Source organism: Hyposmocoma kahamanoa, unplaced genomic scaffold, assembly GCF_003589595.1.
Source record: "Hyposmocoma kahamanoa isolate Upper Pololo Valley unplaced genomic scaffold, ASM358959v1 93, whole genome shotgun sequence".
Classification (NCBI taxonomy): Eukaryota; Metazoa; Arthropoda; class Insecta; order Lepidoptera; family Cosmopterigidae; genus Hyposmocoma; species Hyposmocoma kahamanoa.
Window position 1 is genome coordinate 18,772,481 of NW_020654810.1, and position 72,089 is coordinate 18,844,569.

General features: G+C 36.3%; 1 protein-coding gene across 2 annotated transcripts; it reads right to left on the reverse strand.

Annotated features, from left to right (window-relative positions):
• Positions 1-20,366: 20,366 nt before the first annotated feature.
• Positions 20,367-48,899, reverse strand: LOC113237198 (fringe glycosyltransferase). Of its 2 annotated transcripts, XR_003311021.1 has the most exons (9): positions 48,456-48,899; positions 34,474-34,522; positions 32,982-33,084; positions 25,680-25,836; positions 24,628-24,719; positions 23,939-24,009; positions 23,018-23,183; positions 20,708-20,867; positions 20,367-20,676 (listed from the first exon to the last, which is right to left on the reverse strand). XR_003311021.1 is itself a non-coding variant. In XM_026473536.1 (8 exons), the coding sequence occupies exons 1-8, from the start codon at positions 48,753-48,755 to the stop codon at positions 20,813-20,815; spliced, it is 993 nt and encodes a 330-aa protein (XP_026329321.1). In that variant the 5' UTR covers positions 48,756-48,899; the 3' UTR covers positions 20,688-20,812. The 2 variants fall into 2 exon arrangements, 1 of the variants encoding a protein (XP_026329321.1); XM_026473536.1 differs by lacking the exon at positions 20,367-20,676 and having other exon boundaries at positions 20,688-20,867.
• Positions 48,900-72,089: the final 23,190 nt, after the last annotated feature.

The following is a 72,089-nucleotide window of genomic DNA, read 5'->3' on the forward strand; positions in this document are numbered from 1 at the left end:
CGAGGTGTTCATCCAACTCCTTGTCGAGCACACCGTCCAACACTCTAGCCAGGATAGTGGCCAACGATATGGGTCTGTAGTTGTTTACGTTAGACACATCTCCTGTTCTATTCTTTACAATGGGTACCACCAGGGTTTTCATCATGTCTTCAGGTAAATAGGAGTGACTTATACATAAGGTGTATAGCATGGCAAGTACTCTGGGCAGATGCACACCCGCGTGCTTAAGGTGTTCTACACTTAGAGAATCATGCCCAGGTGATTTTCCTCGCGACATGCCTCTTAGTACTGAATCTATATCTTTAGATGTAAACTTCACGTATGATTTATTATTAGTTTCCCTACACCTGGACATTAACGAATCACCCGGCGGCCCCAATGGAGACTCCACTTTAAAATGTGTCCTAAATAGTTCGGCAATATTAGCAGGCCCACTAATGCCCTCCACGCTCACCGGCAGCCCCATCTTAGGACTCAGTTTATTTGTCTGTTTCCAGAACTTGCTAAAATTTTTGTTCAAATGATGTGACGCTATTATGTCCATTTTTATTTGTTCAGCATTATCTTGACACCATTTCAATTTCTGCTTAAATGTTTTACGGGTTGCTACCATTGTATTATACAGAGAACCCGTTTTAGGTTTCCCGTACAACACCCAGTTACTAAATTCCTGTCGAGCCTGCCAGTGAGCATGCCTGACATGTTTGTTCCACCCCACGACATGCTTTCGGTTTTTCGTAGTAATTTCAATGTAGGCATTTTTTGCCGCATCACTTAAAATACCGACAATATCTCCGTATAATTTGTTTATTACATGCTTATGCTCTAGATTACTACAAAGACTATTACTACAACTATTCAATTGAATTGGAACTTCTAATTCTTCTAAATACCTGTCACAAAACTCTTGATATAATGCTATTTGCTTTGTATCCCTCTCTCCCCAAGTAACTTTATTACGTGTATTTAAATTGTACTCAATTTTCTCACTAAGTAAGTTAAAATTACAAAATATTTCGAGTGGTAGGTGGTCAGACCAATATGCATTATAATTTATCGTAACATCCATTACAGATTTCTGCGCTGCTTCCGATACTACACAATGATCTAACCAACTGCTACTACCATGAGCATCACTTACATATGTGTACGAATTCGATGATAGTCCCAATATATCCACATCCACACAGCACCAGTTCTGTTCCTTACAAAAATCCATTAGTTCGTTACCAAATCGACTGCCACAGTCTGCATTAAAGTCTCCCAGAATAAATACCGAGTCTACGTTACAATGTTCCACTATCGCAGCAACCTCACTCAAACACTCGGTAAACTCAGCGAGGTTCTCAACAGCCTCTGTAGGCATATATACTGAGAAAACTAGAACCTCGTGATTTGGTAAAACTATTTTAATCGCTGCTATACGGACACTTTCGCACTGTATCACCGATACCGATTTGAATATACTTTTCCGCCATAACAAGGCAACTCCTCCAAACGGTCTTCCACGAAGGAGACCGGCACCTGTGTCGACTGCTGACTTTCCTGTATACTCAAAATCTGGGTCAATGTCTCCCAGATATGGAATATCCTGTGGTAACAACCACGTTTCCTGCAATGCTATAATATCCGCTGTTTTACAAAGCTGTCGTACGCACTCCACTGAGCGAGTGACCGATTTACAGTTAAAACTAACTAGTTTTGAATATTTATCATTTATATCAGTTTTATGCATTATTTGTTTTATTGAGTTTCCCGTCACTATTCATTTGTTTTGTTTTCTGGTCGTAATCATTCCTATTAAAATAAACAAACCTCCTAAATTGTATTCCTTCCGGCCACAGATCATCTTGAAGAAATGTTTGCAACTTTGGTTGTGGTACAAAAATTTTATAGGCATCATAGCGTTTTTGTTTTTTCATGTCGATTTTTTTAATAGTTACACTTACTCCTGTTTTTTTATTTATATAGTCGACTATATCATTTTGACTGGTCTCTTTATCCACGTTATTTATAAACAACGGTACTCTTATGTCGGCCGCTTTGAATTTTCCCTCAGGTTCTGTAATCGCCTTGCCTTTATGACCTAAAAAGCGATTTTTAGATCGTTTTCTTTGTACAAGTTGCCATTCTGGTGTAGGCTTAATATTTTCCCAGGCGACAGTACCACTATTTATTACACTCGCTACCGTTTTTGACTTGGGTTGCGCACTAATATCCACCTTGTCATGTTGTAAGTCCGTCTCAGGCGCACACGTATTACGTATACTCGCTATCTCTGTCTCATCAATGACGCGCTTAGGTTCCGGTGCAGTCAGAGTAGAAACAGGTTTCTTAGGCGAATGTAGTACGTGCGATGCGGGTTGATATATTTTTTTAGATAACTCGCATGTTTCCGAATCACCGTCAGCTGATTTATTGTATGGATTCGGAGTGCTACAAGAATGGGTATGATCAGCTGTTATATTCGCAATATGCGGTAGGCCTATCGGTCCGCTGTTAAGACAATAGCTGTCCATTTTTGAGCAACCTCCTCTTTTTCGGTTAACATTTAAATCGAAATTATTTACTATAGACGTTTGTTTTAGGTTCTGTAACTCATACTTGATCTCATCTAACTGCTTTACTGTTGCATACGTGTCCTTTATATTTCTAATCTCGCTTTGTACTTATACGATATCTCTTAGTAATCTAGTTGCATCAATATGATCAAATGTCACCGGTGGAAGTTTGTGCAGTTCTTTTGCCACAAATATTGGCACTAGTTCAGGGTCGACTTGTTTGAAAAAGGATATAATATCGTAGAGATCACGTTGAGATTTGCCTGCACCCTTTCTTGTTTTGTTTTTCTGCCTTGTTGAGACGGAATTAAAAAGAAGATTTTTAGCGGCTTCTATGTCTTCTTTTGAAAAGGCAGACGAACAAAGCCTCACTAAACTTTCCTCATCCATAACATCCACTTTATTCTGGATGAAAGCTAGTACTTCACAAATAACTATGTTACAACTGATACACTTAATCACGTTAGAGGCCATCGCTCTTCACGTAAACACGTCCGATCGCTCGCGCGTCTGATTCGCACTGTGATAATAAAAGCTTTTATTTTGAACACAATCCATATCTTTATTACAACTTATAATCTAATATTAGTATTTTATTATGTATAGTGGTGGGAAAACATCGCATTGTCGCTGGCATTCCCCAACGCTAAGTGCGAAGTTGCATCCAGTGGCATAGTATTGGGGAGTCCATTAATCAGGGGACACCTTTAAGAGTCGGTTGGTGCTGGCAAGGAGATGGGTGAACGCGGAGGCGCACCGTTTCCCCAATATAGCGTAAATGATACTATATAAATTTTTCTAATCTAATTTCAACTCTATATTTTGAAATCGTAAACATACTATTGTTGATGATAATTTCTTTTTGTAATTACAGATCTTCGTAAATAATTGTCTCATTTGTGTTACATGTTCATAGAATCGATAGAATTATGTGATTATTTCCTACTACAAACACCTTTAAAAGGCTTATTTCTCGAGAAGCCTCAAAACAGTGGTATCTATAAATAAGAAAAAAAAACTGTAAATAGTGATTCACACGTGTAACCAATTGACACTCTAAGTTAGCTTTTTTATTTTTATTTTTGTAATATTAAGTGACAGGACGAACAAGTCGTGCGCCTGATGGTAAGCTACACGCCCTGTTCAAACGGTTGCAGTGCCACTAAACTTTAAATCGCAAAGATCTGAGGGGCACTTCCACTGCGCCCGTCACCCTGACACATTAGTTGACAAGTCCCATGTGCCTGTAATTTCACCAGCATCCTTACCCTTCCAAACCGTAACGCAGTAATGCACTAAACATTACTGCTTGGCGGCAGGAATACGTAAGGTGGCAGTACTTCCCTGGATGAACGCTTTCACAAGGAACTCTGCTGCCGCTAACGAGCTGAATATCGACAAACAGCCAAACCAAGACTTTAATAGTGCGTTCTATTGTATTCTGTCTATTGTTTGTCTGTGTATTTTGTTCCTTCATACAATAAATATTTGTATTCGACTTAGTTCAGATAATTTCGAAAGAATGTAGTAAAACAAATACGCCTTTAACGACCTATAAATTACTCCTTCGTTTGATATGCAATCTTGGCGGTGGAAGCGTTTCTACTCCTCGTCGTTCACAATTTTGGCTCATCATTTCAATTTGAGTATTCTCCATTCGAATTTCGATATTCTCTCACTCTGCAATCGTTCATTATTCCTGTGCTGACCCTGGAGACATCTGGTCTTTACCTGATCTAGTAAATGTACGAACTCTCACCTTTTTGACGCCCTACACCTGCCTTGTTTTTGCGCCTGCCCGAGGTTAAATTATTCAGTTTCTCTCGCTAAACCTGGTCTTCACATTTACGCTCGTGCTCCCTGAACCGTGTACAACACCTTCATCACGCGATTGCGGAGCGGCTGCATAAGTGTGACACGCCACATGAGCAATCGAAGCCTACGCTAAAGATGATCAAGTGTTACTATACCCACTGAGACGAGTTGCTGTAACCTCCAATTTTTCGGAATATTAAGGAAAATTCTGACAAAAAAAATCAAAGTTTTGATAAATATACTCTACCTACCTATCCCAAACAACGTCAATTTTTAATGTACCTAATTGATTTTCCGAATCCCGAAAAAACCATGGACAAACTAATGTAGTCGTAAGACAGTCTCCACTTTCTGTCTCTTTTTACGGAAGTTAAGGTAAGTAAACTCTACCTTATTCCGATCATCGCTTATAATTGTTGTGTTTACAATGTAGAAAGCCCTAGTCAAATAACATAAACATGTGTTGTGAACATAATGTTAGTGTTGCTAATAAATAAAATTAGAAACAAAATAAAATAAACTCAGACAAAACTGTGATACTATAATAAACTGAATGCTGGATGTGCAAGGTACCTTCACGAGGTAAGTCCTGGACCCCGATTCAGAACTCTTCGATATTTTAACCGAATCATTCGATAACTTTGTTCTGAATAACATGGTCGAGAAGTTCGAGTAATCGTACGCGTGTGACGTCATTTCGGTTCGGTTTCGAATACGACAGTTTGACGTTCGATTCGGGTATTGTGAATACAAATGAAAAGAAATTGGTCGACAACTGAGTTATCGTATGGTTCTAAATCGACCCCTTGGCCTCTCCAAATACCTGGGTAGTAAAAACACCGTGATAATAAATAAAAATAAGACATTTTGTATACTCTGTTTCCAAATTATCATCACTAGGTATCACTTTATTGTTTTCCTGCAACTAGTGTTAACATTATAGGAATCACCATCAGCCTACCATTACGCATGTTTATTTTAATAGCTACTGCTCTGATAAGCAATTTCCTTTCACTGGTTCATTTTAATAGAGTCTTTAATTGCCCAGGTGCGGTCTAGTTTATAGCTCCGCCTATGACGGTGTCTCAGTATTAAATATGGACGCCATTTGTACGCTTATTAACTGGTTTTGTTCAAGGTTTGCTTAGTAATTACTGTTTTCATCTACTGTCCTCTAAAGTTATTGGTAGCATTTATAATTGTATTGGAAATGATACATTCTTTATAAATCTAAAATCGTCTTTTTATTTTTTTGTAACAAACCAACGTTTTGGGCTCTTTTACTATGATAGAATAATGCACATTTGACTCCCATCTTACCTGGTGGAAAGTGACGGTGAGGTTGACAATGTAGCGTGCACACCTTAGTAATGCCTATTCACTTTCGCCTTGGCCCTAGTTATAGCGTTCAGAGAATAAGTCTGCAAGCAAGGGATGGCTCAGAATAATGTTCTAGTAGCAGTAGAGCTCCTTGTGAAAGAGTTCGTCCGGGGAAGTACTGCCACCTTACCTATTTCTGCTTCCAAGCTGTAATGTGATTATTGCTGCGTTTCGGTTTGAAACGGTTGCTGCTGAAATTGCAGGCACATGGGACTTGTCAATTTATGTCTTGGCTTACGTGGTACTTCCCTGGAGGAACTCTTTCACAAGAAGCTCTATTGCTACCAAATCCTCCAATTGTATCTACGAATTTACATGTGAACGTTTTATATAGGAGTACTTTATTACGTATAGCATATAATGTTCTGATTTATTATTTTAAAAATAACTTTCTTTGCTCTCTATAACTCTGTTATTCCTATCCAACAAAATGAGTTGTAAAGTTATCTGTGTGCAAGTACAGTAAATGTGGGTAATTTTGTGTACCACCTGGCTTGCCCGGTATTGGCAAGAGTGAATTATCACCGGTTTTGTATCGTGACTGGGCTGCGGTCGCTACTCGTTCCCGACTGCTAGATAAATATCAACGCGTACCTTACATATACATACATAAAAAAGTAACAAGATACATTGGAGAGATTTATACAATTTGGATATTATTTGTGTTTGTATACATTATTTCTAGAATGTTTCCTTTTTAAATAGAAAATAGTCAGTACTTTAGCAGCAGTAGAGCTCTTTGTGAAAGAGTTCGTCCAGGGTAGTACTGCCACATTAACTATTTCTGCAGCCAAGCAGTAATGTCAGCATTACTGTGTTCCGGTTTTGAATGGTAAGGGTGCTGGTGAAATTACAGGCACATGGGATTTGTCAACTTATGTCTCAGGGTGACGGCCGCAGAAGCCATTTACGCGTCCCGCTGCTTGGCATAGGTCTCCTCTCCGGCGAGGGTTTAGACCATAGTCCGTCACGCTGGCCCAATGCGAGTTGGGGACTTCAGGGTTAATTACAAATTTGAGTAATTAACCCTGAAAAGGTCTTTAAAGTCTCGATCGATACATCGACCTTTGGTGTAATAAGGCCACATCTGCAAATTTACAACTTTTCATAGGTTTAAACAGACTATGAACGAAATAAGTCGATAACGTTTTAATGCTTAAATTATCATCAACTTCATAATTTCAGCCAAAAGACGTCTCCTCACATCCCCTAAAAATCATCACGACGATCAGTCGTAGGAACGCAAGACCGCAAGACTACCTACATAGAAGAGATAAACATTTTACAAATCGAATTTTAGGGGAAGAAATGACGTAACTCCCAAACTACAAAGTTTGCAAGACCTGTGAAAAACAACCAATTTATAAAAGTTTTAGTTGACATCCTGTTTAATTTTATTACCGTGTTTACGTAAAATAAACTTTTTTGTCAAAGAACTAAATTTTGAGTAGACAGATAGAAGGGGCATAAAAATTGAACCCAATAGCATTAACAACTCATTTTTGTTATTGATTAACATTTACCTTTCTCTCTAGAAATAACAACTTATACGTAATTTATTTTATGAAGCTCGTTATTATTAACCGATTTTGAAAAAAAGAATAGGTTCAATACGACTGTATTTTTTTATGCGTATGTTACAATTGTTACGCGACAACTCCGACATTTTTGAATCGATTTCGATGATTCTTTTTTTGTTAGAAAGAGAATACCTCAACAGTGGTTTCATTAAATTTTTAAGAAAATATTCCACCTCTAAAGGTGGGGCAAATTAGTTGATGAATCCGGTTTGCTGAATTTTACCCACTTTCAATTAACTAATTTCAATAAAACTTGGCAAATACATAGAAAATTCCACAAACTTTTTATGGTCTATTTTTCGTTTACGCAAATAAACCTTTTTTTGGCGAATAACCAAATTTTGAGTAGATAGAGAGATACAAAGAGTATGAAAATTATACCCATTTACATTAACAACTAACTTTATAAAATTTACATTTTTATATTAAAATTTAATTAAACTTTTACGCCTTTCCTTCCCTGAAGTATCGGATTTTGTATATTTTTTTCTTTTCTTTCTTTCGATAAAAGCGTCAAGAGCTTTCATGTGATAAAAGCATTTTTGACTTATGATCACTAGCTTTCGTGTATAAAATTATTTTGTTCATTCTGAAATTACCACATTTAAATGCACCTTGAAATTGAACGTCCTCATTATACGTGCACAACATTTGCCATCGTTTCACCTAATTCGTTCTGCGAAGAGGACATAATGTCAGGCGCACATTTCATATGTGTTTGTTATTCAATGTTGGGCGTGGTTGCTACTAGCAACAGAGCTGCTGGATTCAGATATAGCGGTATAATTTATATCTTTGACCACTGTTGAACTTAAGGTTGGTGTATGTTGTTATTTATTCTTGATGGTTACGTTTGTTTCTGGCTTTGTGGTTTCCGTGCGAGTGTTTGGCGTTTCAAAGGGATCATAGCTTCATTTCAGTTTAAGATTCCGTGATATTTAAAATGGAAATTATATCCTTAATGGTTGATATGAAACTGGTGATATTGCAGATACATGGGACTACCAACTTGTGTCTCAGGGTGACGGGCGGTGTCGCAGTGCCCCTCAGGTCTTTGCGATTTAAAGCTCTGAGTGGCACTGCAGCTGTTATGGACAGGCGTGTAGCTTACCATCAGGCCCATGACTTGTTCGTCCCGTCAGTATATATAAAAAAAAGACCACCAAATTCCCCGAACTCGCTTGGCAAACAAAGGCTACGAGTGACCATCCGACAGTCACTAAGTGTGCACTATGAAACAGAAAACCTGCCATCACTTGGTTTCATCTTACCTTACGAGCAACTACCACCAGACTGCGATTTGCGGTGGCCCGTGTAGAAGTTCTTATATTGACTTCGCACTCGCAAGACTGGTCTAATCTTCTGTGACTGCGGTGTCCCAACACAGTCCAAGCAGCATTTACTGTAGTGCCCCTTGTGCACATTAGTACACAATAGGTAGGTATTAGGTATTAACTATAGTAGGTAACAATTAGTAGATAGTAACCTGTACTAAGGAAAGATCTCTACGCGGTCATGGATGACACAGTCAAGACAACATACTATCAAAGTCAATATAGTCCTAAAATAAAAACAGTATCAACACGATAAGAACAAGATAACTTCGCGAATCAAATAGTAACAACTTGTACCTATCCTACGAGGAACGAACGTTAAAAAACTGACGGGATGAACAAGTGTCACGTACGTACTGGTTGTAAGCGACGCACATGGCCATAGCAGTTCCAGTACTTACCACTCAAACTTTTAAATCGCAAAGATCTGACTGCCACCGCGCCCGTTGAATTATGATAAGAATATTCGCACCACTGGCCACATATATCAGGACGTTTAATTTGAAAAACGAACGCTTTCAAACGTCTTTTGATTTCGAATAAACGTTTTGGAATGTGTGGTCAGTAGCTTAGACAAACTGTTAAGTAAAACAAACAAAATTGACAAATGATTGAGGATTTAACGTTTACATTTAATTGATATTATTTAGACTTTTTGGTATCCTGGATAATTCATATTTTAAATTAAAGCCTTTACACGGCTCGTACTGCAATGTTGAAGACTTAAAGTGAAGGATCTTAAAACGAAACATTTTGTATTGAAAAAAAAAAAGACAAACTAATGACTAGGCAGTATGGGGTCTGACCTTCACCTGTTCCATGCGAAATGAAGGAAAACAAAAAAAAAGTTGTTATTATAATTGAACCTTCTTTAGTTGTTTCTCTAAATATGTCCATGAGTATATATTTATATACGCGTAGAGAAAAAGTTTATACAACGTATTTTCAACGTGTCACCAAACTTTGATAAATTACATACCAGTAAGCGGAACTTCGTAGTTCAAATGTCGAATGCCATTTTCGAAACTAGTTCTGTAGAGCTTCAAGAATAGTACTTTCATATGTATATAGATTTGCACAATTTTACTAGTTCATAATATTAATACGAAGTATCATCATTCGTTCATTATATTAATAAGTTAGTCTCGTCCCGTGGCAGCGTGGTTTAATCTACTGCCTCTCAAGCAGAGGACATGGGTTTCAATCCGGGCTTGCATCTCTGAGTTTTCGAAATTAACGTGCGAAATTTAATTTGAAATTTACAATTAGCTTTTCAGTTAATGTAAACATCTTGATGGAACCTGCACGTCGAAGAAGGTTCACAACCTTCGGAAAGCGTGTGAAGTTTGTGAAGAACCCCAACCGCATTGAGAATCTTTCTTAAACCCTTGCCTGAGAGACCGGTGCCTACCAGTGGGGCGTATAAATGGGTTGATGTAGAAGTCTCGATCTGTATTTTTATAAATAGACTTCAGACTAAGATTGGCTGAAGCAAGGACAAATTTCATCAGTTGGAATTTTCGGATGGTGCTAATCCGAACGGTGCCATGCGTACTTGCACGTTTGATGATTTAATGGCAGCTACTAGTGACGCGGTCAGTATATACCATCGATACTATAAGGGCGCCTTCTAGTTAAACGCTTATACAAGCGTTGCAATCGCGCCTTTACTACTTTTCATACAATATTTAGAAGCGCAGTTGCAGCACCACTGTCGTGACACGCGCGCACCACCTTGCAGTCACAATTTAGTGAACTAAAAATTACTGAAGCGCTACAGACGCACGACAGTCGCGCCACCGTCACACCACTGCAGCGTTTCTATATGTATCTATTATGATATCGCCCTGAGACGATATAAAGCTGTTAGTTTGGTTTGTAGGCGGGGTATTACAATGCGAGCCTACATCGTAGGAGGCGAGATGTGGGGTACCGCACCCGCGCGCTTAAAATTAATATTAACAAATTAAGAACAAGTGAAGAAAATTTGGCACAGACAAGTGTTCGATGGAGACTGACGGGGTAGCGGATAGCGGGTGTTGTTAATCGCTGTTAGTCGCTGGGAAATTATCAAATTCTGAGATAAATGTAATTTAATAAATATAGGGTTACAGTTGGAAATTAAAATTTAGCAGAATCTCTCTTATAGTATTTAAAGAGAAAATCTCATGTAGAAATTTTTTTCTTAAATAATTCATGTTAGAATTTAGCCTGTGGTCAAGTTTTTATGTACCATCGTGTGCAGTACATTTTGTCGTGTAACAAATTTGCACATTCTTTAGACAATATCCTTAGGTGTATCGTATGTTTTGTGTTGTTGTTTAAAAGTAAATACCTACTTATACTATTTGATCGAGCAAAACAGTTTTTCCCGGTTCTCCTCCGGTGAATCGCTTATACTGACAATCGGTGTTATCATTGCAATACAACTTAAAATTGACACCTCTGCCTGCTCCCACTACATTATCACACAGACAAACTAAAGCATGTAACGTAAGAACTAAAACGTAAATCATTAGTCTAACAACGGCAATACCTACGCAGCCAGCGAGACCTCTATAAATTAACTTATTATCTAAATCATTTGTATCCTTTCACTGGCTGGAACTGCGCCGGTGACTCGGCGGACGCAGCGCGTGCGCAAGGGCGTTGTAGAAACGACTCTATCTACATGGTGTACTATCGTTGAGTAAATCTTTGATATGAATTTTGCTTATCCTTAGTATTAATAAATTGTTCAAAGATAGTAGATAACTTAAACTTAAAATAACACAAACACACACACTCACACACACACACACACACACACACACACACACATGCACCTTCTCTTATACAAAAATTAATTGAAATATGTATGCGAGTTTTTACAATCTTGTTGATTTTACAAACTTTCTGATAGAGATCTTTTCAAGCCTATGACTAACTAATTCATCCTGGCTCAGCTATTTATTACATTTAAATTCCAATTCACTTACTATCTTTGGGCAACATATTCCATCACAATACTCATCGAATTACATTATTAATTATACGTGAAGGAACGTAAATTAACTTAAAAAAATGAGTCCAAACAAATTAAATTAAATTCAAGAAATTAAATTATAATTTAAACTGTCTAAATATATATATCGAGTTCTTAGGTTTTCGCAATTTTTACACATTGAAAATGAAACTATTTTTCGGATTTAAATCTAAAATTTGAACCGTGACCGTGAGACCCGTTGCGCACTACGTCTGATTCATATTATTTATTATATTATTTATTTATTATTTATATTATTCCGAATCCGAGAAGTTTTATCTCTAGGTGTTAGTGAGCGATATTCGTATTTTCTCGGATTTGAATCGGCTTAATGCACAAGCGACATCCGACGTTGGTCCAAGTTTTCTAGATTTATATAGTCTTGGATTCGGAACAAATACGAATCGGATGCAGTGCACAACCGCGCTAAAGGGCCCGAAAAGTTGATTTGTTTTAGATCCGAAAAATAGTTTCATTTCATTGATCCATCCTGTGCAGGGCAAAACATAATTTCCTAAGCTATACAAGCCCACACAATATACATCTAGCTATCAGTAGAACTATACGATTATAATAATAGTGTGTCGTGCAACCAGCAGTCGTGCGTGACCCGCCACACCCGGCCGACTGAACTACCGGGTCCGATTGCCAATCTGGGACCTGCCAGGACCCGATCCAACGGCTGATTTGACGTCTTGCGAAATACAGTGAGACGAATTGTTGACTAGAGATTTGTCTTGAATATAAATATGTATTTTGACTATTATAATCAGAGACAGACTTGGTGTAACAAGTTCATATCTGCAAAATGACAACTTTTCTGCGCTTCTTTTTTTATAATATCACTTGATATGAAAAAACGAAATTTCATCTTCATTCGAGCATATAAGTGCTTTAGCAGAATAGCGAAGCAAAAAGTTTTTTAATTCTCTCCTTATAGGTAATTAATCCAAGTAAGATTTTTTCTTATTGTGTGCACAGCTTTTTTTTTATAATACTTGGTATTACAAAAAAGCTGTGCACACAATATGACGAGAGGAACAGGTCATGAGCCTGATGATAAGGGTCATAAATAAATTGCAAAGGTCTGAGGGGCACTGCCACTGCGTCCGTCACCCTGAGACATAAGTTGACAAGTCCCATGTGCATGTAATTTCACCAGCAACCTTACTATTCTAAACCTTGGCGGCAGAAAAAGGTAGGTGGCAGTACTTCGCTGGACGAACTCTTTCACAAGAAGCTCTACTGGCTACGACTTTAGCATAGCCTTAGTGTAACTAAAGTAATCGACATTTATAGCGAAATCGAAACAATATTTGGGATTAGCCAAACGAGATTTACACCCCCTAGTGTCGGTTTCTTATACCTTATTTAGTTTTAGTTTTATTGTTAAGAGTCGATGTTACCTCAGTTAGAATTCAAATTTTCCCCGTAACTTAATAAGGTTCATTTTGCTTGGGGCGAGCGGCGAGGACGCGGGTTTATTTCAGATTTTTTTACAAACGAAATAAAAGCCATTTCAAAAATGTATATCGTATAGTACACGTGTTCTATTCAGTTCAGTTGACATGCAAAAAAAATCATAGGTATAATAATACCTAATGATTACAGGGGTTTACTTGTAAAATGTCGAGGTAAGTTTGTGTTTTTTTTAATCGTGGATCTTTTTAATCGTGAAAAGTTAATCGTGTCACAACAAATAGTAATCAGTGAATATCCTCAATTTTACTATATATTTTTTCCAAAGTTATTGATTCAACACTTTGACTGTTATGCGGGATTAACCAAAGCCATTTGAGGTTGCATTAGAGTATAGACTGTTAAGCAAAATCAGCGTAATTGATAAAATAACTTGTCAATTACGCTTAATATTTATTAAACTTATTAACTGCCTCCGTGGCCGAACATACCATGCCGGACTGCCACGCAGAGGTATTAGATAGAGGAGAAGTATTTGTACGGCCTACATTTATTTTTCTCGTGAGTTTGGTTGTAATATGTGGTTGTCTATGTGTGTGTGTCCATGGCACCCGCGGCACAGGGTTTCCCTAAAGCAGTACTCTGTTGAGTGTGTGCGTTATTATTATAATAGCGTAATTGATATACCGACTTCAAAAGTTTTTAGTAAAAAACTCTTGAGATCGGATTTTTTAAATAAAAAAGTTATAAACTATTTATGCGTAATTAGGAAAGTTATGAAATTTCACATATGCATAATTCATTTCACATGTATTTCATATTATTTTTGTGGCTTTCATGTGTTAAAAGCACTTGTGATCACGTAGGGCTTTTTACCAAGGGCTTATGCTTACCCAAAGTTCAAAGAAGTAATGTACATACAGTGAATAATATCTCGTGACTGGCATCTCGTAACTATTATATTGCAGCAATTGTTTAATTAACAGTGTATTAAGAAAAAAAAATATAATTGTAATTAAAGACAGACTAATTTGTTTACCAAAAAGCTGAAAGCACATCTGATAAAAAAAATATTATTACAGACTACAAGAGTTTTTTTGAAGAATAATGACTATAATTTGAATAATATAATTTGAAGAATTTGAATTTTGGAATTTAATTTGAAGAATTATCAATACCTATATAATCATTGTTTTTATTGCTAGTTTTTTATTTTTTTTTTCGTTTTATTAGTTTTATGTTCTTATTATTTATTTTTAATTTATTATACTTTTAATTGCAGCGCCCTAACAGGGTCATGTTGGTACTATTTAAATTTTAAGATCTGTGTAACGCATGGAAGCAATAAATACTTTGACTTTGACTTTGATTTTGACTGTGAAAGATATTTGCCATTTATTTAAGTATAGGTAACTTATACACTGCCTATACCAAACTCTGTTTATAATAGAATGGATAATAAATTTTAATAATACTGTCCAACTCTGACAGTTTGTGAAATAGCTAACTTTAACTTGACCTCGTGCTTTGGTACTGTGTACAAGGTTACATACGATTACAAAAGTAGATCAAGTTTTTTCGAAGGTAAATAAAGCGAAACTAAGATAAAACAAATCACGGAATAATACCTCCTTAATACATTAACTGCAGTAAAATTTAGGATATATACGGGATATATTAACTAATCGATGAAAAGGCATTGCTAGCAATAAATTATTTTGGTACCCTTAGGATACATTTCTCATTAAGCTTAGCCTGGAGTGTACCGCATAAGCCAAGTACCCAAGTTGTTTAATTGCGAGACCGGTCTCGTCGCGTAATTCCTCGAGGAGATAAAACTGTTATTAAGTTCACCGCTGATTAGGCTGTCCCACAGGTCTTGCAACTTAGCGTTTTGACTTAATTAAGTTTGTGAAGACATGGCGAATGCAGATTATCTCGATCTTATGTTTGAAATAAATATTGTAAATGATAAATGTGTACAATGTTTATTAATAAAGAGCAACCCCATGAGTTTCTCGCTCATTCTTCTCAGGGGAATCTGCCTTACGAATAAGCAGTAAAGGTTGATCAATATGACAATTTCCTGTGTAATTTGCTTACATATGAATATGTAAACATTATTTGAGTTTGAGACAATATTTTTTAACCGTAAGCCAATTCTGTTTGACTGGCTAAGTTTTAATTCTGGAAATAAATAAATATTAGACAACTTCACATATCTTGCTCTAATCCCAACGTACTTAACTAAAGCACTTATGTTATGGAACAACGACGGTACCACAAACATCCAGACTCGGGACAATACAGAAAAGTTTGTTTGTCTACATTGAGCCGGCCGGGGATCGAACCCGGGACCTCGGTGACGGCGACACCATGAAAACCGGTGTGCAAACTACTCGACGCTGTGGTCGTGATCGTCATTTTTCTAGGAAAGTTTTAGAAAAAACATTTTCAAAATATTTTGTAACCTTCTTGCGATTTTTATTCCTAAAGTGGAAATAACTAATAATTTATTGCTATCGAATTTTAGCATATCAGTCTTGAAAGTTTTAGGAGACAAAAGATGGCGCATTTAACTGTCTACTAATTGAGAACATCATTGACGAGACGGTTAAAAAGGCGCGTGGTGTAATTTGCTGCATACAGTTGGTGCAAGGAACTTGAGTCGACGCTATAACGCAATTAAGAGAAAGTGGCAATTAGAGTAAAGAGAAATGTGACTAATTGTTGGTGAAGGACGTGCGTCACCTTGAGTATTCTACTTTAAACATGAGAAAAAAACTACATTCGTTCGTGCAACATGAATGAGAGTAGTTGTTTTATTGATCATTTGCGAAGTAACATGAACATTTAAATATTTTTTGAAGATATGTCATAATTCTAGTACTACCAATTTACCGTTAATGGCACCAATTATATCATCAATAGTACCAACTACATTTAGTCACTTCGTTGTTCAGATATAATAATACACACTTTACTCTCCAGGTATAATCACAAATAAAAGAATGTAGCGTACTTATATAATATCAATCGAACTTCACTTTGCAATGTTTCCGGCTAATAGAAGAAATGATACCGAGAGGAAAAAGAAAAAAGTTTAATTTGTTTAGTTTGTCTATTTAAGACAAATTGGTTTCTGAAGTTAAATTGTCCTTATTCAACTACATTCGAAATTACTACCATCAATGGTACTAAATTGTACCACCAATGGTACCTAATGGTTGATGGTACAAGTGGCACAGATGGGAAAAAAAGTCTTACTCTTCCAAATTTACTTTTATAGCTAAATTGTCCTTATTCAACTCGCTTCGTAATTACTCAGACAAAAGTTCAAATTTGAAAGGATCTCGATTTTTTTTTCAAAACACTGCGTTAGAGACCTCCAAATGACCTTGGAAACGTGGAATTGATGGAACACGAGCCGCGAAACAAATGGAGGCTTCATTTTAATTGAATGTCATACGCAATCAATAGGCGTGAGATCGATCGGCGTTCTTTAAAGCTTAATTATGTTTATTCGAACCCATTTAATGGTTTCCTTAAACACGTTGGAAAGTTTAGGAGAAACGACAACACTTTATTTAAGTGTTTATTGCTTTTTAGTAGAAACGTAATTGCTACTACTGTCTTAGGGAATGATGACATCGGAATATAAAATGTTTTAAATGCTTGTTGCTGTTTCTCAGATTCAGTTCGGATCACATCGAATTAAAGTTGTAATAAGGTTTTTGTGTTTCGATAAGTTGAAATTCTTGTTATAAACTCTTTAGTGAAGCAATAAGAAAAACATAAAACAAGATGACGGCTTTGGTGCTATGAAACGAAGTTGAATTTTATTGTCTGTGACAATTATCAACGGATTAAAAATTCGAATGCGAAGATTCATCTACTAAAGGGAACAATTAGTTTAAATTTCGGTCGTTGCATCCCTTTTAAGAAATAAAAATCGGATGGTATCCAATTAACTTCAGTGACTGTGCAGTAAAACCGATCAAAAAGAACCAGGTGCTACCGAAGGAAAACTGCCTGGACCCGCCACTGTGGAACGAATGAGCCGTGTCAATCACTTTAATTAATCATTGAAGAAACTTCAATGGAAATTTCGTGATTCAATCCAGATATTTCTCACGAAAAGTTTTGAGGTGTTATGTATTAGAGGACTGAGTATTTAAGTAACGGGGATGTAGTCTGCTCACGGCCGTTTTACGGTCTAGACAGTCTGGGTATATCTAATGACATTGCGTCGGACATCTGATACAGTGCAGCTGACAACATAGGGATTTTGGGCTCCTGGTGTGTTCGTTTATCAACATAGACACGTAGTACCTTTATCACACGAATAAGTGCGATTGTGATTTTGGTTGTTATTGTTCTTGAAAAGTTCTTTTTGTTAGTTTGGGTTATAAAAACAACTTATATTTACCAATTGAGAACGTGACGTCATTATAACTCCATGAACTCGTGGTCACCTACTTTATTTAACAGTAGGCATACAGAATATACTGGGCAAAAACGATTGTAATCGTTACTTTCAGAATACTAAATATCCAGAAAAAACGGCGCTCTTCATCTGTTGACTACTGTAATGCTCAAAAGTCGTTGAAAAACTAAATATAAAGACTCGACTCGATAAGCACATGGAATAATTCGTGAGGTCCGCAGGTTCGTTCCAGGGCTTAGTTGGCATAGTGTCAGCCACGGAATGCGAAATGTCTAAGCGTTCTATCTTTGTATTAAAAATTATTATAAACTAGTGGAGTAATTTCAAATACAAAATAATTGAATATCAATTCAATAAAAATCTTAATACGTCAATACGACTTACGTAATTATTGTCGTAGTAATAGTATCAGTAGAGCTCCATGTGAAAGAGTTCGTCCAGGGAAGCACTGCCTTTACCTACTTCTGCCGCCAAGCAGTAATGTGAGCATTACTGCGTTCCAGTTTTACGGTGTCGGTGAAAAAGTCGGTGCGCGACTCGGTGGTAAGCGACACGCCTATCCATAACAGTTGCAGTGCCACTCGGAGCTTTAAATCGCAAACGTCTTGGGGTCAATGCCACTGCGCCCGTCACCCTGCGACCTTTCAAACCGGAACGCAGTAAAGCTCACGTTACTGCTTGGCCGCAGAAATAGGTAAGGTGGCAATACGTACCTGGACCTGGCCCTACTTCCTTGAACAACACATCGATACTTCGGAGAAGAAAAGGCGTAAAAGCCAAATTTTGCGATGAAAACAAATGAGAGAAAAACAATTTTTAATAAAAGTTTTGGTTCATATCCTTTTCAATTTTTATGACTGTGTTTACGTAAAAATGTCACTTTTTGTATGTGAAGAACAATTTTTCGACTTAACAGATTGAAATAGCTCGATAATTTAAACCAACTGTATTAATAGCTCTTATACTATTGGCTTTTACGCCATTTCTTCCCCGAATAATCGATATATCAGGTGTATCACGAACTGCAATGGTAATAGGTAGTACTTACTATTCATATGTCTCGTGATTGCCCTCTAACTAGCTGCCTACAGGTTGACTAGAGGTGTTAATTTATGGCTTATCTTGTCTTCGGAAGTTAGATATATGGAGATACCAAGGTACCTAAGAACCAAGTTCTTATTTAGCCCCATATATAGTTGCAATTATAGTGGTCTATTAAATGATTTGTATGAGCAAACTTAGGGTAAAAGTTATTTAACAATATCTTCAAAAGGCAGTAGATACAATGGGCTGATTTATAAATGGACTTCGAACAATGGTACCTGTTAACGCCGATAAATAAGACTAAATTTTTAGTGTCAATCCTACTTCGTTTATCGTATGACATGAGGGCGGAAAATATTTGGGCGGGAAAAGTTATTTGCAATCACAATGATTCAATACTAGGAAGATGAAATAGAATTCGATTGTAACAGGATATATAACATGGTCCTGTTCATAGGAAATAAAATATTCATAGAAATAATTATAACTTTTTTATATACAAAAAGTCCTTGAAAGTTCGTTATTTGCCAAGTTTTATTGAAATCGGTTAACGGAAAGTTCCACCCTTGGAGATGGAATATTTTCTTCAAATTTGAATGGGACCACTATTGACATACCCCCATTCAAACAAAAAATAATCATTGAAATCGGTTCACAATTTTTAGAGTAATTGCGAAACATACACAAAAATATAAAAATACAGTCTGATTGAGAACCTCTTACTTTTTATTCAAGTCGATTAAAAATGCTTAATTGAACTAAAAATTCCACGAAATAATTTCTGGTAGGAGTTTGTTTACTTTCAATTTCGCACACATTGTTGTTTTGTGCTTCTTTCTGGTGGGCGTTTGTTTGTTTATCTTACAATATCAAATATTTTCTCAACTTGTACGTAGGTACTAAAGGTACGTGCAAATAATTAGTACCTACTTACGAATACAATGTAAGCAATATGTAAGTAGCTTTAAACTATACAGACATAAACAAAACGAGTTAAAATTTCTTGTATAGGCATTCCTGCCTTGATGGTTGCATGTAGAACTAATCGGCATCCGTCATATGATACCACAAGGCCGGGTTCTAGGGTGATCGCCCCCATATGAATGTAGAACATAAAGATATTTGCAACGTGCTGTTGGCTGTATTAGTTTACTGCCTCTGTGGCCGAACCTTACTGAGCTGCCACATAGAGGTCCCGGGTTTGATTTTCGGGCCGGGAGAAATATTTGTATGGCCCGTATTTATCTATCTCGTAAGTTCGGGTGTGATTTGTGGTTGTCTATGTGTGTGTTCATGGCAGCCGCGATACAGAATTATCCTAGTGCGGGGCTATGAATGTATGCGTGCATTATATGCAGTCTGTACGAATTAAGTTCCAGCAGCACTCGAAGAAGTTCAGACAGCGTTTATAGAGTGGTGTTATTGCTATTAGATGTCGAAGAAAAACATAAAACGTTGTCATTAAGTTCAATAAAAATTTTAAAATCATATAAACAAAAAAGTTCGTACCCACCGAAATGTACATATATGTATATACTCGTATATAAAACGGTGGCTTGTTTTCGCGATTTGAGACGACTTCCCCTCAGTGATATTTGTTTCATGTTTTGAACACGCGTTCTGAGCGCTGTGAGCACGCGTTGAACGAAAAAAACAAAAGTTTCCACAAGATAACGTCCGAATTTGGTGCCTAATTACTACATGCGTTACATTTAATATCTTTCCAAGTTCTGTCCAAATTATATAAATAATACACGCAAACAATTAAAATTGTAAATTGTTTATTTGATAATCAACTTAGTTTTCGAATTAACATGACTGGGTCTCTCCACAACGTTAAAATAGCACTTATAATATTTTACACTAGTATCACAGATTTCATTGTTCATTATAGACAATTAAACATTAAATATAAACATTCTATTAACAGTTATTTTATACAAAGGCACTTTACAAAGCTTTTTTTATAAAATAAATTAATAATATTTGACGTTTCATGTAAACATGCATATCACAATCTAAATTAAAGGTTTGGAAGAATCGTATTTATAAAAAAAAGATGAATATGAACATATATATAGATGAATACGAAGAATATGAACATTCAAGTATTCTTTCTCAAAGATAGAATTTTTACGGAAATATGACAAATACTGGAAGTTCATGTAAACAAGTCTAAAATGTTTTGTGCGAATTCCAAACAGGTGCTATCTTGGACAAAACTCGAAGTGAGGGTAGAGGAAACAATGCAGCGAGAGGAACCTGTAACAAATAGAGGTATTTAGGAGCAATTCACGAAAGAGAAAATCAGACTTGGTTCATACACGCACTACGCTATTATTACAGACACAGAACATTAAATATAGTAGAAGTGCTCAATGGGCGTGGTGCGTGTGCCAACAGTACGCGGAGTTTCACATACTTGAGCTCAGACCGCCATTTTAGCTTTCTACGTTATCGGTCGTGTCAGTTATCTCACGTAAAACCTCAAAATTCGTTTTGGTTTGCAAAAATTATAGTCGCATATGTAATATATGAAATAATATATCACATGGTGATGTTGCATATCATCGTTCTGTCTTATTTTATTTATTTAAAAAAAATTATCTTTATTGTAATAGATTTTTTGTTATTAGAATACCTAACCGCTGCAATATGGTCGACTTTTTTTTTCGGGGAGCGTTATATGCGCTAGATGGCAGAACACTGAATAAAATTTCAATATAAAATCAAAACGTCGTAACTGGCAACATTGAACAGTAGGCAGTATTGAACTTTCAACGATATGCTGGGTAAAGTTTAAATTATATTAACAGCCCAGAATTTGTTACATCTTTTTAAATTAGAACCTACGACCAATCATTATCAAGATTTCATAGTGTTTGACATATATTTAGGATAGCGTGAGTTTTGGCGACAGCGGTTCTGATAGTAATCGAGGCTCATGGCACTTCAATTGATTTTTTCTTCCGTGATTTGGTCACTCCATACAAACGTAGCAGATTGGCTCATCGCGTGCCGTGTACGGGCGCACATATTGTCATAATCTCGCGATGCGTCGGCGTTGCAAAGCGCTGGTCGTCTCACGCGCCTTTCATTATTATGTGAATGTGTACGTCCGTACACGGCGCGCGGTGAGCGCTGCTACGTTTGTATGGAGTTACCATACGTGTTATATTATTCTATGATATCAGCCCACAAAAAATATTATACATACAACACACAATGAAATAAAGAAATCAGAAAAAGGCTTTGACTGTAAGTAACGTTACCAATCCAGACCAATAATGGGAAATGGACTAGCGCTTTAAACCCTCTCCTTGTAATAACGTAGCACCATATTTGGACTCAAATACGCTGTTCTAATAAATTCTTAATATCTAAATTTATGTGCACGAATTACTTTCACACACGACGATGTTTTCTGTGTAAGACGTTTTAAACCCTCGCACTCCAATCTCGTATAATCTTCACAACAGAAATTTCAAGAATTCATCCTTTGCAAGGCATTGTCTTGAAAGAGATAAAGGAAACGCGACAAATGGAGTGTCTTTTTGAACTGAAGTGCAATATATTTTATTTTCTTTGAAGGTTATTCTGTAAGCTTTAGTGCTAACAAGTTTGAGAAATTCAATTCAATTTTAAGTTCCTTTGAAATCGGGTATTGTCTTCAACATCTTCTGTACTCAGCGACTAAACAATATTGTCTTTTAAACAAGCTTATAAAGGCGATTAGGTTTTCAAAACTTATATAATCGAAGCTAAGCTATTGAATGGCAAAATACAAAAGACGGAATAATTGTTAGGGTTCTTTACAGATCCCATGATCACGGCTGACTGATATGGTAAAGACTATATAAAGAATAATAGCAAAAATCTAAGAACACGGGAATTACTGTAGATTAAAATGATTGCCTATTGTTTATTTTTCAAACAAACCAACATTACAGGATCTTTACAAGTCTCATGGTCACATCTTATTATATAAGAACACAATATGAGGTAGATGAATTACAAAATGGCAAAAGTAAGCAGATTATAAGTTTATATGTCACGGAATGTCCGAAAGGAGCAGATCATCGAAAGACCATGTCAATAAAGACTACTACTGAAAGAAAATATGGTGTAATAGTCCCCTCGTCCTGACCAAATGAACTTTTCCAAAGGGATTTAGTAATAAATATTTCAGGTGTAAACGTATAGTTTTGTCAGCTGTAAATTGTGTTTTAAGATTTTGATATAATGACTGAATTTTAAAAGTATGCTAATGTTTAAAGTATGGATTTAAACTAAAAAAAGAACATAACGGTCTTTAGAAGCACACATAGAAATAATCACGGGCACTTAGAGATTTTTTAATATTTGATCTGGTTCTGTTCATACGTATAAGATGTAAGTAAAGTTAAACTTACCTAGTAGGGTCGTACGTTTCGTCAAATCCAGGAACGTTGAGAACATTATTAGTTGAATAACCAAATGAGATCTGGTCTCGTAGAATCTTAAGTGGTAACAGTTTCATTTGCTCCAGGTGCGAATGGAACTCCCGCACCACTACCATGTTGACACCCAATAGATGTGCTGCAAGAAAAATAAAATGTCATAATGGCTCTGAAACCAACAAAAACAAAAAGGCTGATCTTTTAGTTTTTGATGAAGGATTTTGAAAAAAAAAATCATGAACACAGATGGCGTTACGCCAAAAAATGATTAAAAATAAAAAATAAATATCTTCAATAAGCACAGAAAAACTCGTAAGGTCTGGTGGTTTCCTACCGTAGCTCAGTTGAGAGAGCGTCTGGCACGGTATGCTTGAAGGCACTGGTTCGAATCCAGCCGGATCGAAAGAATTTTTCTTAGTGTTCGATCTTTGTATTAATAATTGTCAACTTATGTCTCAGCGTGACGGGCGCAGTGGCAGTGCTCCTTAGATCTTTGAGATTTAAAGCTCTGAGTGGCACTGTAACTTTTATGGACAGGCGTGTAGCTTACCATCAGGCGCACGACTTTTTCGTATTATAAAAAAAAATATAGCAAACTAGTAAAGTACTTCAAAAAAAAAATATGCTAGTAAAACATCGTGACATTCAATAAATTTCAAAATTACAAGAATTATAAAGTTTTTTAACTGCCGGTCATGGACTCCACCCTATTTCATACTTAAAATAATCGAGATAATACATTCGAAGTTAAATTTTCACATAGTATTTGTTTCGAAAAATGGGTAAACAAAGTTTAAATTATCGAATGAAGTTTGTACGTACAATGCATGTAATGCATCTCAAATTAACGGTGCATAAATTGAAGCAATGTGATCAAGTTAATAAAGAACTTACATATCAAATATCCCATAGTGATGTCATCTGGAAGTTTTATCGAGTTACACATACTTATAAACTTTCCTCCGCTGAAACAAAATATTCTCGATTAAACTAAATATTATTATACTCTTAAAACCGGTTATTATTATTATTTCGTGCCCTTTGTATAATACATAATCTCAGTAGAGAGTACTAAAAAAACCGACCTCAAAAGTTTGTGGAATTACATCTATTTGCCAAGTTTTATTATAATCGGTTACCGGAAAGTTCGCGAAACCAGATCCATTCCCTAATTTGACACCCTTAGAGATGAAATATTTTCTTGAAATTTAAATGAGACCACTACTAAGGTGCCCTCTTTCCAACAAAAAAGAATCATCAAAATCGATTCTCAAATGCCGAAGTTATCGCGTAACATACATAAAAAAAATACTTTCAAATTGAGAACCTTCTCCGTTTTTTGAAGTCGGTTAAAAATCACATGTGATCATACGTCAAAAGTGCTTTTATTGCATAAAATAAAACAAAATACATGAAAAAAATTATGTATATGGAAAACTTTATAACTCGTTTATTTAAGCATAAAAATATTATCGACAAGTTTAGAATTTTTAAACCTCTTTTCTGAAAAGTTGTCTTTTTGCAATTATAGTCTTATTACACCAAAGGTGCGATATATTACATTATCAACATTATATACATACCTTGCAAGAGGCACCATTTTTAGAGCCAAACTCTTGCTTATGCAAACCCCAGCACCAAATGTACCGAACCATAGTGATCCTTTCAGTGAAGGCTAAAATAAAAAAAGATACTTATTAATGACATTAAAAGTCAAAATTATGATTTTTCAAGCATGTATTTAAAACATTCTACACGAGCAGCCTACGGGTCAGCTTTACTCAGAAGGCCTATGGTCTGTCTTTTTTTGAAGATGGAGTAAAATGATTGCGCAAAAGTGTTGCCCGCTTGCAAGGAGTAAGTGATTGCAGTCGATAAACATTCTATCGACTATCGACTGAATGTTGGTTACGCTTATGCAATATATAATCGAACTTGTTTCATTTGAATCATCATCGGCTCTTTATTCGTTCCACTTCTGGGCCCTGTGCCCACTATGTCTATAAAAAACATAAAGAGAAGACATATTTTAAAGATTTTCATATTAATTCAATATAGATTCTGTGATTAATGATTATTGAAATGTATATGAGTAAAAATTAATTTCGATACTAGTAGGTCTATTGTCAAAATTAATGAAGAAGGCAATAACGCAATTAGTAGTCACCAGAATGTCGTAACATTCACAATTCAGGCATTTTTGACAAAATGTTACCTTCTCAATCTACTATCGATAGAACTGTCGACAACAACTACATGACTATTTAAAATTTTACGAAAACTGGCAACCTTGCAAATATCATTTTACACCGTCTTCAAAAAAGACATACTGTACTCTACTGAACTCCCTACGCATTTTGTGTAATATCGTGTTCAGAGCTCAGTTTTGGTCTTCCTCGCTTGTGTCGGGCATGTTTGCCGGCGCTAGTGAAGAGGATCTTTACGCCCTCAAACGTAAAAGATGCGGAGTCACTAAGTTCAAGTCAAGTAAGTTTCATTCGTGTAATAATGAAGACTATCTAATAATAATAATAATTGTTTGCCAGACATCCACACCAATTACCTGGTTTCAAACTAGGGAGTTCCCTGTACCCTGCCTGTTTGAAATTGAAAGACTACACGTGCAAGTACTCACTTTTTTCTTTGTTTCCTTCGGTAATATAAACAGTGTGACAGGTTTATCCACGGAAATACGACCCAGATACCAATCTTCCTGAGGGTCGAACTCTTGAAGCTTTGTTAACAGCCTTGGTACATTTACATAGTTGTCGTCATCGAAATGACACCACCATCTGTGGGCAATAGAAAGATAATTAGGAAAGACGGGACTTAAAAATACTGTCTATGTGTAGGCACTAAATACTAGATAACAGCTTCGGTATGGCGGCGTTAAATAACTGTCTGTAAAATTCCAACACTAAGGCAACTTACTGCAATGCAATGTTCGAAAGCTTAAAAAAAGCAAACAAATTTTAACGGTTCTGTTCAAACGAGCGCTTTTAATAAAACTTAAAAGTTATCAGCAGCTGCATAATATGACGATACCAGAAAAACAACCAACAAGTATTTAAGGACCATAATTGCAAAATTGTATCGGGTGTTGGCAAGTCTGTAGGTATGTTTTAAAGATTTGTTGCGGGTACCGAATAATTACTGCTGCGGTATAATTTGCCGGCATTACGATCGGCGCAAATAACAGGAGCCGACATCAGGGCTGCGTCTGCGCAATACATGTACATAATACGTAAAACAACCGTACGACAAATGACTTTGAAACGCAAGTTATAATCTAGATCGGGTTTCTGCATATCGAGTTAGCGTTTGCGAAAGCTGTGCACTTACATCGGACAGTTGGTTAATTGATGCTAATTCATATTATTTATGACTGTAGTTAATGTATTCTGTTATTACGGTGGCTGTATTATAGTTGACTGTCGGTTCTGTCACAGCCATTCGATTTATAGGGACTATAAATATGCTATTGAGATCGGACACTTTCAGATCTGAGACATCATTATTATAGGGAAATAATAAAGGATCCGAAAAACAAATAAATTGTAGCTAAGATTAATTGTAATAGTAAATGAGCTTAAAACGAGTGACTGAAAAATAAACAGAATGAAAAAATTAAAATGAAAAATGGTTTTTTTTTTCAGACAGTACAGTATGTCCATACATTTTTTTTTATAATATGTGACGGGACGAACTAGTCGTGCGCCTGATGGTAAGCTACACGCCTGTCCACAACAGTCGCAATACCACTAAGAGCTTTAAATCGCAAAGATAGAGAGATAGATAACTGCGCCCGTTACCCTGAGACATAAGTTGAGAAGTCTTATGTGCCTGTAATCTCACCAGCAGGTCGATTCAGAACCTTACGATAACTCTGTTGTCGACTGATTCGATTAGATATCGTACGATTTCTTTTAATTTTTATTCATAATAATCGAATCGAACGTCAAACTGTCGTATTCGAAACGGAACGGTGACGTCACTCCCGTACGATTACTCGTACTTCTCGACCGGCAAAGGTTGCAAACGTTATTCAGAACACAGTTATCGAATGAAAGTTACCGAACGTCCTATTGTTCACAAAGCAAGAATGTAATACAGAAATCTTTTATTATTTTAAATAAAATCTGGATTTTGTTCAATTTTAATTATTTATTTTAATGCGATACTAATGAATTCCTATATTTTAGGCTTTTAAAGTCTTAAAAATGTATAAAAAAGGATTTTCATTTTTCTTATAATCTATTTCACCGACTAACTCCGTAAACGCTATTGGATAACGATATCGTATCCCAATCCGAATCGAACGTTAAACGTCGGGAATGTTCTGAATAGCTCGGAAAGCGCCCTTCGATTCGAGAACGATATCCAATCGCACGATTCGGTTAAAATATCGAATCTGAATCGGGGGGCAGTACCCTTACCCTTCACAAATGGAATACAGTAATGTTGACATTACTGCTTGGCAGTAGAAATAGGTAAGGTGGCAGTACTACCCTGGACGACTCTTTCACAAGGAGCTCTACTGCTACTAAACTACTTACAACTATGTTAGTAGAATGAAAATGTTTATTTTCATGGACAAGGATGGACATCCAATACTTAATGATTGGGCTAAAATATATCGACAAAATCAATAATATTTAGCCCGATTTTCGTCAGCTAGATTTTTCGGAGCTTTCTGTATTTCATTCGGTTGTTTCTGCATTCTTATTTGCACTAAAGTTTTCGGTAGCTTAGTAAATAACGCAGTAATATTCATATTTTGAATAAATTCATTTTTAAATTACTTTTCGGAACTTTTATTACTATCCATTATTATAGGTGTAAAGTCATTTAATATGAACACAAGTAGTCGCCATTTTTAAGAATATGCAATGCACGAACCAATGAATAAAGAATACACACTAGGCTATAAACAAGGTCTTAAGAAATAGTCTTAAAATGTCCATAGAAAAATTATTTATGATTTGGCAAGAGAGAGAGAGAGAGTCATGAAATATCCGTTAAAGTCACTGTTTGGGAGGTCATAAATTGCAAGGAAGGAATTAACTCTAGACAAGACCCTTTTGAGTGCTAGTGTTGAATCCCAATTCTTATCTCCAGTGCCCACACAATGAGTTATTAGGTGTGATAGCTTATTACTATAGAACCTTTGTGGAGAAGAATATTAACGAAAACTTTCATCATTTAAATTGTTTTTGTAATTCTGAAAAATGGAATGACAGTGTACTGGAAGTAGCTGGAGAAGATACAGTAAATGATAAGGAATAATAAAAGGAGAAGTAAGATGTATTTGCAGAAGATCATTTTGAACGAAGATAGTTTTTTATCGAGAATTGTAAAAGCACATAAGAATTCTATTTAACATAATGTATTTAAAATCATATCTATTCACATTTATAAACCTAACAATACTGCCTTCGTAACGAAAAAAGGTACAACTACGCGTACTTTATACAGCAGTTGTGCCTTTTTCGTTCTGAAGGCACAATAGCAGTTATATATTTTTTTATTATAACAGTGACATAATTATTGCGGTATTAAAAAATTATATATATTATTAAAGGATCTTAATCTCACTTGGTTAGATTTTATAGAAACCTTTATAGCAAAATCTGTGTATAATAGTGAGAGTCAGGTTGCACACTTGGGCATCATTTATCATAGCATAAACGGTTGTGTTTAGTTTTGAAAATATTGTCGTTATCTCTTAATACTTGTTTATGACCTTGATGGCCCAACGGTTTACAATGTCGGCGTTGTCGGGGGTTCCCGGTAGGATCAATTTTGACAACTTTATGAATAGGTCCTGGTTTGAGTGCTTCTAAGCAGTGTCCCGTATAGAATTTCGCTGCTCTGATGTTCTTAATATTGGAAATTTCCTAGTTTGAGACCAGGTAATTGGTTCTTAATGTCGATGTTAATATTTAGTTCCGTTTTTATTATATTATTGGGATTGCTTAGACAATGGTCATCATTAGTGAATGGTTATCATTGTAATGAATGACTTTTTACAAATGGTTTACTTTTATCATTTTTTATCAATGGTATACTATCATGTCAGTTCCTTTTATTAATGAAACAGACTTAAAAGTATTACATCAAAACTTGCTACAACACCTTACAAGCATAATCTCAGTACAGAGTACTAAAAAACCGACCTCAAAAGCACGTGGAATTACATCTATTTGCCAAGTTTTATTGAAATCGGTTACTGGAAAGTGCTTAAACCTGGATTCATCCCCTAGTTCGCTACTACACGGAACTTGACACAGGAAATAATAAAAATCGGTTCTCACTACTAAAAGTATATTGAGAGAAAAACGCCTTGAATTGGAGAATAGCAAAATCAACCATTAAAATAATTGCTACTTATAATAAAATTTAGGCGCTATGAATAAAAATGAATCTTTATGCGTGAACAGCTACCCTTACCCTTAGCTAGCCTTGGAGGTGGATGATTTTCTTCAAAATTAAATGGCCATTTGACCTCGCTACAAAATAAACGAGGCTTTCAATCAGTTTCACGTATCTACATCAATACTACTGCAAGAATGGGATACATCCAAAGGCGCCGCATCAGTCGGCCTTTATTGCTAAGGTCATTCTTTCGTTTTATGGACGAATAGATGCGTGGGCCTACGAAATTAATGGGCCCGAAGACTGTGCCTTGAGGGACACGCGCTCAAAACGTAACATTGAATTGAATTGAATCTAAAGACATATTGGATACGAATATTTATAATGAAGGCTTTGAATTAACGAATATTGTACACATAAAATACGTGCAGCAGTAACTCAGTCACCGATTAGTTGGGGTATTATATATTTTAGTTCCATTATGTTCAAACGATCAAAGGCAACGGTTGGTTTTGTTTAACTTGCAAGCGGAAATGTGTTATTAAATTTCACATTTTGATATTTGATTGAGAGAGTCAGCTAACAGAACTTTCATTTGCGGAATTGGGTATAATTTATGGAATAAAATTCTTTTACTAGAAATAATATTCGAATTCCTAATATTCTTTTGCATCTTTTAAATTACTTTTAAGTAAAGAAAAGAAATAAGGAACTGTAGACAAAAATATTCCCAGTATAACTAATAATAACTAAACGAACAGTGTGGGAAAAACAATAAACAACAAAAACCAATCGAAGGAGCCCTGTGTAAACGCGTGAAAATTACTGTGAGCCCAAAATAATATTGAAGTTGCTCTTCAAAAACCATTAACGTTGTTGTATGTATTTGAATACCGAACTCGTCCCTGTCCACAGCTTAAAAAACGTTTAGAACCAAATAAAATAATTAAAGGTCCTCATATTTCCCTTCGGCCTTCTGTCCGAGGATTGCTGTGTAAATGTTACCACATAAAAGCGATTAATGCTCGAAAAGATGATCAATAGTTTCCTTTTGATGGCGCGGACGTAGTTGTTCTGCACAGATGTTCACTTAATCATTTTTTGCAAGAAATAATTGCTTCGTAATTAAATACATAAGGTGTGTTTAAAACTTTTACGACTTCGTAAGGTGTTATTCATCAAAGTGAACCATAGGTAAGTGACATCAGCTTTAATTTTCGTGGAGACATAGTACGGTCATTAAAGAAGTCAAACAAAGCAATCAACCAATGTTTATGGAGACATGCTTCTAAAAACAGAAGTTAAGAGCATCATGTTTTTACTAAAAACAAAAACGTTTTCAAACTTAGGAAACTTACCGGCTCATTTTAAATTTCGGATCATTAAAGTCAATACTTTCTTTAAATAGCTGTATTTTTTTCATCTTTGACTTTCTGCCGCCTCAGTTTGTGTAGTAAGATAGCTCGAATTCAAATTATTCCAGTACTAATACGGTTCATTTTTGCTTGAGTCGAGCAGCAGGGACAAGGGTTTTACTTCTGAATTAATTTTTTACAAACGAAATTAAACCCATTTGAAAAATATATATCGTAAAGTTACGTGTTCCATTTAGTTTAATGATATAAATAAAAAAAACATTGGTATATGTAAAATACATATTGAATACAGCCGTTTTCTTGTAAAATTTCGAGGTAGGTTTGTGTTTTTTTTATATCATGAAAGTTATTAGGACTCGTGTTTTTGCACAGCATAATAATCAGTATATATCCTCAATTTTACTATATTTTTTTTTTCCAAAGTGATTGGTTCACCACTTTCACTGTTATGCGGGATCAACCAAAGCCATTTAAGATAGTATAGACTCTTAATAATTTAAATTTCTCAATTATAGTATACTTAACCACATTAATTTCAAAAAACAAAAAACAATGAGTATCATGGTAGTAAAACGTGAAACTAAATTATATATTAATTGAGGGAGAATTCAACAATAAACTTAATATTAAAAAATTGGTCTAAATCAAGGAAGAAGAATATCACCTTACATATTTCTGCCGCTAAGTAGTAATTATTGAGTGAGCATTACTGCATTCCAGTTTTGAAGGGTAAGGGTGCTTGTGAAATTACAGGCACATGGAACTTGTCAACTTACGTCTCAGGGTGATAGGCCCAGTGGCAGTGCCCCTCAGATCTCTGCGATTTAAAGCTGAATAAGGCACTGCATCTGTTATGGGCAGGCGTGTAGTTTAACCACCAGGCATACGACTTGTTCGTCCCGTCACAAAAAACCATAAACTAAAAGAAATCCTCAGTTCCGTTGAGAGCTAGACAGCTCAGATGAAGACTCATCCATCCATATTATTATCGTTTGATTTATCACGCATTCACTGTCTGCACAGTATCACTGAGCATGTATATTATATATAAATATATATCTCTAATTGTTGTTAATTGTAGCCCAGGGATTCCGTCAGTTATAATTACAAGATTGATTAATAACATATATGATTCATTATATGAACAGTGTACAAATTTTGTTTTGATTGCGTTATAATTGCTCAGATTGTCGTGTAGAGCTAAAGTTTTGGATTGAAACTATCTATAGTAATTTTGTACGTGAGCATTGTCAATCAAATTGTGGGGGTAATTGTTGTGTTCGATTTTGACCTTTAAGCTTTCGAAATCTATAATGCGTCCATTATTACGTACAATATTGATGGGGCTTCAATTTGAAGTGAAAATTTTTGTTTAAAATTTGTACGTGTCATCAGCTTTCACAAATTATCTTCGTAGTAATTGTATAGGAACAACTTATACAGAAACTGTTTTGATTTTGTAAAAGTTTAAGTTTTAATTTAAATATGTTACATATTTCTTGTTTTAGGTTTACTTGGAAATAAAAGTATTTTTTCGGATTCAAATCGCGTATATTTGTTTTTTCAAACAAACCAGTCAGCCGTGACCATGTCCCTGAAAAGAGTCTGAAATGGCTGGTTTGAAAAAAAAAATACATTACATATATTTACATAAATACATATGTAGTCATTAGGTTTAATTTTTCAAATATAGCTTTTTAAGTTCGCATTGCTTTACTGCATATAATATTTAGGACAATGATGCTAAAACCCCAGTCCAAAGTATAATTAAAATATGTCAGACAACTAGGGAATTCCCTGTATTATGAGCAACAGAATTCACTCCGGGATATTTTTTTTATAATACCAAGTGACAGGGCGAACAAGTCAGTGCACGACTTGGTGGCAAGCGACACGCCAGTCCATAGCAGATGCAGTGCCACCTGAGCTTTAAATCACATAGATCAGAAACGCACTGCCACTGTGCCCAGAAATACAAATTGACAAGACCAATGTTCCTGTGATTTCACCAAAATCTATCTATCTAGAACATCCCGACATTAATTTCTTAAATTTTCTCCTTATCCAGCTCCCACAGCGCAAACCATTGGGCGAAAGACGTCGTCTATTATAAATTATGTTTGTTTAGTATTATGCAGTAGATAGATAATTTTATAATCTTGCAATGATGAAACAGAGATACTTACTTTTTACCACTTTGCAAAAACCAGTCATATTCTACTGAGGTCTTACAACAAAGGTGTGCTCGTTGATGCGTATCCGAACAGTTGGTGTTTATCAGGTGGCCATCTAAAAAAAAAATATACATATAACACAAATTGGTCTATAGGTATCCGACGATCGTAGATGGTGATTATTAATATGTATTAATTTCTATTAAAGATATAAGTCCACGATCAGTTCGTCATCCTGCCCACTCTAACCTACGCTACGGTACATAGACATGCTCGCTGACCGAGTTTCAGAAATCTAAACTCAAGATCTGCCAGAGGGCGATGGAACGCAGCGTTTTGGGTTTTTAACGTATTGACCGAGTACGCAATACAATGCTGCGTTCGATGACTGGCATTGCTGATGTCAGAAGCAAAACAGGCAGCCGCAAGTGGGATTGGGCGAACGTCGTCACTCCTTGACCGACTCGACTTGACTCGACCTTTGTGAGAGGGAGTGGGAGATCACCAAAGACAGGGAGCAATGGAGGATATTGGGGGAGACCTTTGCCTAGCAGAGGGACATAATAGGTTAATAGAAAATTCCAAATGAGGTTTCTTATTTCCTTTTTAATCTGTTTAGTCCCTTAGGGCAAAGGTTACGAAGTCTCGCTTTCTCGGCTCCTTAGGATCTTGACGTTATTTAGATCAATTTTTAGAACCATTTATGTGGTCTGCGTCAAGCCCGTTACCTTTACCCATATGCTGGCATGTCTACCCAGCTACAGTCAACAAAAATACTAGCTGATCATAGCAAAAACAAATCTTAAAAAAATAACAAAAAAATATGAAATATAAATCTACTAAAATCATATTTATTTAGATTAAGAGACTTCTTATCACGAAAATAGCAAAGCCTAATCTTAATTATAGAAAAATGAAACAAAAAAATTAGAACTGAAAATCAGCGTTACAACAGTCGAGCTGTGACGTATGCTGAGTGGAATTTTAATTTCTCATTTCTGCTGCATAGAAACATTTATTCGGTACAGATTATTATAATATTATAATCAATGCAATATAACGGCCTCTGTGGCCAAACGGTTACTTTGCCGGACTGTCATGTAAAGCTCCCAGGTTTGATTCCGAGAATCCGGGAAATTTCTGAAATATTTGTATGGCCTACATTTATTGCTGTCGTGAGTTTGGGTGTAATTTGTGGTTGTCTATGTGTGTGTCCATGGCACTCGCGACACAGGGTTTCCCTAGTGCGGGGCTATGTTGAGTGTGTACGTTCGTTCTTTTCTTTTTAAAATTAGTAAAAAAATTAGAATATATTTCATATCCTACTAAAATTCATATTTATTTACATTAAATAACGACAATATATAATAAATAATAAAGACATTTGCTCGCGAAAATTTGTAGATTATCTACGAAGTTCGTGTATTTATTTTTTTAATTTTTTTTTGACTATTGTGTATTATATTGCATATCATACAAATTGGTAAAACTGTTTTCTACTTACTTGTTAGCTTTTTTAAGGTATCGTTGTCTCCGTCGGTGAAAAACCATGTCTGGAACAAAATAAAGTGGTTTGTCAAAATGTAACACGATACTTTTTAATAGTTTTATTATTTTAGATAATCTTTTTACTCATTGTTTCTGATTCTCTTAAATACACACACTCACGCACACGCACACGCACATGCACACGCGCACCTGCACGCGCACGCGCACGCGCTCACGCACACACACACACACACACACCCACACATTGTTTAGCTATTTATAAGGCTACTTTAATTGGCTAAAGCTTATATTATCAGTGGAGTAAGGCGCTGTAAGCTAAGATAGCTAGTTCGACTGCAGATGTTTACATAAATTGCAATGTACATACAATTTTCCCTTAGCCTTATTATTATGATTGATTATTTTGTATACAGTACATTATTATTTAAGGCAGATAAACATTATTATTATTATACCTAATAAAATGTCAATAAACTTTTTGTGTACCTAAACTGATATGTCTATTATTAAACGTAAGTTATTAAGAACGAATATAATTTGATGACTGTTGTGTAAATAAGTACCTACTTATAAACATTTTTAATGTGAAAATAAACATTAGCAATTCAAAAGTAAGGTAGAAAAATATTGTAATCCCAAATCAGTACTTCAGAGTTCGCGTATAATAATTGGTTGATAATAGCGATATTGTTCATAAAAATGGAGCTGAGTGTCGAACAAACAACTCCTGAGGATTATTGAAACACGTGTCTGGTATATTTTTGGTGGTGGCGTCTGTGACTGTAGTTGCGCTTGTGTAATTTTATGTTAAAAAATCATTGCTCCCCGAATAGACTTACGCCGAGAATAGGAATACTAACGTATACTAACGATAAACTCTGACGACTAGTTTAGGTGATTTCTGGGTCCCGTTTAGGGGGTGTTTCCATGGGGTTCGTGGAGTAGCATTTCCAGCACTTCCATTTTAATTAACATAGATTTCCACAAAGTAACGTCTGAATCCATTATTGATCTTGGTAGGTCAATGCCTGAATATATTAATTACGATATTGATCATTCAACTTAAAGAACAAGCAATATTCAACATCATTACTAAAAAGCAGGCTTCGAAATTACCAAGATATTTTTTTTCTTTGATAATTATTATGATAGGAAATTATCTGTTAATTTTCCGGGAATTGTTCATGCTGATGCATAGTTTTGTCTCTTTAGTTTTTTACTTAAAATGACAAACAGTGAGAAAACTAAATAAACACGAAGATAAATCTATGGGAGAATGATTTGGTTTGTGACTTTTTTTGAGATTGGCATTTGAGACGCTCTAATACGCCTCTGATACAAACATATGGCACAACACTGTTAGTGGTGTAATTTTGTTCTTCTAATAAATTTTAATTAAGATCATTGTCAAGAAATATTTATTAAGATAATTATCATTGATAATTATTATTCGAAGTAATAGTTATCAATGATAATTGAAACCCTGTTAAAAGTTAAATAAGTCCTCATGAATGACGGTAGTCCTGAATTCGTGAGCAAACCCAATAAGACGTGTGTTATTTTTCCTCAATTGTTGAAATTTGTTTTACCCAAATTTCATAATTGACTGTAAAATAAAAAATATTTGCTATTAGGTTTGGCGTATCCGGACCACGACCACGTTTGTTTAATAAAATACTAAGGAAACACATAAGTCTATCGGTATCTCGGTTTGTATTTGGGGCGAAAGAGCCGCAATCTCAAGTCTGTTGACAGAACACACCCGAGCAATACCTGGCACAGTAAACACTACACATTGATACAAAAACGCGAACGGGCCGTTGAAGAAACGACCTTCAAGGTTAAAATAGGGACAAAAAATAAATAAAGATAAACGCGAGAACAGATGGCGTTGATGTTGTTTTATATACATATATAGTATTGTTCTACATCACACATTTTTTGTGCATCTAAACACAATAAATCTGGATTTACTTGTGGGTTACCGTAATGGTTGTTCAAATTATAGGTATAAGGATTTTAATGTGAAAATAATATTTAAGTTCTTTTTTGTTGAAAATTAAGTTCATCTTTTCTATCTTATCTAAAATACTCGTAAGACTGAAAATTTGTCGCTGATTATACTATAGAAATTCATAATGAACAATTAGCTCTTCCAGCCGAAAATTATTTCCAAAGCCAGCTTTGTAAACAGCATTAGACACACCTCGGTTTGTTCGCGGCATATTTGGCAAAGGAGGTGTTTTGGTAACACGTGTAGCGCGATAAGAGAAATTCGATTCCAGTAAAGCCTTACCCGGTTTAGCTTAAGATTATTAGAGTGATATTTTGATTATAATATTATCGTATGCAATAAATTGCATTATAGTAAGGTGGGGTAAGAGGAACATACTTAATTTCGAGTCAAATGTTTTGAGCTTTAGGAAAAACAGATAGTCTTATAAGAATTTTGAACTACTAAACTTATAAACTCAATATTTACGATATATTTACCGAAAATGTGCAAATTAGTTTGCATGCACATTTTGGGGGGAAGAAATGAGATAAGGGCAACAGTCATTGTATTTCTTATAAATGTAATGTAATACGTAGTCTTCTAGAGATTTCACAATGTCTTATTTGTTTTTGCCGCCTTTTGTATTTGGGGATAATCGCAGCGACGGTAACTTATCACGAAATCGACAATTTTTTGTCCGTAATAACGTTTGCTTGAATTTTCATTACACCGAAACCCGAATAATAACAAAACAGTTGGTCTTTCAGGATATGTTGAATGTTTATCGCAAAGATAGGATTAGGTTCGACTAGGTTAGGTTAAGTTGATGGTACCCCCCCGAAGGGGTTCCCGCCTTGTCGTGGCGGGGGGGCTCTAGTAGCTGTGGTCGATTTCATCCCACGGTGAAGCTAAGAGGAACCCACGGGGCCGGCCAATGGTGGTAGGCTGGCCCGAGGAGGAGGGCGTTCCGCGCGGGGCTCGTATGGTCAGCAGGACCGCGCGGACGCGCGAGGAGGAGGGTCGCGGGGGGAGAGACGTGTCGGTGTGTCGTTGCCGCTCGTCCTGTCCTCCGCGACCCTGGCGGGGCTGCACCGCTTTCGACGATGCAGTGGCGGCGGGGCCGCGGGGAAAGAGATGTGTCGGTGTGTCGTTGCCGCTCGTCCTATCCTCCGCGGCCGAATGTGGGCGGTTGGCCCGTGGTGGGCGCTCCAAGGGACTCTCTTCGGAGAGTCCGCGCAGAAGCGCGTTAGGTGTTGCGGCGGAGCCTGTCATCAGATCCGCCGCGGGGGCTGGGGGAGCAGCCACTGAACTTTACAGTTGAGTGAATGCTGTTGGCCCCCCATGGCCCCTGAGTAGCGGACTCGGGGGAGTTCGCTGCCCAGTATAAAGGGGCCCGGGATGGAAGGCTCGTCTGGTGTTCGGCGAGCCTCACATTCGGAGTCGGGGGACCGATGTGTCTCCCTTCTCGGGGAGGGGCTGCGCAGGGCGCGGCCAGCCGCTGGTGGGGGCGCAGACGAGTGCAACAGCGTACCCGTACCCCCACCTACAGCGGAGAGGAGAAACACTCCGGGGGTTTAGTGCGGTCGGGCTGCTCCCCTTCAGGGTTCAGCCCAGTCCCACATAACCCCGGCTCTGCCCCCGCGGGGCCGGGGTATCTGTAAGCAGATTCCCCCGGATTAACAAAAAAAAAAAGTTGATGGTGGGACGAGACCTCTCACTGCCCAGCATAGTTAAAGCCATGTTGGGAAGCGAGAGGTCATGGCAGGCGATGGTCTCCTTCTGCGAGGACGTTTTGTCGCAGAAGGAGACAGCCGAACGGGTCCGCGAAGACAGCGCCCTCTCGGACCCCAGACCCTGCCCCTGCATTGCACAGTCCTCCGCCGCCGGTAGATGCCCTAAATGTTCCAGGGCATCTCCGTGCAGGTAGCCCCCCATGATTAAGGGGGGATGGTGTAGGGGTCCGCCCAAAGGCGGACCAGCACCACCGGAGTAGCGGTAGCATCTGAAATCCCTTTCAGATCCCTTTCGGCTCCGGCGCCAGGTGCGCGCAGGAACATCGTGAGGTTTTTAGTGGGTATGCTCTTGGGGATCGACATAGTCTGAATATGTAGAATGCGTAACGCATTTTCCTCACGGTAATAAAAAAAAAGGTTAGGTTAAGTTAGGTTTAAAAGAAAAAACATTTTCCTCTCAAAATTACTTTCGAGGTTATGAAATTACGACCAAACGTTAATTCTGGAAAATGTCATTTCGGACATTGACAGTAGCTTCGTGTTAAATATCGAGTTCTTAGGTTTTCGCGATTGTTATACATGTCATGCGAGCATGTCATGGATAAACCTACACATTCAATGAAGTTTGACAAACCCCAGGTCCTTGCAAAAGAAGTCCGTTATCTGCCCAGGATGCTGCGAGAGGCCATTGAAATTAAAAAACATCCTAATTTCAACAGGGAAGATGGTTTCTCCGTACCACCAGTTTGGGATCCAGTATTTCCTCTAATGAAAAATCCCAGACAGACATAAGACTGCAGTACTAATTAATATGTTTTAGTTTATTCTAATTTCTATTAATAATTAATAATAAATTGAACTTAATAAAAAATTCATTCAATAAAATAATTTGTAAAACTTAATGTAGCGTAAATTGGAATGTTTTCTTTGTAAAATTAAAAATAAGGTATTTAATTAATAACTATTGTAACTATAGTGAAAAAATAGGGTGGTTTGCATCAATATTAGACATAACTGGTTGAAGACTGTACGGTGGTACAGTCTTCAACCAGTTATGTCTAATATTGATCAGTCAACCGTGACCATGGGACCTGTAAAGGGCCCGAAACGTCGGTTTGTTTGAAAAAACAAATATACGCGATTTAAATCCGGAAAAATAGTTTCGTGTTAAATGTTATAACATTTCACACGTACGGTTAGGTGGAGTAAGAGGAGGACCGGGGAAAGAGGGTAACTCATAATCTAATGAACATAACAAAATAGTACAATATCTCACTAGCAACCCGTGGCGACATCTCTTTAAAATCGTTTAAACTAATTTGTTTGTCTGTTTTATCGACTGTGAGACTATTGTACTATTTCATTATGCTCATTAGATGTGAGTTACCCTCTTTCCCCGCTGCTCCTCTTACTCCACCTGACCGTTTTACTGTCAATAATGCGGCACGTAGGTTTATAGGGTTCATGGATATCTTTTAATTTTTTTTATAGTCCTACTAGTTTGTTTTTTTATAATATCAAGTGATGGGGCGAACAAGTCCTGCGCCTGATGGTAAAATACACGCCTGTCCATAACAGTTGCAGTGCCACTCAGAGCTTTAAATCGCAAAGATCTGAGGGGACACTGCCACTGCGCCTGTCACCCTGAGACATAAGTTGATAAGTCCCATATGCCTGTAATTTCACCAGCGCCCTTCAAAACCGGAACGCAGATAATGGTCACATTACTGCTTGGCCGCAGAAATAGGTACCTAAGTTGTTTTATATTCACTATTACCGATTGTTTATATTTGTCACGATCTTATTATATTTTTACATTTTACTTTGAATTGTAATATTGTGACATTGATAATATGAAATAAATGAATCTGATGAATCAATTCAATTAAATTTTGTAAACTTGGCTCTTTGTTTTGCGCTCTGTTCCCTGAGAGTAAAACTGTATTTAGGCGGAAAAAATATCTACTTAAAAAAAATCTCTAAATAGCAAATACACCGTTATACAACTGATGTGTATTTCGAAATAATGATTTAATACAACAGTGTCAGTTTTTATTTATCAATTCAAAACAACTTTATTGATGCGCTTGATTTACAACATACAAATTGAACTTCGAATGGATCGTTTAATAACGCGAAACAATAAATTCAATCGTTTAATGGTGTGAAGAATCGAATAATAAACTAAATACGTAATTTTGGTTTATTATTCGTTTTTTCGTCAGCCACATTTTATAACATACCTATTCGGGTTCTCTCTTTATTATAACTAACGTAATCGACAGTTTTAACAAAATTGAGTTATTAACATATCTGGGATCAGCTAAACGAGATCTACAACTGCCTCTAAATGGTTTTTTATATCTCCTTTAGTTTCAGTTTTATTGTTAAAGAAAATCAGCGCAAGGGCGCATTTATTTGACATGAATTTCATCGCACTTACCCCAGGCGGCCGCAGCGCGGTCATCGAGCGGAGTCCGCGTTGCCGCCGCGCAGCGACCGCGTGCGTCTAACTGACATGGCAAAGTACGCTCTATTTGCTTAGCTTTTACGTTTTAACTTAAATGAGCGTCCCGAGTACGCAGACGAGTCTGGCTTGAATTTTGCCTACGCGGCGGCCCGCGATGCGGCCGCGCGGTGGTATTATTCAGAGGATTTTAAATGTTGTTGTCTAGTAAAATACTATTCAGATTCGCCATTAATGTACATGAAGGCGTGACAACTGGGCGGTCGCCGCGCGGCGGCCCCGCGAATACTTTCTCCTCGTGTAATTGGGCGCTTATTGACTTTTTTTTATTTGTAGCAACAAACAGTCATACATGAAACAGTAACTATTTACATATATTTCTCTTAAAAATAGACCTATAGTGCCAGCAGTTTAATAACTAAGACGGCTATGACAGGGTATTTTGTGTAATCATTTGTAATGATAACACTAAACATTAGTGTTACAGACTGCTCGACTCTAAGGCATTCGCTGTTTAGATATGTTAGCGGCACTCCCCCGCCCCGCCTCGGTCAGTACCTTCCTAATTGGTCTCTGCAGTGACCCATGCGTGCGAATTGCAGTTGCACGTGCTTTACTTCAGAAGTTTTTGGGATATATATGCTTCTCAGGCTAATGCTTAGTGATTACGCTCGGGAATTAACTCAAGGTAAGCTATGAATAGTTTCATTTATTTATTGGTGTTTTGTGTTAATGATTGATTGGAAATGGAGTACTATTTACTTTTATGTAGAATGCAAATTGGCAAATATAAATATATATATATTTTTAAATGTGTTCTTCACTAAAATAAAGCTTATATGGCAATTTTGTGAATACGTAGTTTTTTGTTTTAGCTGTATTTGGTACGAGATCAAGATAAAATACTGCGTATTTTGAATGAGATGGATACTCATGACGATGATCAAGTACTCTCTGAGCCACCTGGTGGACTTTCAGACTCAGAATCCGAGGACAATTTTTGAGAACGACCTTGTCGTGAATACCGACGAAAGTGAAGGAGAATCCTCGGACTCTTCAACTAAGCAGCTGCATGTCATCAGAGGCAGAAGAAATAGAAGTATGGTTATAGAGTCTGACGATGTGTTCGCAGCCATGCCCATATTCGGCTTCACAGTAGAACCTTGTAATACATCTAGGTAAGCCATATATTTATGGAAAAAACAAACACAAATGGGCAACCACCCCACGCTCTTCAAACATCCGTACATCAGCTCGAAACGTTGTTGCTGCTGTGAATGCTGAAATTGACTTGAAAAAAGGAAAATACAAGGAATCGACACACACAAATTCTTTAACTTCAGCTAATGAGGTAAAAGCTTAGCTTGGTCTTCTTTTGCAATCAGCTGCCATAAAAAGTAATCACTTACCGACAAGAATGTTATTTATCACGAAAAGAAGCGGAAGCGTATTGAAAGCGTGATTTGATTTCCTGCTAAGATAAAGCATCTTCATCGGTTGGACGATAAAGCTACTAGAAGAGAACGAAGAGCGTCAGATAAGTTTGCGCCAATTTGAGAATTTTGGGAGAAGTTCATTGAACATTGTAAAAAATGGTATAAGCCAAGTTCCTATCTGACAATCGATGAACAATTAGTTGGATTGAGATGTCGCTGTGTATTTCGCATATACATACCAAACAAGCCCAACAAATATGGCATAAAGATTATTATGGTTGCAGACTCCAACTCAAGATATGTTTATAATGCTACTTCATATTTAGGTAAAGGTACCAACTGTAATGAAAATGTGCCTCTTGCCACACACTTTGTGAAACAACTTTGTGAGCCAGTCTACGGGACTAACAGAAGTATACCTATGGACAACTGGTGTACGTCTGTGCCACTTGCTTCAGAACTACTTCAACTTCCTTACAAACTCACACTCATTGGCACAATACGCAGTAATAAACGTGAGATCCCAACAGAGATGAAAAACTCAAAAACTAGAAATATCGGTACTTCAGTATTTGCCTTTGATGCTGAGAAGATTCTGGTCGCATATAAACCGAAATCTAACAAGATAGTTCATCTTCTGTCGACGGCGCACAATCAACCTGACATTAATTCAATTACAAAGAAGCCTGAGATTATACATTTTTATAATAGTACCAAAGGACCCATTGATACTGTCGATCAGCTGTGTTCAGCGAGGAGCTGCAATCGCAAAAGAAACAGATGGCCACAATGCATATTTTATAACATGTTGAACTTATGTGTTATCAACATGTACGTCATTTACGTGTCGAACATGGTTAGACAACGACAAAAGCCACTGAAACGCAGAGCTTTCGTACAAAACTTGGCCGATAATCTCATAGAGCTTTCGTTGCGGGAGTGGTATGAAACTATGATTTTGAGGAGGGATATCAAGGCCATTATCAAAGATATTTTGAAAATTGAAAGTGTTGTACCAAGTACTTTTCAAACAGCTGAATAAGCGCAAAATTTGTTCAATTTGCCCGTACCAGAAGCACAGAATGACCAAAGTGTCATGCCACTCCGGCAGGAAGGCCATTTGTGGTGAACATACCATTAAGTTTGCAGTGAGTGTAAGGAATAATAAATTGAAACCTTTAGTATAACATAAGTGAAACTGATAAATATCCTTTCATGTTACCTACTTTTCTAATTAATAAAGGCTGTGGTTCATTAAAAAAAACAAGTTTAATTTTGTTAGTCATTTTGACTAATATTTAGTAACAGAGTAATTCCAAATTATGTTTAGTGAGCTAGGGTTAAGAATTATGTTTTATTAAAATATTTTTTTTTTTAAAAAAAAGGGTATTAAACGGAACGCTGACGGGCGGCCGCCGCCATTACCAAAAACATCTTTGATGAGAACTGACGTGATTTTGTTTTGTTTGGATTTATCGTGGAAAGTTAATACATAACTTTCCACAATATATAATTTACAACAGTCATTGGAGTCTCATTTCTACAGCTACTATGAAGATCTTCATCAGTAAAGCTCTATCAAAATCGGCAACAATGCAATTTTTTTTAATTGCTTTTCAAATAGCAATTGTGCATTTTCGTCAAATGTCGATAACGATTGAAACGCTGCCCCGTTATAGGAGATCTTTGTATAACGCACGATGAAACCAGTATTATCCTTAAACGAAAATCTCGTTTTTTAAACATTTTAACTTATTTTCAGAAACTTTAAGACCATTTCGATTTATTAGGTTTTCGTGGTTGTTATACATTGGAGTTTAATTTCCACATACATATATACACATATACAACCGAAAAATAACTACAGTTTCATTTTCATGCCCATTTTTAAAAAGTTGACTTTTTCGTTTAGTGATGGAATTGGTTTTCACGTATTGTGGATGAGGTATATTTAGAACAACCTTCGGGTGCTAGCCTAATTTACCTGAAAAATAAAGGAATATATAAATGTGTAAGAATAATCTATATAGACAATGTTTAGGCCCAGTAGAAATAATATGCTAGTGGACTGTATTAACGTATGATATTCGGGAAAAGGGAAATTACAAATTTTGGCGACGCCGACGTGTACGACGGCAGCGACCGTTTCGTGAAGAGAGTTTAATGTGTTGTTCTTTAATTTTTCTGGCTACGATTCGCTCAGAGCGCGGGCACTATTGCCGTCACACATATCGCTAAAATTTGTGATTTCCTTTTTTAATAAGTTAATACAGTTCACTAGGATATTATTTCCACTGGGCCTAAACACGCGAATACATATAAGTAAGGTGATAACTATTTTGAAAATTACTTTGTTAACTAAAACAATGTGTTTTTTATGATATCAAGTGAGAGAAGGAACAAGTCGTGCACCTGGTAGTAAGCGACACACCTGCCTACAACAGTTCCAACGCCAGCCAATATTTTAAATTGTAACGATTTGAAGAGCACTGCAATTGCGCCCTTCACCCTGAGATATAAAGTTGACAGTCCCTCACGCTTGTACTTTCAACAGCACCCTTACGCTTCAAAACCGGAACGCAGTAATTCTCACTTTATTGTATAGTAATTGAATCACTTTGGTCCGGTTAGTTATATTTAAGAATTGATACTACCTCAGATCGAATTCAATTTTTTCTCGAACTAATACGGTTTATTTTGCTTGGGCCGAGCGGTAGAGGCACTGGCTTTATTTCAGAATGTATTTTTTTACAAACGATATTAAATCCATTTGAAAAATGTACATCGTATTATATACGTGATTCATTTAGTTGGTATATGTAATATACCTATTGAATAAAGCGGTTTTCTTGTAAAATTTTGAGGTAAGTTTGTGTATTTTTCTATCGCAAAATTTTTTTAAAATCGTGTTTTCGTAGTAGTAATCAGTGTATATCAATTTTACTATATATTTTATCCAAAGTATTGATTCAACATTTTGGCTGTTATGCGGAATTAACAGCCACTAGGAGGTTACACAGGCTCTTAAGACGGTTAGAAATCCTTTCAAAAGCTAAACCCTTAGGCAGGTAAGTGTGTTTAATAAGGAATGACGAAATGTATTAAGTAACATAAGACAAGAATTTGCAGGATGAGCTTGAAATTCTAAACCGATATGTAACAAAAACAACCATCGACATTCTTAGAAGTCAACCTAATAACTGTAAATTAAGCTTCATAATTAAATAATGATGATAAGAAGAAATTAAATATGTTGACGGACTTGAAAAGCCTATAGTGGTATTTGCTTTGTGTGTGGTTTTAAATTATACAATCATAGTATAGATGATAGAGTGGCTGATACGGTTGTAATACCTAAACAACGTGAATAGTGAATTGATTCTGTCTAAACAGATGTAGCACAGTTACAATAGCATTAAAATGACCTCGATCAAACGTATCAAAATATTTAAATACAACAGAATGCTTAAAATGTACTAAAATATTATACTTCTTTTAACAGTTCCTTCACGGCAAATATCATCATTAATGTATTGATAATAAAGTAATAATAGTTCTAAATGGATTAAGTGATTTTCGATAAAAATCAACCATAAAATTATACCCTTAAGATGCAAATAGGATTGAAACTGAGAATTACTTGATGTAATGTTGATTTTTGATAAATGTACAGATCTGACTGGACGTTTACACAAATTTTATCGCTTTTGATGCGTTATAATGTTTTTGTTAGTTTGATCGTTCGTGTCTGTTTGAAACCGAGTTTACATAGCATCAATTTCTTCATAAAATAGTTACTTAGTTGTTGAAAATATCTACTCCATAGGCTAAGTACACGTCTTCAAAGGCGTACTTTTTATAATGTTCAAAGAGAGATTTAAAACTCGTAACATAAACTTGATGCGTTTGACCCGTGACACCATAAAAAAATCGTTACTAATAAATCGATTTATAATAAAGTGAACACGATTAACAGAGAAATTCACGCTAATGTAATAAATTAATTGTGTACATATTTGGTATACTAACATTATTTAAGCCATCGAGTATATAACCAGAAATAGAGATGAAATGTCATTTAATTTGTTTGAAAACTAATCTGCCAAATCATTACGGTGACAATTGCGCTCCGATTGGCCAGTCCGAACTCAAAACAATTGACGAGTGTCGTCAATTGTTTCACTTCAAATGGCCAATTTAACTTGAGCTTTGTTATAATGGACGATAATAAAAAATTATATATTTAATATTTAATTACCGTTGAAATGTGATTCCGTTTGTTTTGTAATTAGATGTTTTGCTGTTTTTCCCGCACTACCGAATAGAAACAGCCCCACATTGCTAAAGATACTGTCTTTATTACAATAAATACAGAATATTTTAGGAATATACGGAGACGTACGTCAGTTTTTGGCGCTGTACTATTTCAGCTTTCTAATTTGCGATTTCAGCGTAAGAGAGTTGATATTTAAAAATGATATAAGACCCATTTGCCTGATGAGTTCCCAGGGATGGACGGCCTTTATTTCGTCTCTATTTCTAGTTATATACTTGATGATTTAAACACTGTTAATTTTAAGTCAGTTCTGCAATATCTCTGAGCCTCGAAAGGTGGAAACCGGAAGTGAGGTGAAGGAAAGATAAATTGGCGTTTGAAATTTGCTGCCATCATATATAAATTGAATTATGAGGAGGGAACACAAGCTGAATATAATTAAAAATGTTTTTGTTATCTCAGTCAATAAATCAAAAATCATCGATGGAGTTTTAGATACAAAAGGGATAATGCAAGTAGAACCGGGTCACGTGGCCGGCGTGCGCCTTCGTGCCACGCGCTGCGCAAGCGCTGCGCAGGGCCCGTGCACAATGGAGTATTTATGTTAGTCCTTCGGGCTGGATTAACGGTCGATTATGCACGCTCCAGATTCAGGAAATACTAGCCGAACGAGCAATACACGACTGGCTACGGCTTTGAAAATTCACATAGAAATTTTGTGAATGTTGACTATGGTTTAATTTTCTAATCACTAGGTGTGCCTTGTGTATGTTAGACTGGTAGAAATATACACATCAAAAGTGTCTAGGCATCACGATATTTTTTTTGTATATTTGATTATTAAAGTGAAATAAAAATATCTGATAAAAACTTATTACATTATTTATTTAGTAATTTATTTTTTTCATTATGAAATTGACCAAAAAAACTATTGGAGTTTAACAAAATTAATTCAAAATCCTGATTTTCATCAATTAGCAAAAATGTTTTTGATCTCTAGATACTTTTGACGTGTGTATTTTGATGATTTCGATAACTGTAGGACAAGGATATCTCAATCTACTAAAGTATTTAACGACATCTGTGGTCCAACGGAGCGCTGGATGTGGACGTCCCGGGTTCGATTCCCGGTAGGACCAATGTTGGAAAATGAACTTTTCTAAATGTGCCGCAGAATTCCATTGCTCTGGTACTCATAGTACAGAGAAATTCCTAGTTTGAGAAATTCCTAGATATGAGTTTCTGGTCTGGCATTGTTATTATGTAAACAGCTAAAACGTTGTTTTATATCCTATGAAAAGTTTATCATCTTAAGTAAGGTAATGTATAGCTTAAGAGGAACGATGCATTATAATTATGTCCATAATATTTAGGAAAACATATTTGATATCCCTGTTTTGAAAAAAAATACCTCACAGATTGATCACATTTAAAATAACTCTTTACTTTTATAGAAGATTGTTTCAGGATAAATGGAGTGCAGTTAAATATGAACTCGTTCGTGAATTCACTATTCAACTAATAGCCAAATTGACCTAGAGACATGTAAAACCCGCTGCGAACATCCACTGTGCATTTATCACGCTCGTATTGAAACTGAACTCAGCGGGCTGTGTTTTATCATACCTTTGTATAATATATAGCAAACAAGAGAAGTAAATATTTCGATATTGTTAAAGACTTATTAAAACTGACAACGTCAAATCTGTTCACAGAAGAAACATTAACAATAGATATACAAACTGTAACTTTTTCAATGCAATAAGAGATATTTATAAAAGTTTGAGAATAATCGACTTAACTTTGTTGATGGTTTAATTTAAGAAGTTCTGAATGGGCCTGTAGACGGTCCTATTATCCACAAAAAGGGAATCTCGTTGTAATACTCCTTTACGACAGTATTTAGTATAGAAGGGGCCGACGACGTTACGTTACTTTCAATACATCTGTAGTTGGTTTCTGCGCATTTTCGGTTATTGACAAAGTTTTAGAATGCGAAACGTCTATCATAATAAGTAATTGAAGGTGATTAATTATTTAGTTATTGATTCCTACGGAGTTCGCCTTACCTGTTCTTTTGCCAAGAGGTACCAAGAGTTCAGTATATGCGGCAATCTTGTTTGATGAAAATGTTTTGATGTTTTAACACTTATAAAAATATCATCTAACGTTATATTTTTATTTTGTCCACTTCCTTGGAGTTTAGTATCCGTCACTGGTTCACTGGTAGTTAAAGTAAAAGCGGCTTGCACTGACCCCGGTCGAGATTCTATGAAGTTGAAATTTACACTTCCTTGGTACACCAGGAGGCTGCAATAACCGAGCGTTATCAGCACGACCGCGGCTTTAAACATCCTGAGTGTTCCCATGCCAGCGCTGACTGGCGCCAAAGCGCTGACGAGCTTCCGAATCTCTTAACACCTTGCCACTCATCTGTTGGATTTTTGTTATCGGAGAAAACAGTGATAAACCGCGCGTTAGGATTTTATACGACGCGAAGTCGTCCTGCGCTGGCGAACGGTTACAAACTAAATAAAAATGTAGCACAAGCAAAGCTGCAACACGCCCGCGCCTCTGCTGCTTCGCCCCACCACGTGGTGTGAGAGAGAGTTCCGCTAGACGTCTCTGTCTCGCTGGAAGGCCTACCTGCGCGCGCGCCTGTCCGCCGCCTGTTCCGCCGCCGGCTGCGACACCCGTGTCAACTCGAGTCAATGGTTCATGTCGGGTACCTTGCTCGTATCTGTTTACCATACAATACAACAAGTGCTATTCTTCTCAGAGATTTTAAAATCCGTTATATTTTTCCCATAAGAAATGAATTTTACTTTCTAGTCTAACCTATCGGCTTGCAACTTTGACAATGAGTGTATTAGTTGTTTTTAAAAGGAGGTACACGTACATACGTGTTATCGTACCTACTTTCGTGCTAACATTAGCAATGACAATTATAATATTAATTATACAATCAAACGTCCTAACCTTTCGTAATTTGAAAGTTTTAAGAATACTATTAGTTCTGAAGACAAAAAACAGAATAAAATCAATAAAATAGATACAATTCAGGGACTGGCTTTTTGTTATCATGTTTGGGATTTCTTTACCTATGAATAATTAAAAGATTGAACACTGCAAATAGTAATTCAGATTGAAATTTGACGTATATTTCAACTTTGACAAAATATTCGAGCAACAACAATTTGTAAGATCTAAGTTATTATCAGAAATATATATATTATTTAGAGCAATGTTCGTTATTATAATATAAACAAATTCTTTTTCACCGTATAAGTGATTTTGCAAACGTACGTTGAGGTATTCCAGAGTAGCCACAGTACATTATCAAGTCGACTATATAATTCCCGTCGCATTAAACACCAAATTTCACTTGTCATCCTTCTAATTTGTTTCTATTGGTGGACAAAGCGTCATTGTTACGGCAGATGAACGGCCGGCTGCAGCCGACAAGACGGGGCTCAAAATCTAAGAGCCGTGGGTGGTAATGAAATTAAGATCCGGACATTGTTGCACCAAATTCCTCTCGGACGATAATAGCGAAGCTAACCAAGGAGATTATTGATTTTATAAGCCACGGAACTCATTTCAAGATTGTCGCACGTAACGAAAACAAAAAGTTTGTTACGATTTGTTTTGTATCGGCTTCCGTTCTAAGCGTTCATTTTCTATGGCTTGCGGGTGACAATATCACTTTACAACATTAACAATTAACAATATTACTTTAATAACAGAACACGAACCTCGGTAATCATGATGTGTATTAGGAATTGAAACTATTTTTCCGGATTTAAATCGCGTATATTTGTTTTTTCAAACAAACCGACCGATGTTTCGGGCCCTTTACAGGTCCCATGGTCACGGTTGACAAAACAAATATACGCGATTTAAATCCGGAAAAATAGTTTCATTTCCTATGTGTAACAATCGCGAAAACCTAAGAACTCGATATGATGTGTATTGTTAAAAATTGTTCCGCGGGTGAATTGGAACGAACTGTAAAGAAATATTTTAAATCGTTTCCATTAACATATTCTGCCAAAGCCCATAATAATAAGATCATGCTTTGATCATGTGCATCATAAAATTTCCATCGCTAACTCGTTCAGAAGCTAATGAGAAGTATAAAACTGGACCGCGATCGGTTTACTGCGATACTTTTAATTGGATTTTTTATAAACTGACCGTTGAGGCAATTGAACCGCCTAATAAATGTAAATTATAGTTTGTTTTCGCTTTTGTGAGGTGTTGAGAGAAATTTGTTACATTTATACTTTGAATAGATAAAATAGTTATTTCAAAATCAAGTTACATTTCTAGTCCATGGATTGATACCGGATAACAAGTAAAAACGCTTTCACTAAACTACAGCATTCAATACAATTTATCAAATGTTACTGACAAACAACATCAATTACTTGCAATCGATTAGAATGATAATTTCGCTATGTTGGGTGTCATTTCCATAAGCATAAGGTGCAATGTCGAACCCGAGCATAGTAGAGCATTAGTGCGAGAAAGCCAAACCGTATCCCATCGCTAATTGCGGAAGCTTGTAATGAGGATTGCACACGCCAGCCGTGGGAACAATCGGCTTAATAATAAACTTTGAGAGATTTACTAAGGGGAACTAGTTGAAGGTATCAATTTTCACATTAGTAGGGTCAAGGGAACAGGGAACTGTTGACAAGTTTCACAGTAGCTGAAATAATAATACGGCGTTTGAATGTTATTTAGACAGCAGCTCACCTTCTTGGACAACTCCTGTACACTCATTGTACAATAGTTATTGTTGTTGGAGTTGCTGTTGTGTAATATGTTATTTCATTATCATCAACCCATTTATTTATCCACAAATTCAAGGTCGCTCAGCAGCGTGCGTTCGCACAACGCGTGTTCGCGTGGTGCGAACTATGCTTGGGGTTTATCTGATGGATCGAATCCCTGACGAGGTCATACGTCAAAGAACTACAGTGACCGACATATCTCGCAAAATCAGTAAGCATAAGTGGCAATAGGTCGGGCATGTCTGCAGGAGGGTTGATCGCTGGAGCAGACTTGTTCTGGAATGGCGACCACGTCAAGGAAAACGTAGTGTGAGACGCCCTGCGGTAAGATGGACGGACGACGCGAGCAAGGTGGCCGGCACTGGCTGGATGCCGGCGGCACAAGTCCGGGAGAGTTGGCTTGCTCAAGGAGAGGTTTATGTCCGGCAGTGGATGCGTGTAAGCTGATGATGATGAACCCATTTATACGTCCCAATGCTGAGATCGGGTCTTCTCTCAGGTGAGAGAAGACCCGAACTGCCACACTGGCCCAATGCGGGATGCGGACTTCATAAGTTTTCCGAGGGTTTTAAACCTTCTTGGACTGAATGGATTCATCACGTTTTCCTTCACCAAAGAGCTCAGGGCAAATTACAAATTAAATTTCGCACATAAATTCCTAGAAACTCAGAGGTGCGAGCCTGGATTCGAACCCACGGTCTCTGATTTAGAGGCGGTGGGTCAAACCATTAGGCTACATGAAGTTTACGAACTTAAAAATCAATAATTTCTTACAAAGTAATACAGGTTCAAGCCTCGTTATGTTTAAATCAGTAACTTCCCTAAATGTTATTTGAAGATTTCTCTCAAGTGGAGGTCTCATCAAAACATCATATCAAATTGTTAATCCAATTTAACAATTCGTTGATTCGATGCGACGCGACGTGTGTCAAAACTGTACGAGTATCATTGCCAGCTAATTCAAAAACAATGTGCATTGAAGCGTTTTTATGTGGCAACAGAACAGTTAATATATTTTATTCTTTATTTGTTAGAATCCACTTTCAGTGTAGCGTTATAATACAATTGCTTTGACTGATTCGGAGTAAAACGATGTTGTAATATTTTATATACCTTACTACGTTGCGCTACTGCGTTGGGCATGGCCATAGAATAAAAAGACGAGTAGAGTAACTTCCGAATGGTCCGTGCATCAATGCCTACACTTCGCTCGGAGCGTAATGTTGTCATATTACTATTTTAGTTTTACCTACAGCTAGTAAATAAAATTAAAAAAATAAGTAGTTCATCATAGTATTTTCGTGCTGTACTGATATAGCCTTGCTTAAATGCGGTAGTGATATTTACGTATTGATATTTTCATATCAGTATTGCGGATTCATATCTCGATTATTGGAGTATTATTACGAAATTGAAATGAAATGCTGAACAATTCTAGATTTGAGTCACTTTCGTTAAAACTACTTTAAACACAACAATAAACATGTCAAGTATTTGATGTCATTTTTTCAAATCTGTGCAAATGCTTCATTTCTATTTATAACAAATGGCGCTTGTAACGATCCGCGCTAGGCAACGTGTCGTGCACCGCGACATTATGCGGATTTGCGGTCGTATAAGGCGCGTTGAGGGAGTGCGTACATACAACCTGCTACCAGAGCTCCGGCACTCGCTCAAGGTTACGCGATAAGAGCCTTCCGCTGAGTGTACCGACGTCGGCACAAGCGCTCATACAAGTGTTTCATTTATGAGCATTTGCGGCTGCACACGGCGGGCAACGTAATTTTTATCTCTCTGAGCGCATACTTAGGTTCCTTTTTCCTCGTTGTTAGCGCCTGATGTCATAAATCAGATTTAGTAGGCTATTAAAGTGTAGGTATTTTTGATTTTGTATGAGAGTGACGTATCTGTTACGTAGTAACTATTAATTAATCTGTGCCGCTACTACATTTGTATGAAGTTACCCCCTACTTGCCCTATTTTATTATACTATGGCATGGCGTTATTTTTTTATAAAAAGTAATTATAAACTTTAATTTAATGGTATTGCGTCATCAAAATAAAATTTAATTCAAAATTAATTTGACAAAATACAAGACATAGCAAAAAATAAAATATAGTTACAAATCTGCTTACAAATGACATAACGATAAGTATATTTCAATGGGAATGTTCTACCTTTTATGACGTACAAAATTTCAGTAGATCTCTACAGTAGAATAAAAGCATTTATCTAAAACCCATTCAATAATTTTATTTATTTTTAGTTACGAAATGAACAATCGTTTGGGAACACCTTTTTGTCGTAGCGCCACCTTTAAGAAATCTGCGAAAGCTTTTCTTCAACCAAAAACGTTTAAAGCTGCCATATTGACAAGAAACGTCGCTTTATGAAATTGTAACATTGATTTTATAATATAATAATAATAACGCACACACTCAACATAACTCCGCACTAGGGAAACCCTGAGTCGCGGGTGTCATGATCACACACATAAACAACCACAAATTACACCCAAACTCACAAGAAAAATAAATGTAAGCCATACAAAAATTTCTCCCGGTCCGGGAATCGAACCTGGGACCTCTACGTGACAGGTTTATGGCAATTTTATGGAGTATCATGGTGTTTTACCACCATGATGATTCATTTACTTTACTTTACATTTATTGTACTCCACTAGTTGGTTCTAATTATTAATACAAGGATAGAAACACAAAGAATACTTCATTCGATCTGACAGGACTCGAACCTGGGACTGTACGCCAATCTAGAGCATACGCACAAAAGCTGTTAAAACCAAAAACAAAGGTCTGTAACATTTTCATTGTCAGACAAAAGGAATTATGTTTATAAACCTTGACTGAACTAAAATGATAATGTATGTTAATTCTTCTTCTTTTTATGAACATGGAAAGTTGTAGCAGAATATCAGCAGCGTTGTGAAACATTCCGCCATTGTGCTAAGCTACAGACCTTTTTATCTCACACCACCGTTGTTACTGAGCGCTGTGTAGAGCTTGTGTTTATTTTTACTTAATGTCTTGAGATAAATAAACGATTTTATTATTATTATTATTACTATAGCTGGAATTTGTAGCACTTGTGACGAATGATCATACGTTTTTAAATGCTCCGTTACATGGGGTCGCATAAGTTAACAAGAGACCTAAGAGATGACAACGACATAGAGAGAGAGAGGAGGGCTATCGCGATACGGTGTAACATGCTCGCCCGAAGATTCGCGAAATGTAGTAAAGAGGTGCAGTTAACGCTTTTTCAGGCTTATTGCCAGAGTTTTTACACCTGCCAATTGTGGGTTAACTTCAAAAGAGCGAGCCTAAGTACCTAAGAGTGCAATACAATGACGCTTTCCGCATTCTTATAAAGTTACCACGCTACTGCAGTGTATTGAACATGTCCGCAGATTACCTGACTTCTTTGCTGTTGTCAGGGCTCGTATTGCTTCCTTTTGAGACAGATTGCGTAGTTCTGATAACGGCATACTGAGAGTTATTTCCGCAGATATGTCTAGTCCAATTTTTAAGTACTGGCGTTCCATCCACCGCGACGCAAACAGGAAATAGATTAGACGAAGACCTGTATGGGTCATACCTTATTACTTTATTCTATTTTATTATTATAATTTATTCTTGTATAATATCATTACGGTTTTTGCCTGAAAATAGACAATTATTATTATTATTATTATAAATAACAATCCTGCTTAATATACAATATAGCCTAATATAAAATACTGGCGATCTATGTTTTTTTTAATATAATATCAAGTGATGGGGCGAACAAGTTATGGACCTGATGGTAAGCTACATGCCTGTCCATAACAGTTGCAGTGCCACTCAGAGCTTTAAATCCGCAAAGATCTGAGGGGCATTGCCACTACGCCCGATACTTTGAGATATAAGTTGACAAGTTCCATGTGCCTGTAATTTCACCAGCACCCTTACCCTTCAAAACCGGAACACCGTAATGCTAACATTACTGCTCGGCGGCAGAAATAGGTAAGGTGGCGGTACTTCCTTGGACGAACTCTTTCACAAGGAGCTCTACTATTACTAAAATGTAGAATAATCAAACAAAAAAATGGGTTGTATTTAATTAAGATAATATACAGGTAAGACAAAATAGACAATAACAAAAATTCGATTTACAAATCACAATTTAATCAAACATGCACACTTGCTATCAAAACAATTCAACAATCTTGCTGAAAGCTTATTTATTCCTTTGGGATGTAATAGTAGGAATCCACAAGGTCTCGGAACTCATTTTCGACTACTTCCGGGAAGTTAATTGTTTTCCTTGTAGATAATTATCCAATTTGCTGCAAAAAATTACAGTCGGTAGTGGCGAAATTAGGTGGAGGGCGATGAAGAGCTCTAATCTGCAACTCCTTATAGGAATCCACCTGTTTCAGGGTTTTTTTTATGATATCAAGTGACGGAACGACAAGTAGTGCATCTGGTGGTAAAGTCAAACGCCTGTCCTTAACAGCTGCAGTGCCGCTCAAAGCTTTAAGTTGCAAAAACCTGAGGGGCACTGCCACTGCGCCCATCACCTTGAGACATAACAAGTCCCATGAATCTGTTTCATCAGCACCCTTGGCCCTTCAAATGCAACTGTTATGTGTAGGCTTGTCGCTTACCACAAGGTGTAAAGTTGTGTAAAGTGTAAGGTTGTGTCGTTACTTGATATCATAAAAAAAGCTCTGGTCGTCTGCGAGACTCGTTTGCCAGGTTTAAAATTCCACTGCGTAATTGGGCAAAACAAAAAAACACAGTGCGTTCGTCACTAGTATTGGTACCTTATACATATTCTTTGTGCGTCGAGTTGTTTGCACTGCGTTAGTTCCATGTCGGAAGATCATACGAATTTTATTAGTATCCATGTTCGAAGAAATGCAAAATTAACCATAACAATAACAAAGGATCAATATTAAAATTGAAATTTAGATACCGGAAAATACGTATTACTTGACAAAGTTTTTAATTTGAATTTTACTTATACTAACAACTTTTTCATTTTAAAAATCTGTTGTTAGCCAGCCTTTCGCAGATCATCACTTCATCTGGCAAGAGAGCGTCCTACACTACACTTCCCTAACTTTAACCTCTAATATTAAATACGTAAGTAATCTCATGTGTAATTAAGTAATATACGTTTCTGTAATTATGTACATATTTTGAACGTTATCGAAAATTAACGTTTACCTTCTGCGAATTACAATTTAGGATTCTCGCCGGCATTACTCCGGTGAATTATATGTTGTTATAGGTATCCATGAACAACAAAGACCGCTCATCGCCAGATAGTCAATCTGCTCTTCTGTATAAATGTAAAAAAACATTTTTTTATACTATATACCGAAAAAACTTTCATTACAAATACTGGTTGACTACTAACTGCTCTATCGCTAACAAAGACGATGTTAGTACCTGATTATATAGTGATGGTTGAAGAATGAAGTATTAAATCCCTTTGCATAAGTTCGCTCGACGTCCAATATTCGGTGCGTTTCAAAAACAAGCTTAACATTACTGTTATACCCACCATGCGTATTTTCAACCTCCACAAAGAAAGTACTAGAGATCCAGTAGCCGAATAATTTAGTATGACGGCTGAGTTTTCAGTTTTGGAAGCGGCATATTAAAGGATTAAGCGGGCATTACACCGTCACTTATCGGCCTCGGCGCAGATTGGTGACGTCCGGCGAGGCGCGGGCGCAACTCAGACTCTCCGCTATTATCCAATTTGTTCGAATTTATCCTGACTTGCATGGGGAATAAATTTTAGCAACTGTGTGAGTCATACTCTTGTTTTTAATTGAAGTAAATACTCACAAGCATGTTATAACAGGTTTAACTTCTATGCGGAGAGATGATTTTCATTTAAAACTATTATAGTTTAAGTGGTGTGTCATTGTGTTTTTTTGAACAAAAAATCTGAGCTGAGTTTTTTTATGACATCGTGTGAGAGATCAGAGCTTCAAATTGCAAACATCTGAAGGGCACTGCTACTGTATCCGTTACCCTGAGATATAAGTTGGCAAGGCCCATGATCTTGCTTTTTCATCAGGACCCCGATTCAGGACTCTTCGATATTTTAACCGAATCGTTCGATTGGACATCGTTCTCCAAGGGCTCTTTCTTTGTTCAGAACATTCTGAGTTAAACGCTCGATTCGGATTCGGATGCGATATCGTTATCCAACAGTGTTTACGGAGTTAGTCGGTGAAATAGATTATAAGAAAAATGAAAATCGTTTTATGTACATTTTTAAGACTTTAAAGGCCTAAAATACAGGAATGCATTAGTCTTGCATTAAAATAAATTAATAAAATCAAACAAAATTCAGACTTTATTTAAAATAATAAGAGATTTCCATATTACATTCTTGCTTTGTAAACAATAGGACGTTCGGTAACCTTCATTCGATAACTATGTTCTGAGTAAAGTGTGTAGTCTTTGCTGGTCGAGAAATTCGAGTAATCGTACGGGTGTGATGTCATATTGGTTCGGTTTCGAATATGACAGTTAGATGTTCGATTCGGGTGTTGTGAATAAACATGAAAAGAAATCGGTCGACAACTGAGTTATCGTAAGATTTTGAATCGACCTCCTGAACCGAAACAGTAACGCTTACATCATTGCAACGTTTGGAAAAATTCTTGCTGTTGTATGAAACGTGACATGCTAATAATAAAATGTAGTGTCCGTTCGTTATGCGGTTCGGTTCATTTTTGTATGCACCCGATTCAAATTAATTTTATGTCAACATTTTTGTCACATGATGAGTTCGTTTGCATTAAGTACTGTTGACAACTAAAATGTTTTTCTCGAAAAGATCTATAACAAAAACACATAGGAGAATTTCAACGACACGGTAACTGGACCCGTGGCTCAGATGGTTAGAGCAATGCTACGGTGCAGCATGGACGTTAAAAAAAATTTTCTGTGTGTTCATCTTTGTATTCATAATCATAACAAAACCACTGGAGTTATTTCACAAATAAAATCAATAAATACATTTTATTTATACTTGTACGTGTGACACAGTTATTATTTTGACTTAATTATAGGATGTTAATAAGTTGGTAGGTATTCATAAGATAATAAAAGAATACGTTAACTAAAGTGCTAATTATTATTAATAAATATTTATTACTTAGTTGCCAAAATGATATTGTAGTGTGACGTGTAGTTTGCACTTATTTTTTTTAAGTTTAGTTCATATTATTTCAAACTATTTGAGTAAAATAATTTTTGTGTAACAAACTAGAATTGGGCGCTTACAAAACGGATTTTAAGCCGGGGGCATAATGAATGAACCCAACAAACAAACGGAGGAAAAGAGGAAACTTAGTGATACAAACCGTTCACAGTAAATTCTGATTAATTTCCACGTATTCTAATTAATTTCTATATATTCTTTTTAATGACTTGTAGGATATGTTACAGAATTTCACATTTCCATAGGCAATTCGCTTCTACGTTCATGGGCAAGGTTTAGAAACACACAAAAAACGGGTTGAATAATAACATGATAACAATGTTCATATGAACCACTGGCACTGAGTATATATCCAGAACTAGACACGAAATGTTATTTAATTTGTTTGAAAACTATTCTGACATATCATTACGGTGACAACTGCGCTCCGATTGGCTAGCCCGAGTTCGAAACAATTGACGGGTGTCTTCAACTGTTTCACATCAAATCGACCAGTTTAACTTGAGCATTGCTATAATGTTATATTAATATATTAATGATGTTGGAGAATTTACGCGACAGAATTGACACAACCATACCGTATAAAAAAATACAATTACTATCAGAATAGCTGTCGCCAAAATGCACACAAACAAGTGATAAATACTATGAAATCTTTATTAAACATCTGAAATAATAGAAAGTAGTATCTTCTCGACAACAGATGTCTTCTTTAATGCACACATTGCATAATGAATTTTATTTCGATCAAATAAGTTTAAAAGTAACAAAATACTTCGCTAAGCTTTTATTCGTTATTGGCGTGGAAAATCTGAGATGTTTACTTAGTTCTCCAAAGGTAAAACTCGACCACATTGCATTGGGATAATGTTTACTTTCGTTTGTTACAGTACAAAAAATCAATTCAATATTCGATCGACATAAGTAGACTAGCCTCATGTGCCTGTAATTTCACCAGCATCCTTACCCTTCAAAACCAGAACGCAATAATGCTGATATTACTGTTTGGCGGCAGAAATAGGTAAGGCGCAGTAGTACTTCCCAGGACGAATTCTATTGCGACATAACTCCTATCACAACTTAACTGATTGTAGTCTAGATAGTCTTTGCATTGTGTTAGGCAATCATATGTGTACGATGAACATGTACTGCCACGGCTAAATCTAGACCATACAAAAAAAATAAGTAAGAGATTAATCGAACCATATCATTGTTTATCATCAAAGTGAGTTGACACATTGTAATCGCATTAAATCAAGTTTTAGTTACACCTCGTACAAATTCCTTTGGAATCCATTAGGCAGGATCTTAGATTAATGCGACGTTAAACCGACAGCTGTGACGTGATATTAGTGGATGAAATTAAGTGTACTTAATTCGGTTACTTCGATAGGTGCGATCTTTGAGTCACGAAGTGGAAACGCTGAGATCCAATTACAAGACTTGTAAAGTATTTGGACTTGTAAAGGATATAGAAATATTACGTTTATTGAATATCACGATATTTTAGTACCATGATATTCAATTCAGACAGATCAAATCGTGGGCCTGGTGGCAAGCGACAAACCTGTACATACGCGTAACAATTGCAGTGCCACTTAGAGCCTTAACAGGCAAAGATCTGAGAGGCACTGCCACTACGCCCGTCACCCTGAGACATAAGTTGAAAATTTCCATGTGCCTGTAATTTCACCAGCACCCTTACCCTTCAAAACTGGAACGCAGTAATGCTCACATTACTGCTTGGCGGCAGAAATAGGTAGGGTGGCAGTACTTCCCTGGACCAACTCTTTCGTAATGAGCTCTATTGCTACTAATACTTCTTCAGCCACGGCGTGGCGATGGCATGGTGGAAGGCAAGTTCGGATCAAAGGAATTTTTCTTTGTCGACCTTTGTATTTAATCATTGTAAAGGATTTGTTTGTGCTTGGAAAGATAAATTGGGTCAAGTTTTTCTTGTTGAAGGAGTTTAAAAATTTATTAGATTTCTATTGTAAACGTTAAACGCAATGACAATTTGAAATAACATGTCTGGTTCTAGAAACTCGGAATTGCTTTGCCGAAGAAAAAAGCAAAAACACCAAAATAACAAACGCAATAAAACATTGTTTTGTTCTCCAGTCAAACTTATTTCTTTTTCCAAACTAAAGCAAAGTGTTACCATTACAAATTAAGTTTCTAAATTAGAAACGTCTAAGTTTCAAATAGGATGAAATATTGGACAACATTTTGCACACGCATGGGACAGCTTGGCGGTTTACGACTATGGTTTTAGCCACGAAGAAAAAAAAAACAATGGAAGTGTCTTAAACCTCAATTACCATCAAAATCGAAGTCACCAAAACTCACACATTCTTAGTTTGAAAAACTAGGTATCTTGATAATGATTGGTCGTAGCTTCAAATTCAAAAAGAAATAACAAATTCTGGATTGTTAATATAATTTAAATTTCACCCTGTTGGCATATCGTTGAAAGTTCAATTCCATCAATGTTATTGCAAGTTACGACGTTTTGATAATATATTGAAATGTAAATCAATGTGCTGCCATCTAGCGGTTAATTGCTGAACGACGACGAATTGGACTTATTTATTTAGTCCTCCGAAAAAGAAGTGACCATATTGCAGGGGCATAAGCTTTATTTTCGTTTCTTGTAACAAAAAAAATGATTTCGATAAACAGAAAATTGAACGTTTATTAAAATAAGACTTGGCGATGATATGAAATACCACCACGGGTAATATTTTTGGCGCAGCTATCATTTTTGCCCTCCAAAACAGCACAATAAGGAATTTTTCTACGATGTTGGAGAATTTACGCGAAAGAATTGACACAACCATACCGTATAAAGCCAAAATAGTGGTCTGAGCTGAAGTAGCTCTAACGAGGACCACTGTTGGTACGCGTGAGACGAACTAACCACTTCTACTGTATTTATTGTTCTGTGGTTTTAACCCCTCGTTATTGAGGACCCATAATGTAAGTGTGTGCGTGCGCGCCGTGCGTGTTTGTATGGATATGTACGTCGGTGGATATTTTGTTGTGCGATTCTTATGTGGTAGGTATACTGATACAGAAGATATGTTGGTACTAAATGAATAAAAATGAGTATATAAAAGGTCATAGTGAATTAAAAGAATAAACCCGTACTTCAGGTGTTACATGGTGAACACAACATAGCAAAATAAAAATCTTATCATAAATCATAAAAATAGCTACATTTATGACGAATTGTTTTATACTCAACCAAAACTTGTTATTGGATAATGATTTTTATGGTCTAAAGGGGGGCACGAAAAGAGCCTCACTGCACTGCACGACGTACCATTCCTTTATTTATGTGTCTGGCGCTCCCTATTAGGCAACATTATTGGCGATTGGGCGACAAGTCCCTTACGACGACTGGCAAAACTTTCACGACGATGGCAAGTATTATAGTGCATGTCATAGGTACGTTAACAAGAAGAAGTATACAGCATTTGCAAATGAGTGTATATTGTTTAATGTATTTCGTATTATTTTTAAGATTTTCAAATGATAGAAGCACTTTTGACATAATTATGATGACATGTAACTTTATTATAATATCAAGGATACCTACATATATATTGGTGACTATCATGATATTCCTTGGCATTCTATTTTTAATGACAACATTTTCACATTGATAGTATGCAACAAATAATTCCATAGTATGTTTTTGTCGAGTATGAATTCTACAGGCTCGCTTTCTTGGTCAGCTAAGTCACCTTAACGACTAGCCCGTAAAATGAGCCAGACGGGCTTAAAGGCTCTGCTTCAGTCCGACTAAATCCGGCACTGACTTCTTTATGCGCTGCGGCTACGAGTGAGACAGATTCAGGAAATTGGCTTTCATAGGTGTGGTTAGTTATCTACTGAGTTCTATAGAAGACAGTCTTAAGATAGTAGTTTTCCGTATAGTCATCGAGTATATAACCAGAAAAAGTAGAGACGAAATGTCATTTAATTTGTTTGGAAACTATTCTGCCAAATCATGTGCCAAACACAGTCACAACTGCGCTCCGATTGGCCAGCCCGATTTCGATACAATTGACGGGTGTCGTCAATTGTTTCTTTTCAAATCGACCAGTTTAATTTGAGTGTTGCTAAGTATAACGGACGAAAATTTAAAAATTACATATATAATTATCGATGAATGTGATTCCGTATGTTTTGTAATTAGATGTTTTGCTGTTTTTTGCTGTGTTTTTGCTTGATGGGAGGTAATCACCATCGCCCATGGCCATTTGCAACATCAGATGAGCTGCCTATGCATTGCCAGCCTTTAATAACCCTGTTGGCACGCTTTTTGAACTTTTTGAAGTACCCCATGTCCACAGTGCAAAGGAAATACTTCAGGAGCGAGACCATTCTATATCTTGTTGTCGAGAGAGGAATGAACGTGATGCCAGCATGATCTTACACTGTCAGGCATCAATAAAGACCTGGGGATGGGCTTTACTTTTTTGGCGGGAGGTGTGATGGTGGAAATGTGACGCTGGCATTAGTTCGAAAAGTTTCTCTGAGCACTCCCCATTACAAAGACGGTAGAACATATCACAGAGAGGCAACGTCTCTCCGTAGACTAGGAGATTCCGAAATGTCTGTGAGTTGAGTGTGAATATATTACGTCTGTCTGACCATCGGGCCGGTAAAGGGCCTCGGTTTGTTTGAAAAAAAACAAATATACGTGTTTAGTTCCAAAAACATAGTTTCATTAAGTTTATTTTACTTGGAACAACACTTTTAAGACACTTTTGTAATGAATTATGGAATAAATGTAAATAATGATTGCTTAATTAATTATTTTGTGATCCACTAATAAAATAAAATTAATCAACATATCAAACATAAACTATATGTATGTATATGTTTAAAACTATTATAACATTTTTATAAAAAGAAACCGGCCTCATATTTGTGGAATTACATCTATTTGCCAAGTTTTATTAAAATCGGTTAAGCCGGATTCATCCCCTAATTTGCAACCGTTAGCGGTGGAATATAATTTTCAAATTTGAATAGGACCACTACTAATTTACCTCCTTTCCAACAAAAAATATATTTTTTTTAACTAAATGACACTAGAATACTTTGAGCCAACGTCAAAAACTGAATAATGGAAGTTTTAATTGAGAAAACATAATTCGAAAAAAAAAAAAAAAAAACTGAATGTACCTTATTGCGAGTAATGTCATTATTTTTATTTATACAATACTTAATACTCACTTTTCTAAATGAGAATTTTTTTAAATTTTCAAATCGTGTTTTCTCAATTCCACAATTTTGAGTTATGACATTATTTGGTTTCGTGTGCGAAATGTAGGAGTAATCGTGTAACAAACACATACACGCACACATACAAAGTACATACAAAACGAGAAGCTCCTTCTTTTTAAAGTCGGTTAAGTAGGAAGAAATAATTCCTTCGTGGCTTCTAAGAACAACGTAACCTTTCAATTTTGATACTACTATATCTTGTATAACAAATAAGATGAATGATGTAGGGTTTTGTACAAAAAATACCTGTTTAATGTATAATAAAAGTCACTTTCACAGTATTTATCAGTATAATCAATCAACTATATATGGTTAACAGAATTATTACAACACAATTCCGCTTAGCTAATATGGCTGCTCCCTGCTTGGCTCCCGAGCTAACCTCTCACAAAACCGACCAAAGATGGTCTTTGATTGTCTGTTCGATCTCTTAAAACCTCCCATCAACGTGAGTTTACAGCCAAACCCAACCAAAAACCCTAGTTGCCAAAGTTGTCACTTTTTCGTTTAACATTCTCTACTTATTTTTTATAGAAAATAATGAACCTAACAAACAACTATGGACGATTATAAAAAACTGGCAAGCAAACGTTTGTGTGACTTTGTGTGTCAGTTCCGTCGAGTTTATAAACTCGATGGTCAATTCAAATCAGGTTGACGTCTTAGCTGTTTACTAAATTATGAAATTGCGCGTGGGGCTTTTATAAATTACCAATATCGAACTTTGTAAGCAGATTAACATAGTCTGTAATTCCGCTCAAACTTCCCTCAGTAAGCCTTAAATCACGCCGAATTTTCGACGCACTAATGGATTGTCGCTCGGGAACAGCTATCGGACCCTTATCTTATTGGGAAATTAAATATCGAATGGTGAAAGGGGATTTACTTCCAAAAAGTTGAATTAATTGTATTATCTCAGTTTTTTCGTTACTACTGTTCGTTGTTACTTTCGCGAACTCCTTGCTTTTATAAACTCTTTTGCTTTGTTTTTGTGTATTTGTTTTACTCGTTGATTGTTAGTTGTGTGTCGTTTATTGTGTTTCATATTACAAGTAATTGTGCTCATTTCTTTTGTTTTCATAAATTTCAGTTCAATAATCCTTGGTTACCTAGGAAAAGCTTTTACAATTGTTTTTTTCCTAGGTTCTGCAGGGCGTATAAATCGTTTTCCAAATAACATAATTTGAACATTGGTCATGGGTTGAAACTTATAAGGGAAGTTTGGCTGATATATTTTAAATACACGCTCAATTTTTAAGTCATACTTTTTTGTACCTTACAATTTGTCTAAAGTTACTTAGTACATTTTGCATAAGTTGCTATAAACTAATTTATATTGTAATTATGTAGATTGATTAGTTATAGCATTACAGAGTATCAAACAAGAATATATTGCACTAATTTCTTAATATGTCATTGTATATTGTCATCATTGCATGCTGTGATGTTCCCTAAGTGTAGAAATACTTGGTGATAAGCTATTATGTTCAGTATTTACATATTTCATGTGTAGGTAGTGTATTCTATGTAAAATATCTTAAAAAAACAAAATAAGCAATAAAAAAATTCACACTCCATTTCTATCTCTTTCCTTCCTCTAGTCTAAGGCTCAATTTATATTGCGGCGGAACGGAATGTAAAGGAATTTTTGTAGCGATGTTCTACATGGCATTATGAATTTAATGGTCAATTGTGTAACGAACAAAATATGTACGAGCCAGAATTTTCCGCGGAATGCACGAACTAGAGATTATAAAGCTCATTATGCTATGTACAATATTGTTACAAAAATTCGCTTCCATTCCGCTCCGCCGCAATATAAATTGAGCATAAATCCACTTCAGTTGCAACGCCCTGAAAGAAAAAAATGTCTCTCTTTGCCTGCCAGTGGGAACTAATACATCAAAAACTTTTGCGTGTATTGGCATAATAACCCACGAAAGTTTTATAGCGATCGGGTGAATAATAATGAAACGCGTATGGGAGAAACGTTAGACTGAGACTTATTGGATTTCATAGTCTTTTAGGTTCCTAGTAATTAAATTAATAATTAAACCTATGGGATGGTTCTGCTAAATATTCACTGTCCACCTTGGATTTAGTTGAAAAGTGTGCCAAGAGGCTTATAGGTGACTCGGTAAATCCGAGTAGAGGCGAAGCTGCAGAGACTTGAGTATCGCCGTAAAGTTGCTTGCTTATCGGTATTCCACAGGATATGGATTTACACGAATATTTTCCTTCATTAGTATTACTGCTAAATAGACAAACGTGTACGTAACTCAGAAATTAAAGTCATACGTAACCTCACTTTTGAAAAGCAACCGCTTGTTGAAATAAAATCTAGTGGAGTGCTAGTGGAGTAATTTCATAAAAATAATTGTATACCGTGGTGGATAAACATCGTGACATTAAAAAAAATACAATTATTAAAGCGACAACTGTAGTCAGTCGCAGGTGGTAGCTGTAAAGGTACCTGGCTGAGTGAAGAAATTGATTTCCCACAGGTGGCGCTACGCCAAATAAGTAGTTAAAAACCAAAAACAAAGATCTGCAACAAGCACATGAAAAAATTCGTAAGGTCCGCTGGTTCGTTCCATGGCTTAAGCGTGAAACACATCGAGAGCAGGATCGGGTTGGGCTCGGGTCGGTTCGGGATAGCGGCGGCGGCGGGTCTAATTCCTTGTATTTATGGACGAAAATGGACGACAGAAAGGCGCGTGCGTCCTGACCCGACTCGCGCCCGACCCGCATCCGCTCTCTGTGTGTTTCACGCCTTAGGGTGAAGTGGAGTCACGATCCTCAGCAGTGAGGAAGCGATTAAGAAGAAGAAGAAGACTAATGTTTTTTTGCAGATTGTTTTGCTGTTTTGTTTCTACAGTACTTTTCTATTTTACTCGTTTCACATGTCTCACTTCTCACGTTCTTACTTTTCTACGAGCCTTTGTTTACAATTTCAATTAATCATAAACAGAGGCCATTAGTAAGTTAAGACAGTGCACTAAAGTACTTCGTGGACGGCAGAACAAAATGGTTCCGAGCACACATTAATTGGTAGACTGGTGAAAGGCGATAGTTTTGACTATCCATCGAGATGGAACGTAGTTAATTTTATACAGTTAGTTAAGTTTTGTTACTAAATAACGTCGAAAATTCGTGAAATCGTACCTCGTGTGTGGATAATTTTCAGGTTATTTGTCTCCACCTAATTTCGGTGGTAATTTTTATATTTTTATTTTTATTTGAATGATAATAATCATGAAGTATTATTGCATATTCGAGTACGGTACTCTGAAATATTATTTAATATTTTACAATAAATAAAAGAGATTGCCACTGAAATTAGATCGAGAATAACCTGAGTTTATATTTTTACTTACAAGAAATTACAAAGTATCTTTCAACACAATCATACTTAAAGTATGAGCTTCTGGCCCCAAAACTAAGTAAAAGACATGTGCTTTGCGGAAGGCATTGCGTTTTCCAGTAAATACTGTGTTAGTAACCGTTTTGTTAGTGCAGCTGGCCCGACACAAAGTATCTTTACTCTTAGTATACATTCTTATTTTAAAAAAACGGTATTTAAATTTTAGTTTTGTATAGGATTTGGTTTTGTAAATATTCATTTTTGTCTTTCGTTTAAATTTTTTGATTACGTGTTTGTGGTAGTAAAATAAATGACTTTTTTCTTCATTATTTGTTCCTCTATACGAGGCGTAAAAATAATCCACTAATTATCTAATTAAATACAATGATATAAATGACAATAAAACAACAATCAAAACGTGTGTAGTCTCCTTACAATTAAGTGTTACAATTTAGTCGAGAGAGAAGTTCTTGTATCGCCTCAAAGGTTTACTTTCAGTACGCTCTTTCCTGGATTTTCTTGTTCAACTCCTTGTTCAACGTATTGCTAGGTTGAAGAAAATAGGCATCTATTGCAAGTTTTCATTATGAAGACAGGATTCATCGAGAAAATTGGTGTAAGTTGGTAGGTTAAGTTTGTGCCGTTACGTGAATCTATAAGCCATGTACAATAATACGTGTGACGTTATAGAAAGATTAAAAAATATGGTATATAAATGTAGTGTATAAAGTGTATACGATGAGAACAAAAATAAACAAAGATACAATAAGTTAAAAAAATATTTTAACAAAGTCTTAGTTCTTATTTATACTATGTTTAGGGTTCCTCGAGCTAAATCAATTAGACGTGTTCACAGCGGGCCTCCCTGTTGTTTCGTCTGTCGTTGCCCGTTTTTGTGCCATATAAATTAGTTTTATGATTCATTCTGATTTATAAGCGGACAGAGTCTTTTGAATTATTACGATATTGAACAGCAAACCTTGTAAAGATGTTTTTAAAGAAATTTAGTATGACGTCGTGCGGGTATCATGTTTTAAAATAACGATTAACTTTTTATAACAGGTATGTGAGATTCTTTGTCAAAATAGTTTTATTTTATGACTTAGTTAGTAGTTTAGTCTAGTAATGTTTTTTATGATATCAAGTGACGGGACGAACAAGTTGTGCGTCTGGTGGTAAGCGACACGCCTGTCGTTAACAGTTGCAGTGTCAGTCAGAGCTTTGAATTACGAAAATCTGAGGGTCACCGCTACTGCACCCGTCACCATGAGACATGAGTTGACAAGTCGCACGTGCCTGTATTTTCCATACCAGCACCCTCACCCATCAAAACCGAAACGCAGTAATGTTTACAATGCTGCTTGGCGTCAGAAATAAGTAAGGTGGCAGTAACCACGTCCCTCTTTGTAGTTTTATTTATTTATGGGAACGTTACCCCCATAATAAATTATATGAATAATGTTTTTTTTAATACTTTATTTTGATTTTTATAAAAACGTTCATTATTATTATTTTTAGATATACAAATACATGTAACGCTCCGTTACATACTACCCTGGAGGACTTCTTTCACAATCGCTACTGCTATTCAAAAATTCTTGCTATTTATATTTTTTTTCATCACAGTGTCAATGTTTTGCGATTGCTATCAATATTTGTTCTCTTTTATTCATCAACATATTTCCATCGGTCTGCTTTCATATAGCCTTTAGTTCTTATGACAGTAGACCTTATTAGTGATTTTTTTCCCGGTACCCAAATATCTATCTCTATGGCGCATCTGGAATTCCAACTTGGTTGCCGCCCATGGCATTCCATACAGATTGTTGGTTTAGGAATTAAGGAACAACTATTGGTCGAATGACTCCAAACTTTCATGATTGGAATTGCATAATTGGTTGTGGAGAAATAGGAACCTTCCTACTTTTCAATATAGATGTACCTTACACGGAATTATAAAGTATGCCAATTTATTAAACATAATATTTTGTATACGAGATTTTATATGTATTTCTCTTGTTATGGAAACTAGTTGCACGCGTGATCACAACCTCTTTGTTAAAAAAAAAAAAATTGTGTATCGGTCATGCTAATACAGTCTAATGTCGTCTTTGGTGTAATTATAGAATTATCATTCTCATAAAAAAAAACCCTTTTACTTATAAAGTACACCTCTAAGTGTCGTTTGATGATCTCTTCGTTATGAAAGTCGTGTCCATCCAAAATTTTGTAAAGACCGAAACCAATGAAAATCCGAAGGGGACACGTCAGGCTAATACGGTGGATGAGGTAACATCCCATTCCAATATAACCACGGCTTACTTAATAGTACTAAACTGCAACAGTTTTTCGCGGCTTTGTAAAGTGTGTGGTTCGGCACTACACATGACACATTCACAAGTTCTGGGCTTTTTCTTAAACTCAAAACTTTCCCGTATACTATTATTGATACAATAATCGAACAACAACAAAGACAAATTCTTTCGATCCAATTGGAATGAAACCAGAGCATCTGGTGTGGCTACAGATGTTCTTTGTGTTTATTCGATAGTAATAACAAACTAGTGGAGTATTTTCACAAAAATATATAAAAAACATCATGATATTCAATCAATTAAACATATCCTGCATTTTGGCCAACCCACTACCATTGTTATTGAGTGCATGTTCGTGAATGGACTATTATTACCGCCAAAAATTAATAATTGTCTTCAATATGTTTATGTGACTAATATGTGCCCGGGCACAGTTTATGTTGTATTACGAGCATTTAATATATTAAGTACGTACAGGGTATAAAAATATAAGAAAACTTAGTCAGCCGTGACCACGGGATTACGACCTGTATAGTGCCCGAAACGTTGGTCGTTTAAAAAAAACCAAAAATACGTGATTTAGACCCGCAAATATAGAAAAATACAAAAATATTGTGTTTAATATTGTGTTTTTATTGCATTATTGTTGGACATTGCATTCCTATATATATTTTATTATGAATTTTTTTCATTTGCATTGCTTCACTAAAACATACCTATTATATTACATTACAAATAGCTTTGAAGGTCTATAACTTTTTTTAAATACATTTATTTGATCACTACCCTAGACTGAAGCAAAGATGGCTTCTACAATGGAACGAGCTCGTCCAGATGATGTCTATTCAGTCGCATCTTTAGAATCTATACAAACTGTAGTGTATGCACATAATGTATCATAGACATTAGACAATACAAGTTACACTGCGGACGGCTGTTCCCGCTTTCGTAATAAGGTAAGATTGTACACGACCTGCATACGCCCAATCATGACGTACGCCGGCGTCGCATTTGCTTAGGTAAATCCCGCGCTAATACACCGCCTGCAGGCTCTACGGATTTACGGCTCCCCACAATATCCCAATTCATGAAACAGGCATCGAGGAAATACTTGGACTCTGCTCCTCACCAACCCAACCCCCTCGTGGTGGCTGCATCCTCTTACGACCCCCTCAGGGAACAACCCCACCGCGTACGTAGGACCCGTCGGCCAAGGGAAGTTCTCAACGACCCTGACGACCCTATTACTCTCGCCACTTTGAAGGCCAACCAGATCGGTCAGTCCCGTCCCTCACCCACCAACCGTCCTCGCCGGCGAGGTCCCAGAGACCCTCATTAAGCACGTATAGTGGTAGATTCTTTCCCATAGCACGCCCACTTGGGCGCCCTCAGGCCCGCTACTTAGTTTTAAGTTTAGTTTGTAATTTATGTTACGGGTTATGAGCCTTCAGCTCGTCCTCTTCATCCGGTGGCGCAGTCAAGGCCATCAGCGGCCAACTGCAAAGTATCCTTGATAGAAAAAAGCCGTTCCCGCATTACGACACTAGAAAGAAAGAAGTGGAGGTATGTGTCATGATTTCAAATCATTAGAATCCATTTCACTAAGGCACATAAACGTAATATCTGTATATTGAAAATATGTGCGATGCATGAGTTGAAATGATTTAAGTCCATTAAATAACATATTATCCGCATATCATGGTGTACTACACCCGTGTCGTATTCTATTAGCTCGAGAAATGATATAAACAAACTGAAGCCGTTGGCTACTAATCTAGCCAAAAACACACCTGCTAATACTTACAAAAAATAAATATTGTGGTTGTTGTGTAGTTGGTATTGCCTGTATTGAAATTGCTAACCTATATTGCAAAATTACGTATGAACTACAAATTACGATGTTCACCTACGACTATACATAATATGTGAGTGACTTTACAGGGAAATTGATAACCGGAGTAGATTTGTTGCTTGCAATTTAAACAAACTTGATGTTATATTTATAACATCAAGTTTGTTTAAATATACATAATATAAATATGTAACAAAAAATAAAAAAATTAAAGCAAATAAAGTTTGACCAACTTTACGTAATTAATTCAGCAGTGCAAATCCTTCCTTTGCTAATTAGACATTCCCTGCAAATCGCATTTTTGTGTAAGCAGTAGCCCACATTTTGTTTACATTTAAGTGAACATTTTTGTCACTATATTAAAATACTACATACCTACTCATTGAATGAGTGGTTTATTCTGTCCTTTCAAAAAACTGATTCATAACAACACTTCTAGCATTTGTTGGCATTAATATGATAATTATCATTGAGTAGTGATGTTGGAAATAATAAAATACAATCAGCAACATCTGAAACAAAAAATGTTTTCAACGAATACGGTTGATATTGATATATCCGACTACACAACAACAAATAGTGCCTGTAAATATTAGCCGAATAGAACAAATATGAAGGAGCGAAAATTGTAATGGTTTATAAGTAATGGAAATTACTTATACCCACACAACCTCAAATGGGTTTGGTTGACTCCGCGTAACAGTGAAAGTATTGAATCAATAACTTTGGAAAAAATATATGATAAAATTGAACATATACATTGATTACTATATGGTGTGAAAACGCGATTCCTAAAAACGTTCACGATAGTAAAAAAAGC

Coding starts and splice junctions, on each gene's coding strand:
- LOC113237198 (XM_026473536.1), bottom strand. CDS start 48,755: ATGGGAACACTCAGGATGTTTAAAGCCGCGGTCGTGCTGATAACGCTC. Junction 33,085..34,473: donor TACCTTAAAAAAGCTAACAA/GTAAGTAGAAAA, acceptor TTTTTTTTTTAG/ATGGCCACCTGATAAACACC. Junction 24,720..25,679: donor CGAAGGAAACAAAGAAAAAA/GTGAGTACTTGC, acceptor TTTTTATTTTAG/CCTTCACTGAAAGGATCACT.